The sequence below is a fragment of the Capra hircus genome, chromosome 15, assembly GCF_001704415.2.
Source record: "Capra hircus breed San Clemente chromosome 15, ASM170441v1, whole genome shotgun sequence".
NCBI classification, from domain to species: Eukaryota; Metazoa; Chordata; class Mammalia; order Artiodactyla; family Bovidae; genus Capra; species Capra hircus.
The window spans coordinates 22,600,154-22,672,242 of NC_030822.1; positions in this window are offsets into that span (position 1 = coordinate 22,600,154).

Consider the following 72,089-nt stretch of genomic DNA (forward strand, 5'->3'; position numbering starts at 1 on the left):
CATTGGAAGACAAAGTCTTAACCACTAGACCATTTGGGAGGTCCTATCACCTCACTCACTATAGTCCATCCATATTTGACTCCATTTTTTTCCTAATGTACAAACATCTCCTCTAAGATATGAGGATTTTGTATGCTTATTTGCTCTTCATGGGAAGATTCCGTCCATCCCTATCCGGGTCCCTTTGGGGCTACTATAGCAGAATACAATAGACTCAGTGGCTAATAAACAACAGAAGTTTATTTCTCAGTGTTCTAGAGATTGGTAAGTCCACAATTGACGTGCTAGCCAATTCAGTTTCTGGTGTAGGCCAGTTTCCTGGTTCACAGCCATTTTCTTGCTGTGTCCCCACATGACAGAAGAGGTGACAGAGTTTCCTGGGGTCTTTTCATAAAGTCACTAATCCCATTCATGAAAACCCCACCCTCATGGTCTAAAATCTCCCAGAGGAAACACCCTCTACTACTATCACATTGGAGAGTAAGATTACAACAGATGGACAGTGGCTCCAGACAATCAATTTTCTAAAAGTATCATTTATCGCTAGAGTTTTAGCTTAAGTTTTCCTTGAGGTGTTTTATCCTAAACAGAGTTAACTTCCTTTTTTCATATACTCATGCGATATACATTTCTATTTCAAATAATTTATTGAAATTGTAATGAAATGATTCTTCAAGTAACTTTTGATTGCAGGTGTTTTGTGCTTGCATGGTCTTATTTAACATCTTATCTACAAGAGAAACTCCACAAAAGTATTTCTGAATGAGTCAGTTCAGTTCAGTTCAGTCGCTCAGTCGTGTCCAACTCTTTGCGACCCCATGAACCAGAGCATGCCAGGCCTCCCTTTCCATCACCAACTCCCGGAGTCCACCCAGACCCATGTCTATCGAGTCGGTGATGCCATCCAACCATCTCATCCTCTATTGTCCCCTTCTCCTCCTGCCCTCAATCTTTCTCAGCATCAGGGTCTTTTCCAGTGAGTCAGGTCTTCACATCAGGTGGCCAAAGTATTGGAGTTTCAGTTTCAACATCAGTCCCTCCAATGAACACCCAGGACTGATCTCCTTGAATACATAAATAATTAAATGGCATTTACCAGTTCAGTGACAGACAGGAAACTTGCTCTTTGACAAATGTACAGTAAATGGAAGCAGGGTATAGCAAAAAAAAAAAAAAGAAAAGTAACTGATTTTGAGTTGGAACTTTGGGTTCAAGTGCTATCTCTGTTTACTTTTAGCTATGTGCCAGGAAAGACATTCTAAGGGTTAGCTTCAACTGTAGCGAGAAGACACTTTCTTCACACAGATTTCCTACTTCTAAAAGCTACTCAAATATCCTAAAATGTTGACAAGATTTCTTTACAATGAAAAAAAAAAAAGGGTATGATATATTATAATAGTATAATATTGTCCATGCAGCCAGTGACCTTCACAGTTTGCAAAGGTTTCTTAATATCCTCCAAAGGTTACATATATAACATATAGAAAAAAGTTTTATATATTATATATATAATATAGAAGAAAAATGATGAAATTTTGCTATCTTAAATATTAAAATGCTTGAAAGAGCAAAATAATAATAGTTATAGAAACTTCAAGTTTACAATAGCTTCACATTGCACTTAACAGAATTTCAGAAAGAGTACTGCTAACATTTAGGTTTCTGGGCTTCTCCTCCCAGCTTGCTGTGCACAATGCCAGTATTCGAGACCAGAGATAAAGTTGGATTTTTTTCCTGAGATGAAATGGTGAATTCTACTTATTTCAGTAGACAATTCTTTGCTATTGCCTTATGCATAACTCTATATGAGATAATTAACAAGATAGTAAAAATGTACAACAGATACTACTTTGAAAATGATCTATTTATAAAAAGTAGTACAGAAATAGCCATGAGGTAGGTAGAAACTCCTTTCTTATTCAGGATAATGATCCCAGCCCTGCCCATTAGACAGTCTCAGAGAAATTGACTGCCTCTGAAAGTAAAGATGCTATAATGGCCTTGATGGACACCAGGCAATACTGAGCTCCACACTCTGGAGAAGAATCTACTTTTCTTTCTAGACTGTCCTTCATCAAAACTCCCTTTACTAATCTTTTTCCCTCATAGGGTGCTATTCAAAGATAGATTAATGATTCAACTGAAACGGATTCCAAAATGGTTACTCTTTAAGCAAAGACTTCTTTGATTTGACTCTGTTCATGGAATTATCTAGGCAAGCATACTGGAGTGGGTAGCCTTTTCCTTCTCCAAGGGATCTTTCTGACCCAGAGATCAGATCCAAATCTCCTGCATTGCAGACAGATGCTTTACCATCTGAGCACCAGGGAAACCAGTTTGACTCTGTAAGATTTAAAAAATGAGTGAATTTGATAGGCAGAGAATACATTCTCAAGTTCACAACATTTCCCATGATTCTCTACTATTTCTCTCGCAGTGTAACACATTAGTTACCTGCCTTGTCCCTAAGTCAATTATTTCTTTTCCTGGTATGTTCAGTTTTAACAGTGACAATCTATTTAAAGGGAGGAGCCTTTATTAAAAGAGGGTAATTTAAAAGGCAGAATTAAAATTTCAGTGGCTTATTGACTAGGGTATGTACTTTTGTCTTGAAACAGCATTTGTATTTTCAAAGGTCACATCAGAATTGGTGACCATCTATTAATTCATTTGGCCAGAAACACTGCTTACAAAAGTAAGTCCTGCAGAGATCACAAAGGATATATGCTAGAGAATTCAAATTCTATGTGGCTTCCCAAATGACTCATTGATAAAGAATCCACCTGTAATGCAGGAGACATGGGTTCAATCCCAGGATCAGGAAGATCCCCTGGAGAAAGAAATGGAAACCCACTCTGGTGTTCTTGCCTGGGTAATCCCCTGGACAGAAGAGCCTGGTGGGCTATAGTCCACGGGGTTGCAAGAGCGTCAGATACAACTTGGCAACTAAACAATAACAAATATTTAGAATCAGGTCAGTGGTGTGGGCCAGGTACTGGACACTGAGAGGGAATATGAGAAGAAGGGGTAGACTAGTCAGTATTTTTGACTTCTAGTCTTTGCTTTGCCTACCTTCAAAAATCAGTAGGAAGATAAATATCAAACAGTTTTATTGGTTGAAAGGAGTGTCCGTGACTGATTCAGGCAGAAGGGCAGCAGAAAGCAGGAACCCTGTCTGTACGTGGTGAAGGCAAGCAGAGTATAGATAAGGATCTGGGTGAGATCTTTAATAATCTACCGCTAAGTTGGGAAAACATTATAAGAGACCATACAAAATGCAACACATGGATGTCTGATAGCAGCTTTATTAATAATTGTCCAGATTTGGAACCTACCATGATGTCTTTCAGTGAACGGATAAGTAAACTGTGGTACATCCAGACAACGAAATATTATTCAATGATATAACGAAATGAGCTATCAAGCCATGAAAGACATGGGGGAAACAAGTGTATGTTAATCAGGGAAAGAAGACAATCTGATAAGGCTACATGCCATATGATTCCAAGTATATTACATTCTGGCAAAAGCAAAACTGTAGAGACAGTAAAAAGATCAGGGTTTTCTGAAGGATGGGAGAGGAAGCTGTGATGAATAAGTGGAACACAGAGGATTTTTCTGGAAGTGAAAACATAGATAGATACCATAATACTTTTGTCCACGCCCATAGAATGTGTAACATCAAGAGTGAAGCCTAAAGTAAACTGTGGACTTTCGGAGATAATGATATATGGATGTAGCCTCATCTTTGGGAACAAAGGTACCTTTCTGGTAATTGACATTGATAATGAGAGAGGCTATGCATGTATGAGGGCAGGGATTATGTGGGGAACCTTGGTACTTTCCTCTAAATTTTGTTATAAACCTAAAACTGTTCCCCCAAAAGGAAGTCTTAAAAAGTGGGGGGGATGATGGCCCTTTGTGTGCGCCTGTCCATCTCCAGTCTCTCTGCTCAGATGGTGCCGCTGGCATGCTTGGATGTCTCATCAAGCTCTACCTTGTTGGATCTCCAGTTATCTTTTCTCATGTAAACCTGTCTTTATTGGTTTATCTTTCTCTTAGAACAAAACCTTTAAAAACTTATTGTGATAAGTGTATAAAGGATACATTTTTTGAGCTTTTGTATTTCTGAAAATGCATTTTTTTCTGTCCTTTACTGTTTTTTGCCTGGTTATAGAATTCTGAGTTGGAAATAATTTTACTTCAGAATTTTAAAGTCTCTCTTATAGAATTTCCTCTTTGTATCAGTGTTTTGAGATTTCACAGTGATAGGCCTTGGTATGGACCTGTTTACATCCATTGAGATGGGCACTTGATGTGTCCTTTTAATCTTTCAGTTCTGAGAATTTTCCTTAAATTATTTTATTTTTTATCCTCTTTTTTTTTCTTTCTGTTTTGTATTTCTGGAATTCCTGTTATAAGACCATGGGCCTTCTCTATTGATGCTCTAATTTTCTTTTTCACTACTATTTTCCATTTCTCTGTTGATTCTGGGATGTTTTCTCTAATTTATTTTCCAATTCTTCTACTATTTAAAAAGTATTTTATTTTCAGCTGTCATGTTTTTAAACTCCAAGAGTTCGTTTTTGGTTTTGGAATATTCTTTTTTTTCTCTAATATCCTCAGATATGCAGATGACACCACCCTTATGGCAGAAAGTGAAGAGGAGCTAAAAAGCCTCTTGATGAAAGTGAAAGAGAAGAGCGAAAATGTTGGCTTAAAGCTCTACATTCAGAAAACGAAGATCATGGCATCCAGTCCCATCACTTCATGGGAAATAAATGGGGAAACACTGGAAACAGTGTCAGACTTTATTTTTGGGGGCTCCAAAATTACTGCAGATGGTGACTGCAGCCATGAAATTAAAAGACGCTTACCCCTTGGAAGAAAAGTTATGACCAACCTAGATAGTGTATTCAAAAGCAGAGACATTACTTTGCTGACTAAGGTCCATCTAGTCAAGGCTATGGTTTTTCCTGTGATCATGTATGGATGTGAGAGTTGGACTGTGAAGAAGGCTGAGGGCTGAAGAATTGATGCTTTTGAAGTGTGGTGTTGGAGAAGACTCTTGAGAGTCCCTTGGACTGCAAGGAGATCCAACCAATCCATTCTGAAGGAGATCAACCCTGGGATTTCTTTGGAAGGAATGATGCTAAAGCTGAAGCTCCAGTACTTTGGCCACCTCATGGGAAGAGTTGACTCATTGGAAGAGTTAACTCATTGGAAGAGACTCTGAAGTCGGGAGGGATTAGGGGCGGGAGGAGAAGGGGACGACAGAGGATGAGATGGCTGGATGGCATCACCGACTTGATGGACGTGAGTCTGAATGAACTCCGGGAGTTGGTGATGGACAGGGAGGCCTGGCGTGCTGCGATTCACGGGGTTGCAAAGAGTCGGACACGACTGAGCGACTGAACTGTACTGAACTGAACTGATCCTATTCATTTTTTCCTGCAAGTGCAGTATCTTCTTTTGTCTCTATGTGAATATAAATACTTTATAAGATTTGTATAAAATTATGCTCCTTGCATTGATTTCTGTTCTTTCAAGTCATTTTATATCTGTATGCCTCAGTTTTTATTTTACATGTTAGAAACGTTCATCTGCTTTTTGAAAAACATCTATGAAAAGACAGTTATAAGTCACATAGCTGATAAAGGACTTCTATCCAGAATAAAGGATGACTTCTTAAAACTGAAATAAAACAAAACAAAAGTGGACAAATTTTTGAACTGATAATTTCCACAGAAAAATATGCATGAATGATAAAAAATCCCAGGAAGAGATGATCAAGATTCTTAGTCATTAGGGAGATGTAAATTAAAGCCAAAATGAGGTACACTGCACACCCACTATAATAACCATAATAAAATAGGTTGACAATGCCAACCTACTTCAAGAGGGTGTGAAGAAAAATCCACTCTAACTTATTCTAATTTGGAAAATGATTTGGTTGCTTCTTAAAAATTTAAACATTCACTTACTATGTGACCTAGACATTCCACTCCTAAGTTTGCATCCTAGAGAAATGAAAGCCTATATCCATATAAAGATTTTTATTGTAGTAGTTAAAACCTGGGTGTTACCCAAATATCCATCAATGCATACACAGAAAAGTTATGGTACATCCATACAATGGAATATTGCTCAGTAATAAAGATGATTGACTACTGATATACCTAACAATGTTGATGAATCTCTTACCCTGAGAGAAAGAGACAAAAAGAGAATTCATGCTATATTGCTCCATTTATGTATAAAATGCAAACTAATCAACAATGACGAAAGGAGATGATTTGATGTAGACGGGGGGCACCTTGAGAGTGGATTAAAAAGGAAGAAGAAATTTTGGGGGGTTATAACAGAAGTTTATGGTTATAACAGGTTTATAAAAATGTCACATCAAGTTATTGCTTTAAACATGCAATTTTGTATGTAAAATACACATATATAAAAATATAAAGCTATTTAATGAAAAAACTGTCTTCATTAACTTGAGTCTCTACCTCAGCTCTCAGTTCTCAAAATATTTATCACTTTCTGAATCAATATTATCCTGCTTTACTTATTATAACTTTATGAAAAAAATACATAATTGTTAGAGCAGACCATTTACCAGACATTCTGGGTATTTCTGGATGTTACACATTCAGATAAAGTATAATATTAGGTTTTTATATCCCATAAAAATTTGTGAGTTACGTCTACTTTAATTTTAGAAAAACTGACAGCCTTAGTGTCATGAATATTCCTCTCTATAATAATAATTTTCCTATCAAATTATTTTGATTTTCAAACATATTGTTCACTAATATTTTATGATTATTTTTCCATAATTATTTGCTTTCCTCTTGTTAGATTCCTAGTCAGTTTCTTAAAGATTTTTCTGATATAATGGATATTTGTCTTCTAACTCTACGCTTTTTTATTGTTATTGCTTCTGACTCTATTTCATTGAACTTTGTTTATTAATTTAGCTTTCCAGTGAAACAATGAACTCTAATAATGACTCCAATAATTAATCAGCAAATAGACAATCTTATATCCAAAAATTAAAACCAAAATAAAGTTTGTTAATTTTTTTTTTTATAATCTGGAAAGATGACATTATATGAGGATTATCTATTCATTGGTGATTTGGCCAAAATCACAATTAGCTTCACCAGGTGAATATTGGGACATTGAGAATTGATGATTTTGATTAAAGATTATAGCATTTGATTTAAGTTGTAAATTTTTTTCTGATATCACTTCGATAATTAGATTTTCTTTAGAAAGAAAGTTCATTTTATGTATATTTTCAAGATTTTTCATCATAAATTTGTCCTTAAAATCATCTTGTAAAGACAAAGAAAGCATAAAGATATTATCATTTTTTAGAATTAACTTTAATAAAATGAAATATTTAAAATCTGTCTTAAACATTTTCAACAGAACAGCTTTTTTGGTTAAATAATATTTGCTTACTATGTCATTTATTCTATTAGCAGTTATTTTCCTAGATTCTTGAATTTATTCTACTAACAAGTTTTTCCTAGATTATTGAATTTAATGCATAGCTTTTTTTTAACTCTCTTTTTAAATGAATGCGATTAAGGTGAAAATTTAACTTGTCTCTGAGTGTGCTAAGGACAACCTCAAAACATAGATATGTATACAGTACTATTTAGCCATTTCATAGCCATACTATGGCATTGGCAAGGACAAATACTCCCATTTTTAATTGGCAGTCATGCTGTGAAGGGTTCAGTGCTTCTCTTTATTATTCACACTGTGAATTTTCAAGCTGGAAAAAGTGTTCTATAATCACTGACTCATTGGCTGTCCAATCAGTGCTCTGAATATGAGTATGTATTAAAAGTGCAACTAGACACAACAGCGAAATCTCCAAGGCAAGTCCATGCATGGAAATGCTCTTTAAGATAATTTAACCCCAGTCCTTCCTGGGATTTTGGTTTTGAACAAGGACTGTATTATGAAAAAAACATCCTTCAGTGTTTAATTCTGTCTTTGTATCTCATATGCAGCATGTTGTAGGACACAATTTGATTTTCCTTCTTGGATCAGGTTAGCTGTGGACAAGACGGAGTCCTGAGTTGGGTCGTCTTGAGTCTTCATGTGCACAGGATTTCCCTGGTAGCTCAGCTGGTATAGAAAACGCCCACAATGCAGGAGACCCCAGTTTGATTCCTGAGTCCTGGGTCAGGAAGATCCCCTGGAGAAAGGATAGGCTACCCATTCCAGTATTCTTGGGCTTCCCTTGTGGCTCAACTGGTAAAGAATCCACCTACAATGTGGGAAACCTGGCTTTCATCCCTGGGTTGGGAAGATCCCCTGGAGAAGGGAAAGGTTACCCACTCCAGTATTCTGGTCTGGAGAATTTCATGGACTGTATAGTCTATGGGGTCGCAAAGAGTCGGACACAGAGCGACTCCACTTTCCTGTGCACAATATCTGAATTGACTCTGAGAACTGGATAAACAGAAACTTAAGATTTGGGTGGAAGGGTAAGGATGACATTATGAGATTACGCTTGAACTTCTCCATTATCTCTAAACACAGTAAGGAAAAGCAATTTTTTAAAAAATATATATTTATTTATTTTAATTGGAGGTTAATTACTTTACAATATTGTATCGGTTTTGCCATACATCAACATGAATCAAAGAAAGTTTTTAAGCACGCTAAACTCGAAACGAAATTATCTCCGTGAACCAGAAAGGGAACAGAAGTTCAGAGTAGTAAGTCAGTAGTTAGGGCCTGGAGCCAGGGCCTGCTGTGCTCCAAGTCTGGATGAAGCTAGGCTTTGCCTCCTGCAGAGCAATGGGAGCCAGAGCTCCATGTGCATGGCAGGAGAGCAGAGTCAAGTTAATTGCATGAAACTGGGGCAGGTGCAGCGCCCACTAGCCTATGAAATATGGTCAAGAGAAAATTGTGACTACTGCCTGGGACTACAGCGTCTATACATGTGCCTATCTGCAGTGTTGAATGATTCAGACAAATTCTTATAACACAATTGGAAAGTAAGTCACTGTGCATTTAGTGACTGATTTTGAGATAGATCCATCTTAAAGAGAGAACTAGAACCTTGAACCTTTATAAAAATTGGTCCTGAGCAAGAATTCTCTTGGGAACCAGATTGTATCTCTGAAAAACAGGATTTCTTTGGCAACCAAAAACAGATTCTCCCATATCGAGGTAAGAGGGATGGAAGGAGGCTTGTTCCAGAGAATAAAGTTTATGCCTTTGCCCCAGGCAGAATCCAGGAAATAGCTATGCAGCTCATCAAGGGCCACAGAAATGAGTTTTTAGATAGGCTATAGAAATATCCAAACCTTGGTCTGTGTTGTGGACATAGCAGAGATTTTCCAGACTCACAGAGGCCACAAAGACAAAAGTGACCTTGAGATCAGTGATAGATGGTTGTGTGGGATGATGACATTCAAAGGATACTGATGAACCGTCACCTCCCCATGCTTTACATCTGACCTAGGAGGGCCCCTTAGACACAATCCCATACAAAAGGAATATTCCCATTTGATTGACATTAATTTTCCTGTTCTGGCAAATTGTGAGTTTAAAATAGAAATTATGTAGGATTACAGAAAAATGTTATCTGTCTTGATTCATATCAGATTCCAATATAAATAATTCAGCCTGGTAAAATACGTCGCTGTGTTACTATGAGGTTAGTGAAATGAACAGGGAAGCCCCCCAAGCTAACCAAATAAGAGTGCTACAGGTCCAGCCATGCCATTCAAGCTCCTCTCTGTCCTGCGTGGAGTCTGGCACCATCTATTAGTGGTTGTTGCTCTGGCTTAAGCTTTGATGAGAATGTCTCCAGTCCTCTGACTGGCTAAGATTCCAGAGTGGCAGCAAAGGCAGACATTCAAGTTATGTGCTCCTGATAAGGTCCCTTTTTGTTGTTGTGGGGAACTTTTTTTTTTTTTTCTTTTGCATCTTCTTTTCCAAGAAAACAGAGGTTTCCTTCAGGTTAGCCATTCTCTCACCATTTTTTTTTGAGGTGGTGTTAGGGAGAATAATCAATTTATAGGACATGGCAACCCACTCCTGTATCCTTGCCTAGAGAATTCCATGGACAGAGGAGCCTGGTGGGCTGCCGTCTATGGGGTCTCACAGAATCGGACACAACTCAAGCGACTTAGCAGCAGCAGCAGCAGCAGCATGGAATCTTCAAGGGGCTGATGATTTCCAGGGATGCCTTTTCCAAGTAATTTGAATAAAAAGGCCACCCTGATATACTGACATTTCTTGATACAGCTTTCCACTTGCCTCTTTCAGCCTAAATCCAGAATCCTTTCTGACTATGTCCAAGTTTGCCTAAAATAAAAATAAAACTGATCTCTGTAAGGAGCCTCACAGATATTTTGTACTTATTTGACAATTATAATTTAACAAACCAATAAATAAGAGGGAGACTAAAGGAGCTCAGTAAGATTTTTTAAATCTTGAGTCATCCTACATTTTCATTTTTGTAAGATGATGTTCAAATAGTTAATTGGAAACATAGATCGTTAAAATGTGTCAGAAGCTGAAATTTAAGGAAAAAAAAATTTTTTTTTTCAATTTCTTGTGTTGTTACCAGGGAAAAATAAACTTTTAAATTCCCAAATTCTGAGAAGGGCTTCCCAGGTGGCGCTAGTATAAAGAATCTACCTGCCAACGCAGGAGACACACGAGACATGAGTTCCAACCCTGGGTCTGGGGATCCCTTAGAATAGAAAATGACAACCAACTCCAGTATTTTGCCTGGAAAAATACTGCAGAGGAGCCTGGTGGGCTACAGCACATGGGTCCACAAAGAGTCAGACATGACTGAGCATTCTGTGAAGGGAAAGACAATGGTATATTTCTAAAGCCTGAGCAAGCGTGTGTACAATGGAGAGGGGCGCAAAATATTTTGTATTTCAGTTTCAAAGAAAGAATTTCAGTTCAACCAATCAGAAAGAAGGTGGATGAAGGCTGGTGCTTGGAATTGTAAAAGTGAAAACTCAAGTGTGTCCCACTCTTTGGGATCCCATGGACTGTAGCCTTCCAGGCTCCTCTGTCCGTGAAATTCTCCAGGCAAGAATACTGGAGGGAGTTGCCATTTCCTTTTCCAAGGGATCTTCCCAACCCAGGGATCAAACCCAAGTCTGCTGCATTGCAGGCAGATTCTTTACAGGCAGGTTGGAGTTGGGGAGTAAAGTTCTCAGTTCTCAAGATGGTCAGGTAGGGAGTTGGGTATCAGATATTAGAATGGTCCATGCAATCACAGGCACATCAGCAGTAAGAATGACTGACTGAGGACAAGAAGTCTACCTGTAGATGTTCTGACAAAATAAGCCCCAAGATGCTTAAACAATCCTGGAAAGAAAGAAGTGTTCACCAAGAATGACTAGTATGAATGACTTGTCAAGTTTTGTAAGCACAGACACGAAGCTAGATTTGGAAACATAGATTTACATTTAGAAAAATAAAGCAACATAAGTATTTGTGCACATTCACACTTAAACAGAAAATAAGATATCAAGAAAATCCCTATAAAATTATAGGCATTATAAAATTATAAATGCCTAATGAAAAATTACATTTTTCCAAAAAAAACTAATTTTATGGCTGTGAGTTTTGTCTCTATGACATGTTAATTTCTCAGCTTTAAGTTTCTTGGAAAATTTCTTTGAGCTTAATATTTATCTCTGACTTAACCTTCAGTTGTACTTTTATTTCTGTAATATTTCTGTAAGCATTTTGTAACCCTCATCCTTCTTAAAAATTTTTAAGATCTTAAAATTGAATAATAAACCACTAAGGATAACTGGATATACACAGTGCTTTCTATGATAAAATGTTTGAATGTGTTTATTTAGCAATGGATAACATAACCTGTGGAGAAGGCAATGGCACCCCACTCCGGTACTCTTGCCTGGAAAATCCCATGGACAGAGGAGCCTGGCAGTCCATGGGGTTGCGAAGAGCCAGACACGACTGAGCGACTTTGCTTTCACTTTTCACTTTCCACTTTCATGCATTGGAGAAGGAAATGGCAACCCACTCCAGTGTTCTTGCCTGGAGAATCCCGGGGATGGTGGAGCCTGGTGGGCTGCTGTCTATGGGGTCGCACAGAGTCGGACACGACTGAAGCAACTTAGCAGCAGCAGCAGCAACAGCAGCATAACCTGAAACTAGAAAACTTCTAAAAGAAAACATGGGGAAATTTTCACAATATTGGTTTTAGCAATGATTTCTTGGATATGACACTGAAAGCACAGAAAACAAAAATAAAAATAGATAAGTGGGACTGCATCAAACTGAAAAGCTTCTTTCTACCTAGGAAACAATCAACAAAATTAAAAAGTGGCCTTTTGGAAGGTCATACTGCATAGGAGAAAATACTTGCAAGTCATATATCTTACAAAATGTTAGTATGCTTTCCTTGGAAAGAAAGTTGTGACAAACCTAGACAGTATATTAAAAAGCAGAGATATAATTTTGCCAACAAACGTCTGTATAGTCAAAGCTATGGTTTCTCCAGCAGTCATGTATGAATGGGAGAGTTGGACCATAAAGAAGTCTGACAGCCAAAGAATTGATGCTTCCAATTGTGGTGTTGGGGAAGACTCTTAAGAGTCCCTTGGTCTGCTGGGAGATCAAACCAGTCAATCCTAAATGAAATCAGTCCTGAGTATTCATTGGAAGGACTGATGCTGAAGCTGTAACTCCAACACTTTGGCCACCTGATGTGAAGAGCTGCCTCATTGAAAAAGGCCCTGATGCTGGGAAAGATGGAAGGCAAAAAGAGAAGGAAGAGGCAGAGGGTGAGATAGATAGATAGCATCACTGACAATGAATATGAATTTCAACAAACTTTGAGAGATAGTGAAGGACAGAGGAGCCTGGCGTTCTGCAGTCGAGGAGGTCACAAAGACTTGGACACGTCTTAGTGACTAAGTTCAGTTCAGTTCAGTCACTCAGTCGTGTCTGACTCTTTGCGACCCCATGAATCGCAGCACACTAGGCCTCCCTGTCCATCACCAACTCCTGGAGTTCACTCAAACTCACGTCCATTAAGTCCGTGATGCCATCCAGCCATCTCATGCTCTGTCGTCCGCTTCTCCTCCTGCCCCCAATCCCTCCCAGCATCAGAGTCTCTTCCAATCAGTCAACACTTCCCATGAGGTGGCCAAAGTACTGGAGCTTCAGCTTTAGCATCATTCCTTCCAAAGAAATCCCAGGGTTGATCTCCTTCAGAATGGACTGGTTGGATCTCCTTGCAGTCCAAGGGACTCTCAAGAGTCTTCTCCAACACCACACTTCAAAAGCATCAATTCTTCGGCGTTCAGCCTTTTTACAGTCCAACTCTCACATCCATACATGATCACAGGAAAAACCATAGCCTTGACTAGATGGACCTTAGTCGGCAAAGTAATGTTTCTGCTTTTGAATATGCTATCTAGGTTGATCATAACTTCTTCCAAGGAGTAAGCGTCTTTTAATTTCATGGCTCCAGTCACCATCTGCAGTGATTTGGGAGCCCCCAAAAATAAAGTCTGACACTGTTTCCACTGTTTCCCCATCTATTTGCCATGAAGTGATGGGACCGGATGCCATGATCTTCGTTTTCTGAATGTTGAGCTTTAAGCCAACTTTTTCACTCTCCTCTTTCACTTTCATCAAGAGGCTTTTTAGCTCCTCTTCACTTTCTGCCATAAGGGTGGTGTCATCTGCATATCTGAGGTTATTGATATTTCTCTCGGCAATCTTGATTCCAGCTTGTGTTTCTTCCAGTCCAGCGTTTCTCATGATGTACTCTGCATAGAAGTTAAACAAGCAGGGTGACAATATACAGCCTTGATGTACTCCTTTTCCTTTGGAACCAGTCTGTTGTTCCATGTCCAGTTCTTACTGTTGCTTCCTGACTTGCATACAAATTTCTCAAGAGGCAGGTTAGATGGTCTGGTATTCCCATCTCTTTCAGAATTTTCTACAGTTAATTGTTATCCACACCGTCAAAGGCTTTGGCATAATCAATAAAGCAGAAATAGATGTTTTTCTGGAACTCTCTTGCTTTTTCCATGATCCAGTGGATGTTGGCAATTTGATCTCTGGTTCCTCTGCCTTTTCTAAAACCAGCTTGAGCATCAGGGAGTTCACGGTTCACATATTACTGAAGCCTGGCTTGGAGAATTTTAAGCATTACTTTACTAGCATGTGAGATGAGTGCAATTGTGAGGTAGTTTGAGCATTCTTTGGCATTGCCTTTCTTTGGGATTGGAATGAAACCTGACCTTTTCCAGTCCTGTGGCCACTGCTGAGTTTTCCAAATTTGCTGGCATATTGAGTGCAGCACTTTCACAGCATCATCTTTCAGGATTTGAAACAACTCAATTGGAGTTCCATCACCTCCACTAGCTTTGTTTGTAGTGATGCTTTCTAAGGCCCATTTGACTTCACATTCCAAGATGTCTGGCTCCAGATTAGTGATCACATCATCGTGATTATCTGGGTCATGAAGATCTTTTTTGCACAGTTCTTCCGTGTATTCTTGCCACCTCTTCTTAATATCTTCTGCTTCTGTTAGGTCCAGACCATTTCTGTCCTTTATCAAGCCTATCTTTGCATGAAATGTTCCCTTGGTATCTCTAATTTTCTTAAAGAGATCTCTAGTCTTTCCCAATCTGTTGTTTTCCTCTATTTCTTTGCACTGATCTCTGAAGAAGGCTTTCTTATCTCTTCTTGCTATTCTTTGGAACTCTGCATTCAGATGCTTATATCTTTCCTTTTCTCCTTTACTTTTGCTTCTCTTGTTTTCACAGCTATTTGTAAGGCCTCCCCAGACAGCCATTTTGCTTTTTGCATTTCTTTTCCATGGGGATGGTCTTGATCCCTGTTTCCTGTACAATGTCATGAACCTCATTCCATAGTTCATCAGACACTCTATCAGATCTAGGCCCTTAAATCTATTTCCCACTTCCACTGTATAATCATAAGGGATTTGATTTAGGTCATACCTGTATAGTCTAGTGGTTTTCCCTACTTTCTTCAGTTTGAGTCTGAATTTGGTAATAAGGAGTTCATGATCTGAGCCAAAGTCAGCTCCTGGTCTTGTTTTTGTTGACTGTATAGAGCTTCTCCATCTTTGGCTGCAAAGAATATAATCAATCTGATTTTGGTGTTGACCATCTGGTGATGTCCATGTGTAGAGTCTTCTCTTGTGTTGTTGGGAGAGGGTGTTTGCTATGACCAGTGCATTTTCTTGGCAAAACTCTATTAGTCTTTGTCCTGCTTCATTCTGCATTCCAAGGCCAAATTTGCCTGTTACTCCAGGTGTTTCTTGACTTCCTACTTTTGCATTCCAGTCCCCTATAATGAAAAGGACATCTTTTTTGGGTGTTAGTTTTAAAAGGTCTGTAGGTCTTCATAAAATCGTTCAACTTAAGTTTCTTCAGGGTTACTGGTTGGGGCATAGACTTGGATAACTGTGACAGTGAATGGTTTGCCTTGGAGATGAACAGAGATCATTCTGTCGTTTTTGAGATTGCATCCAAGTACTGCATTTCAGACTCTTTTGGTGACCATGATGGCTACTCCATTTCTTCTGAGGGATTCCTGCCCGCAGTAGTAGATATAATGGTCATCTGAGTTAAATTCACCCATTCCAGTCCTTTTTAGTTCTTGATTCCTAGAATGTCGATGTTCACCCTTGCCATCTCTTGTTTGACCACTTCCAATTTGTCTTGATTCATGGACCTGACATTCCAGGTTCCTATGCAATATTGCTCTTTACAGCATCGGATCTTGCTTCTATCACCAGTCACACCCACAACTGGGTATTGTTTTTGCTTTGTCTCCATCCCTTCATTCTTTCTGGAGTTATTTCTCCACTGATCTCCAGTAGCGTATTGGGCACCTAATGACCTGGGGAGTTCCTCTTTTGGTATCCTATCATTTTGCCTTTTCATACTGTTCATGGGGTTCTTAAGGCAAGAATACTGAAGTAGCTTGCCATTCCCTTCTCCAGTGGACCACATTCTGTCAGACCTCTACCATGACCCACCCATCTTGGGTTGCCCCACAGGCATGGCTTAGTTTCATTCAGTTAGACAAGGCTGTGGTCCTAGTGTGATTAGATTGACTAGTTTTCTGTGAGTATGGTTTCAGTGTGTCTGCCCTCTGATGCCCTCTTGCAACACCTACCATCTTACTTACAACAAAATAAAAATATAGGGCTTCTCCGGTGGCTCGGTGGTAAAGAATCTGCATGCAATATAGGAGACACAGAATGCAGGAAATTCAGGTTCGATCTCTCATCCCCTGGAGAAGGAAATAGCAACCCACTCCAGTATTCTTGTCTAGGAAATCCATGGACTGAGGAGCCTGGCAGGTTACAGTCCATGGGGTCACAGAAGAGTCAGACACTACTGAGTGACTAAATAACAACAAACATCCAAAATATATAGGAACTCCTGCAATTTAATAACAAAAGGCTCAGTTAAAAATGAGGAAAAGACTTGAATAGACATTTCTCCAAAGAAAACATGCAAAGCTAATAAGTGTATAGAAAGAAGATCAATATCACTCATCATCAAGGAAATGCAGATCAAAACAATGAGATATCATCTCACATCTATTAGGATGGCTGTTATAAAACAAACAAAACACAAAACATAGCCAGTGTTGTAGATGACATGTAGACATTAGAACCCTTGCACATTGTTGGTAAAAATGTAAAATAATATGTGTGTGTGTGTGTGTGTGTGTGTTAGTCACTTAGTCTTATCTGATTCTGTGACTCCATGGACTGTAGCCCACTAGTCTCCATTGCCCGTGGAATTCTCTAGCCAAGAATACTGGAGTGGGTTGCCATTTCCTTTTCCAGTAAAACAATATAGGTACCATGGAAATCAATATAGAGGTTCCTCAAAAAAATTAAAATGGAAGCACTGTGATCCAACAGTCCCACTTTTGGGCACTTCTCTAAAAGAACTGAAATCAAGATTGCAAAGAGCAATTTGCGTTCTTGTGTTCATTGCAATATTATTTACAATAACCAAGATATATAAACAACCTTGTCCATCAACGCATGAATAAAAACAATATGATATATACAAACAATAAAATATTATTCACCTTCAAAAATGAAGGCAATCGTGTCATATTTGACACATGTGAACCTTGAGGACATAAGGCTAAATGAAATAAGCCAGTCACAGAAAGACGAATGACTACGTGATTCCACTCATGTTGTCCTTTCAGTTGTTAGTTTGAGTCTGACTCTTTTGCAACCTCATGAACTACAGCCACCAGGCTCCTCAGTCCATGTGATTTCCCAGGCAAGAACATTAGAGTGGGTTGCCATTTCCTTCTCCAGGGGATATTCTCTGCCCTGGGATTGAACTCAGGTCTCCTGCATTGGCAGGTGGATTTTTACCATGAGCCATCAGAGAGGCCTGATTCCACTCATATGAGGTATCAAAAAATAGTTAACTCATAGAAACAGGGAGTAGAATAGAGGTTCCCAGGGACTGGATAGTGGAAGAAATAACGAGTTTCTATTCAACAGGTATGAAATCTCAGTTTTGGAGATTGGCTGTACAACATTGTGCCTATAAATAACAGTACTGGGTCAGGCACTTATAGGGATAAATCTTATGTTTATGTTCTTATAAAAAATGTTTTAACAAAGAAAAAAGTGAACACCATGAATAGCAACTTGAGTAATTAGGTTGATCTTCTAATTCATTTTCCATATCATCTGTGCAAACTTCGTTCAACTACTAAATTCTTCCTTGAAGACCAAATTGTCTCAGCCAGCCTACAGGAATTTTTCCTCACCTGAATTTCCCTTGGCCATTGTTATCTACTCTCCTTGTTATTCTTTGGAACTCTGCATTCAGATACTTATATCTTTCCTTTTCTCCTTGGCTTTTCACTTCTTTTCACAGCTATTTGTAAGGCCTCCTCAGACAGCCATTTTCTTTTTTGCATTTCTTTTCCATGGGAATGGTCTTGATCCCTGTTTCCTGTACAATGTCACAAACCTCCATCCATTGTTCATCAGGCACTCTGTCTATCAGATCTAGTCCCTAAAATCTATTTCTCACTTCCACTGTATAATCATAAGGGATTTGATTTAGGTCATACCTGAATGGTCTACTGGTTTCCCCTACTTTCGTCAATTTAAATACAATTTCTTCAATTCAAATTCAATTTCTGAATTTGGCAATAAGGAGTTCATGATCTGAGCCACAGTCAGCTCCCGTCTTGTTTTTGCTGACTGTATAGAGCTTCTCTATCTTTGGCTGCAAAGAATATAATCAATCTGATTTCAGTGTTGACCATCTATTGATGTCTATGTATAGAGTCTTCTCTTGTATTGTTGGAAGAGAGTGTTATGACCAGTGCGTTCTCTTGGCAAAACCCTATCAGCCTTTGTCCTGCTTCATTCTGTACTCCAAGACCAAATTTGCCTGTTACTCCAGGTGTTTCTTGACTTCCTACTTTTGCATTCCAGTCCCCTATAATGAAAAGAACACCTTTTTGGGGTATTAGTTCTAAAAGGTCTTGTAGGTCTTCATAGAACCATTAACTTCAGCTTCTTCAGCGTTACTGGTTGGGCCATAGGCTTGGATTTGAATGGTTTGCCTTGGAAATGAACAGAGATCATTCTGTCATTTTTGAGATTGCATCCAAGTACTGCATTTCGGACTCTTGTTGACCATGATGGCTACTCCATTTCTTCTAAGGGATTCCTGCCCAGAGTAGTAGATATAATGGTCATCTGAGTTAAATTCACCCATTCCAGTCCTTTTTAGTTTGCTGATTCCTAAAATGTCAATGTTCACTCTTGCCATCTCCTGTTTGACCACTTCCAATTTGCCTTGATTCATGGACCTGACATTCCAGGTTCCTATGCAATATTGCTCTTTATAGCATCGGACCTTGCTTCTATCACCAGTCACACCCACAACTGGGTATTGTTTTTGCTTTGTCTCCATCCCTTCATTCTTTCTGGAGTTATTTCTCCACTGATCTCCAGTAGCATATTGGGCACCTACCGACCCAGGGAGTTCCCCTTTCAGTATCCTATCATTTTGCCTTTTCTGTTCATAGGGTTTTCAAGACAATAATACTGAAGTGGTTTGCCATTCCCTTCTCCAGAAGACCACATTCTGTCAGACCTCTCCACCATGACCCTCCCATCTTGGCTGGCCCCACATGGCATGGCTTAGTTTCATTGAGTTAGACAAGGCTATGGTCCGTGTGATCAGATTGGCTAGTTTCCTGTGATTATGGTTTCAGTGTGTCTGCTTTCTGATGCCCTCTCCCAACACTTACCATCTTACTTGGATTTCTCTTACCTTGGATGTGGGGAATCTCTTCACCGCTGCTCCAGCAAAACACAGCCGCTCCTCCTTACCTTGGACTAGGGGTATCTCCTCACGGCTGCCCCTCCTGACCTTGGACATGGAGTAGCTCCTCTCGGCCATCCTGCGCCCACGCAGCCTCAAAGAAATAGAGGAAAACAACAGAATGGGAAAAACTAGAGATCTCTTCAAGAAAATTAGAGATACCAAGGGAACATTTCATGCAAAGATGGGATCAATAAAGGACAGAAATGGTATGGACCTAACAGAAGCAGAAGATATTAAGAAGAGGTGGCAAGAATACACGGAAGAACTGTACAAAAAAGATCTTCACGACCAAGATAATCACTATGGTGTGATCACTCACCTAGAGCCAGACATGCTGGAATGTGAAGTCAAGTGGCCCTTAGGAATGAACAAAGCTAGTAGAGGTGATGGCATTCCAGATGAGCTATTTCAAATCCTGAAAGATGATGCTTTGAAAGTGCTGCACTCAATATGCCAGCAAATTTGGAAAACTCAGCAGTGGCCACAGGACTGGAAAAGGTCAGTGTTCATTCCAATCCCAAAGAAAGGCAATGCCAAAGAATGCTCAAACTACCGCACTGTTGCACTCATCTTATACACTAGTAAATTAATGCTCAAAATTCTACAACCCAGGCTTCAGCAGTACTGAACCATGAAATTCCAGATGTTCAAGCTGGTTTTAGAAAAGGCAGAGGAACCAGAGATTAAATTACCAACATCCACTGGATCATCAAAAAAGCAAGAGAGTTCCAAAAAAAACATCTATTTCTGCTTTATTGACTATGCCAAAGCCTTTGACTGTGTGGATCACAATAAACTGTGGAAAATTCTGAAAAAGATGGGAATACCAGACAACCTGACCTGCCTCTTGAGAAACCTAATGCAGATCAGCAAGCAACAGTAAGAACTGGACATGGAACAACAGATTGGTATCAAATAGGAAAAGGAGTACGTCAAGGCTGTATATTTTCACTCTGTTTATTTAACTTCTATGCAGAGTACATCATGAGAAACACGGGGCTGGAAGAAGCACAAGCTGGAGTCAAGTTTGCTGGGAGAAATATCAATCACCTCAGATATGCAGATGACACCACCCTTATGGCAGAAAGTGAACAGGAACTAAAAAGCCTCTTGATGAAGGTGAAAGAGGAGAGTGAAAAAGTTGGCTTCAAGCTCAACATTCAGAAAACGAGGATCATGGCATCTGGTCCCATCACTTTATGGGAAATAGATGGGGAAACAGTGGAAACAGTGTCAGACTTTATTTTTGGGCTCCAAAATCACTGCAGATGGTGACTGCAGCCATGAAATTAAAAGATGCTTATTCCTTGGAAGAAAAGTTATGACCAACCTAGATAGCATATTCAAAAGTAGAGACATTACTTTGCCAACAAAGGTCCATCTAGTCAAGGCTATGGTTTTTGCAGTGGTCAAGAATGGATGTGAGAATTGGACTGTGAAGAAAGCTGAGTGCCAAAGAATTAACACTTTGAACTGTGGTGTTGGAGAAGACTCTTGAGAGTCCCTTGGACTGCAAGGAGATCCAACCAGTCCATCCTAAAGGAGATCAGTCCTGGGTGTTCATTGGAAGGACTGATGCTGAAGCTGAAACTCCAATACTCTGGCCACCTCATGCAAAGGCTCTGATGCTGGGAGGGATTGGGGGCAGGAGGAGAAGGGAACGACAGAGGATGAGATGGCTGGATGGCATCACCGACTCAATGGACATGAGTTTAAGTGAACTCTGGGAGTTGGTGATGGACAGGGAGGCCTGGTGTGCTGTGATTCATGGGGTCGCAAAGAGTCAGACAGGACTGAGTGACTGAACTGAACTGATTGTTGTCTACATAATTCATTGTGTGGTATTGTTTACTGCATTTTCAGTAGCATACATATATATATATATATATATATATATATATATATATATATGTATATATATTGCTTTCTCCCTCTCCTTTATTGGACCTTGCCTATATGGAGTTGCAACATCCATTCTTGACCACTGCAAAAACCACAGCCTTGACTAGATGGACCTTTGTTGGCAAAGTAATGTCTCTGCTTTTGAATATGCTGTCTAGGTTGGTCATAACTTTTCTTCCAAGGAGTAAACATCTTTTAATTTCATGGCTGCAGTCACCATCTGCAGTGATTTTGGAGCCCCCAAAATGAAGTCTGACACTGTTTCCACTATTTCCCCGTCTATTTCCCATGAAATGATGGCACCAGATGCCATGATCTTCGGTTTCTGAATGCTGAGCTTTAAGCCAACTTTTCCACTCTCCTCTTTCACCTTCATCAAGAGGCCTTTAGTTTCTCTTCACTTTCTGCCATAAGGGTGGTGTCATCTGTATATCTGAGGTTATTAATATCTACTCTATTAATACTTATTAAATGAGTTGATGAATATTTTCTTTTTATGAAGTATGTGTTAGACTTTTCTATTCATTATTGGTTTGGGAATCTCACCTGTAACCATCTGTTTGAGGTATTTTGTTAGATTTTTCACTGTTGATATATTTCTTTAATAATTCAGGTTTCTTATTGTCCCTTGATTCACTTAGGTTAATGAAGGTTTCTCTGGGAAAATATCCATTTCACCTAAGTTTTTAAATTTTATTTGTATAAAGTTCTTCATAGCTCAGGATAGTGGGTGCTTAATAACTTTTTGATGAATGAATGAATCAGTGACTGAATATCAGGCTCAAGCATCTAGACTGAAGCCTGAATACATCAACCCATACTTCACACTTTTGAGAACTGAAATAGGATAATATCTAGCTATAATACTAAGAAAAAGTAAAAACACAAGTAAATGCCTAAAGCATGAACAAATATACATTTTCATTGATACAGAGTGCATTTTATATTGAGTTTTTCAGTTGCTTTCTCAAAAAACTTTTTTTCTCGCAATTCTTTCCTTTTTCTCTCTCCTGCCTCAAAATAGGACAGTCAACATCTGTATTCTTTGTGCAAAGACAGCATGGTTGTCTATTCTATATATAGCTTTTAAAGTAACCTATCTATTTTTAGCATCAATCCTACCCATCATTGTACCTACGGTCCCTAAATCCTATACTTTTCTAGTATTTCTCGTGGCAACTTTTCTTTCTCCTTGGTTATAAAGATCCTTGTGCCTCTACTTTTTGCTACAGCTTCTCTGATCTCCTGTGTCAGATTCCTGTCTTGCATCCACTTTCTGTCTTGTCAAAATTTGTTAAAGTATTTCATCTTTCAGTAGCTTCTTTTCTAGTTTGGCTTATATCTGTTTTATCCCTTTATTATTATTTAGTTGAGACTGTATAAGAACAGGAAAACACACATACAGTAAATTAACCATCTTGTACAAAAGCTTAGTTTATTCATTTTAATATTTGTCTCATATTCCATAGAATGGATATTTAAAAATTACATTCAACTACTTTCTTCTACAAATATATAATATACATTCTCCAGATTTTCTCCACATTTTTAAACTACAAGCATGCATGTGTATAATTTGTTGAATATACATATGTATATGTATGCAAATATACATGTATATAATATACACATGATTTATAAACATATAAAATATCTCATTGCTTCTATCTATGCACTATTGAAGAGCATCTCATAAATGAAGCTGTTTTATTATACATTTGTCTTCTGTAATATTAACATGACCAGCCATAAACAGACTACTTCGACAAAATATTGTATCAATTCAGATTCGCAGCATTAAGGAGTTGGGAACACATCTATGAACATCATTGCCAGTGGTGGGTGGTAGTACCCTTTATAATTATCACCACCCTATAAAAATGTAGTTAATTATTGTATAACTTTAAATTTCACCACAAATGAGACTGAACACCTTGACATACATCTTTTGGACATTTTGATTTACTCTTATGTGAATTGCCTATTTGTGTCCAATGATAACTTTATTATAAGGTTGTCTCTTTTTTGAATTATTGGAGGGAGGTTTTCTAATAATAAGTATAAAAAATTTTTGTCATATTTTTATTATAAACCATTTCCCCGATCTACTATCTTACAGCTTTTATAAGATGTCTTTTTCATACTAAAGGCATAAATATCTACATATGTCCAAGATCTAGAGGTACTGTTATACTCAAAATGGTCTTCAACCTGAAAGTTATACAAAAAGCCTATATTCTGTAGATAATGAAGTTCTACTTTGGCTTAAAATATTTAAAATATTAATATATATGTTCACTTCTAATAATAAATATATACAGTTTTATTTTATGATGTGAGGAAGAAAATCAAGAATTTTGATCTTTTTCTAGTGAGAATTTATTTATTCTAGAAAAATATATTAAATAAATCTTCCAGTGAGTTAAATGACCATCTGTGTCCAATGTTAAGTTTTCATATCTACTTTATTCTGTTCATTGATTCTGATTCTGTTGCAATGACCTATTAACCTATTTCTGAGCAGGTATCACATGGTTTTGAATGTAAGGCTATCATCTAGTTCATGGAGTATCAAAAAAGCACATCCTCCTTTGTATTCTTTATTTTTTAAATATTATTGGATATTTGAAGATGTTTACCTTTCCATGCTAAATTATTTTAACTCATTTTTCTTTAAAAAATTGAATTTTGTGCAGAACTGCATTCATTTATATTTGGAAATAATGCATGTAGAAGACAGGCAGATGTTAAAGGGCTTCATAAAATCTTTAAGGAATTTGGATTTCTTTTTCTTTAGATAGTGAGATTAAGTGCATTTCTTGAGATCTGAAATAAAAAGACTGAGAAACAGAGGAAATATAAAATTAAAATTTAAATTTTGGTTTGTCTTAAAATTTAGCGACACCACTTTGTTTAGAGGTTGAGGGGTGATTGAAATAAAAGAGGCAAGATCTGACGCAAGAAATCTAGGTGAAATAGCTATTATTATCTTTGATGCCAAAAGCTCAGCTTCTCTGTACACCAGCACCAAATCGAATCTGAGCGACAGAATTTTGAATGAAGTAGCAAAAAAATAGCTTTATCACTTTGCCAGGCAAAGGGGGTTATAGCAGGCTAATGTCCTCAAAACCATGTGTCCCAATTTGGAGAAAATAGTGAGAAGTTTTATAGTAATTATCCAAAGAGGGCATGATCACCTTGTGGACATTCTTCTGGTGGATTGGTGTGAAGTAAGTAGGAGTCAGCATCAACAACCTTCAGATCCAACTGCTCTGAAATCTACATGCTTGTGGGCAGAATATGACCATTGATCATTAATCTCTCCTACCTGGAGGGGGCTTCATTATCTGCAAATAAATACAAGAAAAATATTTAATTGTGCCTCTAGTCAACTATTTTATGAAAAATGATAAAGTGAGATGAGAAATGAGGAGATGCTCTTTTTACTAAGGCTTGGAATACTTCTTTTTAGTATTGAAAATAAGTATTTTTCATGTGGCTGCCACCCTATGGAACAACTACCAACGTTATTTTTCATTTACTCCCTGACAGACCTTCTAATGAGTAGGAGCAAGTAAGACTGCTATTAGTCTCCTCTTTTTTTATTTATCTCCTTATGAGTTCAAGAAGCTGTTGCTTAAAAATATAAATTACTTGCTGAAAGTCATTCATTTACTAACAAGTGACAGAAGCTGAACGGATGTGCTAGCTAATGTGAAACAACTTTTTAAATGTTTTGTTGTTGTTGCTGTTGCTGTTTTTCCCTTGAATCCTTCTCTGTACTGTGTACATATTTAGCCCTAGTTACTGTCAGCTAATAAATGTTAACTTTTTGTGCCTCAGAGAAGAGACAGCACTTATAGAAGGACTGGAGAAGATGATTTTAAAAATAAACAAAAGTGAAATACAATGTCATTTACAAACATGCAAAATAAAACATTTTATTTATGTTAAGATCTATGAACCTACTCAGGCAGTCATGTTCTAAAAATAATGCTCATTTGGGTCATAACAATTTTAATTGGAAACGTGAATGTCCTCACCTTCAACCATAAACCCACCATTACCTTCAGATTGGGGTTAAATCATTTGGAGAGTGCCAAGTAGAAAGAATAACATTTTCTTTCATTCATGATCTTTTTTTGTGTAATTCTGAACTGGGTTCCATAGAATTTTTTTTTCAGTGTAAGTGAGCCTCCAGAATCCCTTCTAATATTATCCTTGGTGACTTCTTTCTCTCTTTTCAATAAACATGGGTGAAATGAATTTTTAAGCAACCAAGTTATTCAGAGAAGCAAACGTTAAATAGAGCGAATAGTATTTAAGAGGATTTAAGACAATCATCTAGTTCATGCAGATATACATGAAACAAGGCCCGGGTAGTCCACCTTTCAATTAGAATGAGTAAGTCAAAAGCTGTGCTGAGTGCTGTCAGCACAATTAGCATTTGTATTTTCAGTAGTAGTGCAGGCTCCATGAATAGTGCCAGCATCACTTAAGATAAATCTGCTAGTCAGTTAATTTGTGCTAAAAATAGTTAACAAAAGAAGAGCAATTACTCTTTTCTCTTTGACATGCAGTCAAGTACCTTCTAATACAGGGTGATGGGGTTTTGGCAGGACTGTGGTAAGATAAAAGTGCTCAGTAGTGAGCTTAATTGGCCTCAGAAAAAAAGCAAGAAAAGTAAAGAGGTATGACAGTAGAGAAAGAGTCAAGCATTGTGGCAGAAGAATTTTGGACACCTTAGAGAAAAGCTGGCTCTGCCTCTGGTGAGCTGAATGAGCAAGTTTTTAAACCTGCTTTAGCCTCAGTTTCCCTGTTGGGAATGAGGTTACAAATGTCTACCTCACAGGGTTACTACGAAGGAAATGCCAAACAGTACCTGCACACAGTGCCTACCAATTAGCACTGGTTTCCATCTTCATCTTTCTTGCACATCTATCCTTATCCTTCTTTCTCTAATTAATTCTATTCCTGAAGAAAGAAAAAACTATATTCAAATGATAGGAAATCACCAAATTCAGTGTTACTCTTTCTTTTGCTCTATGGTTTGGCTCCTAATTCTTTCTCTCTTAGTGAACTCTATTCACACTCCCGTCCTCCAGTTCTGTCATTTGCTACCCATAACATTTTCCAAAAACTCATCTCATGATGATCTACTTGTCCTGGTCTCATTTTCCGTTACTCCTTTTCATATAAATTATGTAGTGCCCCAGTATAATAAGCAATTGGCCTTTTGAACACGGCCTCGAGGAAATAATTCCTTAACTCAAAAGCTCTGAAGGATACTCTCCTCCACGTTTTTAGCTTCATGGACTAGGAAGGCTTTGAAGTCCTAGGAGACAGCTGGTAAATTCCCAAATTGGGTGCCAAGAGTGGAAAACTCCCAGCCTGAGGGGAAGGAAAGAGAAGAGCTAATGGCATCTTTCCATGGCTGACAAATATTGAAGGTGCAATGTAGATTGGGAATAATTCTAGAATAACCATGAAGAGTTGGAAGTTCTAGCCCTCACTCTGTTCATATTTCAGTGTTTGACCTGAATAGGACAGTTTTTTTTTTTTTTTAAGTGTATTTGAATTCAAGGATTCCTAAGAAAGCAATTTATAGTTCTATGATTCCATCAATACTGTTGTCAGGGATTAATTTATTTTATCTAAAAAACATACCTATAGCACTTGCCACTGTTCTAAACACTTTACAAATGTGAATTTATTTAATCTTCACAACAGTCTATAAAGTTAACACTGTAAATATCTTCATAGTATGCTTGAGGAAACTGAAGCCCAGAGAAGTATAGTGATTTGACCTAAGTCACACAGCTTTTAAAATGTGGAGCCAGGATTTGGAAACATCAAATTGTCTCTAACACTCTGTTCTTAGCCACTATACTTAAAAATAAAATATCCATATATTCTTTTCTATATATTTATATGTACATCCTAATCATTATACTATACTAGACTGAAAAATAACACATATTGAAAAAATTCTGTCACCTACCTAACTGTGCTCATGTCCTGGAGTTGCCCCTGACCCTAGGTCATTATCAAGTCTGAAGAGGAACACTGACAATTCTTCTGCTGTCTTGCTCAGTCTATATCACTTAGACTCATTCTTATTTTCTGAAAAGTGGGAGGAAGTATAACATTTTAAAGTAGTTACCCTGAGTTTTCCAAGATCGCAAAGACCAATCTGAAGGCTGATCATTAAACGCTTTTTTCACCACAGCCTTAGAGATTGAAGCACATTTAAAAAATGTCTCTGAAAACTTGCAGGTGGTTATTTTTTTAAAAGAAGCTCTTTTCTAATGGTTTCCACGAAGCAAACCTACTGCTTGGCTTTTTTCTCTTGGAAGGACACTGCCCCACATGCTACCAAACCCAGGATTGTCTTATCATAGACACATAGTGGCTGCAAGTCAATTATTTATTTTAATGTGACCCTTGAATTCCTATAGTGGTGATTTAATCTCTCAGTCATGTCCGACTCGATACGACCCTTTGGACTGTAGCCTGCCAAGCTCCTTTCATAGAATTTTCCAGGTAAAAGTACTAGATGGGTTGCCATTTCCTTCTCCAGAGGAACATCCCCCCCAAGGGATCAAACCCTGCAGTCCTGCGTTGCAGGCCATCTGCACTACAGGCAGATTCTTTACCGTCTGAGCTGCCAGTGAAGCCAGTATATAGAATAGAATCCAATAGAATCCAAAGTTGTTCTTTCTGACTCTGCTTCTCAAAATATTTTAAAATGTAATGAAAGACACGAGGGATCATAGTATTATGCAAGGACGTTTTGCTATATACAGTGGTCTCCCATAGCCACCGTTTTATTTTTCATAGTTTCAGTTTAGTTTAGTTCACTCACTCAGTCATGCCCAACTCTGTGACTCATGGACTGCAGCACATCAGGCTTCCCTGTCCATCACCAACTCGCGGAGCTTGCTTAAACTCATGTCCATCAAATCGGTGATGCCATCCAACAATATCATCCTTTGTCATCCCCTTCTCCTCTTGCCTTCAATTTTTTCCAGCATCAGGGTCTTTTCCAATGAGTCAGTTCTTCGCATCAGGTGGCCAAAGTGTTGGAGTTTCAGAATATTCAGGGCTAATTTCCTTTATTATTGACTCGTTTGACCTCCTTGCAGTCCAAGGGACTCTCAAGAGTCTTCTCCAACACCACAACTCGAAAGCATCAATTCTTCAGCATTCAGTTTTCTTTATAGCCCAACTCTTACATCCATACATGACTACTGGAAAAACCATAGCTTTGATGATACAGACTTTTGTCAGCAAAGTAATGTCCCTGTTTTTTAATATGCTGTCCATGTTGGTCGTAGCTTTTCTTCCAAGGAGCAAGCGTCATTTAATTTTATAGCTGCAGTCATTATCTGCAGTGATTTTGGAGCTCAAGAAAACAAAGCCTGTCACTGTTTCTATTGTTTCCCCATCTACTTGCCATGAAGTTATGGGACCAGATGTCATGATCTTCGTTTTTTGAATGTTGAGTTTTAAGCCAATTTTTTCACTCTCCTCTTTCACTTTCATCAAGAGGCTCTTTAGTTTCTCTTCACTTTCTGCCATAAGGCTGGTGTCATCTGCTTATGTCGTCTGCGTGACCTCATGTGTCATCTGAGGTTATTGATAGTTTGTTACCCATAGTCAACCATCGTCTGAAAATATGAAATGGAAAATTTCAGCAACAATTAAGAGGTTTTACATTGCATGATGAAATCTCATGCTGCCCCACTCCACCCTCCTAGGACGTGAATCATTCCTTTGCGTAGTGTGTCTCACCTGTTAGTCACTCAGTCGCCATCTTGGTTATGAGATCTTGTGTCAGAGTATTGCAGTACTTGTGTTCAAATAGCCTTTATTTTACTTAATAGTGGCCCCAAAGTGCAAGAATCGGGATGCTATTTGTACAGATATGTCCAAAAGAAGCCTTAAAGTGTTTCCTTTAAATAAAAAGGTGAAAATTCCTCATTTAATAAGGAAAGAAAAAAATTGTATCCAAAAAATTGTCAATGGTAAGAACAAATTTTCTATCGGTGAAATTGTGAAGGATGAAAAAGAGATTTATATTAGCTTTGCTGTTGTGCTTCAAAGAACGGAAGTTAAGACCATGAAGTATGATAAAATGCTTAGTTAAGATGGAAAAGGCATTAAATTTGCACAGTAAGATATTTTGAAGATGAGAAGGACCATACTAACATAACTTTTATTAATAGTTATTGTTGTTAAGATCCCATTGTGCCTAATTCATAAATTAAACTTTATTGTAGGTATATACACATAGAAGAAAAACTTAGTTTACATGAGGTTTCATACTATCTGTGGTTTCAGGCATCCATGCAGGGTCTTAGAACATATCACCTGCCTACAATAGGGGAACAACAGTACTATTTCTCCAAGAAGCCCTCTGACCCTCAATCAATTTCCTGATTTTTTTTAATTGGGAATAATGACTCTGAACTTAGAGAATTCCTCTGAATATTAGAAACAATTACATATGTACATTGCTTGATGAAGTATCTGAATCACAGTACAGTGGTTCAACAAATAATAATTTCTCTCTATTATCCACTGGTATGTGGGACCAATCAAGATTTGCATGCATTCTTTAGTACAAATGGAATCCTATCATTAGCTCATATTCTGTATATCTACACTTTAGCTGCATTTTGTTTCCATTTATAATATCATTAGATTCCTATATTATCAAGTCAGGTTTTGTTGCCCAACTACTATATTCTTCACGTTGTGCTAATAAAAATATTAAGATTGCAAATTCATGTAATGAATGCCTACCATAAAGGAGCTAAGAACTGCATTGAAAGAACAAGGTTACCATCTTCTCTTCACTCCTCACCTTCCACTTACACACACACACACACACACACCCATAAATATCAAAGCACCAGATAGAATACAAGGTGATTTAGGAACAATCAGATCATATAAAGTATTTGATCTTAATGACAAAAACTGACAGAGTTTTCATGAAGAAAATAGTTTGTAACTTGAACCTTGAAGGTTGAATTTGGATGGGCAAAGAGGAGCAGGGGACAATTTGAGGTTGGAGACAAAAAACACAGGATATTATATGATCAAGAGACTGAACAGAATAAAAGGGGCAAAGATTCATGACTGAGAGGTGTAGGTATTAGAGATTTAACCTTGAATACTATTAATAAATTGACAAGTTAAAGAATATCTACTGGAAGAGATGCTAGATTCCTTAGCTACTATTATACATTCTATGTTTTTTCCAGACATTGGACTCTCAAATTTGGACTCAAATACACAGGACTAATTTGGTAACCAGAAATCAAGACAGTTTTACATTAAATGATGACCTGATTTTTAGAATTTTTCTTTTTTACTTTCTCCTAAATTTAAGAGTCAGAATTTGTAAGGTATACTGTGGTTTATTGTACTTCATTTTATTGCTTTTTGCAGATAAGTGCATATTTTACAAATTTAAGGTTTGCGGCAACCCTGTACCAAGCAAGTCTATTCATTTTTCCAACAGCATTTGCTCACTTTGTGTCTCTGTGTCATAGTTTCATAACTATCACAATATTTCAAACTTTCCCATTATTATTTTATTTTTTGTGATGATCTGTGATCAGTGGTCTTGGATATTACTATTGAAAAAGATTATGACTCACTCGAGGCTGAGATGATGGTTAACATTTTTCAGCAATAAAATATATCTGATTAAAATATGAACATTAAAAAAAATGGCATTAGTTTTCTAGGGTTTCCATGACCAAATATAAAAATTGGGTGGCTTAAAACAGCAGCAATTTATTTTCTCACAGTCCTGAAGCAAACAAGTCTGAGATCAAGGTATTGAGAGGGTCATGCTTTTTCTGAGCTCTATAGGGGTGAATCCCTACTGGCCTCTTCTCACCTCAGAGGTTTGGAGCCACCCTTGGCTAGCAGGTGTGTGACTCTGATTGCTGCCTCCACTATCACGTGGCTTTTTCCTTCCTCTGTGTACCTGTCTCTGTGTCTGCTCTCCTTTCTTGTAAGGGCATGGCTTATTTTGTATTAAGGATCCATGCTACTACAGCATGACTTCATTATAATTTGATTTCATCTGCAAAAACCATAGTTCCAAATCAGATCACATTCAGGGCCTAGGTTTTAGGATTTCAATATAGCATTTATAGGGGGGTACAATCCAACTCATAGCAAAGACCATTACCTGAGACCCAGGAATGAGCCCTTCACAGACCGCAGAACACAGGACACTTTACCTGAAGCTGAGGCATCCTGGAAGTGCCCCAGGATTCGGTCAACATTCCTGAGCCTCAATCCCATGTTTCCACTGTTATTCCTATTTTTGACAGTTGAATTTTAAGAATAAAGTATTTTGCCAGAATAAAAATGCACACATTTATATACAGCTTTGAATCTGTGCAACAGTTTCATATTCATCATCATATTTGATTCTCAGAACAAAACTGTAATTCACGAATTATTATTGTTAAGTTATTCATGGACATCACCAGATGGCCAACACCAAAATCAGATTGATTATATTCTTTGCAGCCAAAGATGGAGAAGCTCTCTACAGTCAGCAAAAACAAGACCAGGAGCTGACTATGGCTCAGATCATGAACTCCTTATTACCAAATTCAGACTCAAATTGAAGAAAGTAGGGAAAACCGCTAGACTATACAGGTATGACCTAAATCAAATCCCTTATGATTAAACAGTGGAAGTGAGAAATAGATTTAAGGGTCTAGATCTGATAGATAGAGTGCTTGATGAACTATGGAATGAGGTTTGTGACATTGTATAGGAGACAGGGATCAAGACCATCCCCCATGGAAAAGAAATGCAAAGAAGCAAAATGGTTGTCTGGGGAGGCCTTACAAATAGCTGTGAAAAGAAGAGAGGCAAAAAGCAAAGGAGAAAAGGAAAGATATAAGCATCTGAATGCAGAGTTCCAAAGAATAGCAAGAAGAGATAAGAAAGCCTTCTTCGATGATCAATGCAAAGAAATAGAGGAAAAGAACAGAATGGGGAAGACTAGAGATCTCCTTAAGAAAATTAGAGATACCAAGGGAACATTTCATGCAAAGATGGGCTCGATAAAGGACAGAAATGGTATGGACCTAACAGAAGCAGAAGATATTAAGAAGAGGTGGCAAGAATACATGGAAGAACTGTACAAAAAAGATCTTCACAACCTAGATAATCATGATGATGTGATCACTAATCTGGAGCCAGACATCCTGGAATGTGAAGCCAAGTGGGCCTTAAAAAGTGTCTCTATGAACAAAGCTAGTGGAGATGATGGAATTCTAGTTGAGCTATTTCAAATCCTGAAAGATGATGCTGTGAAAGTGCTGCACTCAATATGCCAGCAAATGTGGAAAACTCAGCAGTGGCCACAGGACTGGAAAAGGTCAGTTTTCATTCCAATCCCAAAGAAAGGCAATGCCAAAGAATGCTCAAACTACCTCACAATTGCACTCATCTCACATGCTAGTAAAGTAATGCTCAAAATTCTCCAAGCCAGGCTTCAGCAATACGTGAACCGTGAACTCCCTGATGCTCAAGCTGGTTTTAGAAAAGGCAGAGGAACCAGAGATCAAATTGCCAACATCCACTGAATCATGGAAAAAGCAAGAGAGTTCCAGAAAAACATTTATTTCTGCTTTATTGACTATGCCAAAGCCTTTGACTATGTGGATCACAATAAACTGTGGAAAATTCTGAAAGAGATGGGAATACCAGACCACCTAACCTGCCTCTTGAGAAATCCATATGCAGGTCAGGAATCAACAGTTAGAACTGGACATGGAACAACAGACTGGTTCCAAATAGGAAAAGGAGTACGTCAAGGCTGTATATTGTCACCCTGCTTATTTAACTTCTATGCAGAGTACATCATGAGATACGCTGGACTGGAAGAAACACAAGCTGGAATCAAGATTGCCGGGAGAAATATCAATAACCTCAGATATGCAGATGACACTACCCTTATGGCAGAAAGTGAAGAGGCGCTAAAAAGCCTTTTGATGAAAGTAAAAGAGGAGAGTGAAAAAGTTGGCTTAAAGCTCAACATTCAGAAAACAAGGATCATGGCATCTGGTCCCATCACTTCATGGGAAATAGATGGGGAAACAGTAGAAACAGTGTCAGACTTTATTTGGGGGGGCTCCAAATCACTGCAGATGGTGACTTCAGCCATGAAATTAAAAGACGCTTACTCCTTGGGAGAAAAGTTATGACCAACCTAGATAGCATATTCAAAAGCAGAGATATTACTTTACTGACTAAGGTCCGTCTAGTCAAGGCTATGGTTTTTGCAGTGGTCATGTATGTATGTGAGAGTTGGACTGTGAAGAAGGCTAAGCACCGAAGAATTGATGCTTTTGAACTGTGGTGTTGGAGAAGACTCTTGAGAGTCCCTTGGACTGCAGGGAGATCCAACCAGTCCATTCTGAAGGAGCTCAACCCTGGGAATTCTTTGGAAGGAATGATGCTAGAGCTGAAGCTCCAGTACTTTGGCCACCTCATGAGAAGAGTTGACTCATTGGAAAAGACTCTGATGCTGGGAGGGATTGGGGGCAGGAGGAGAAGGGGACGACCGAGGATGAGATGACTGGATGGCATCACGGACTCCATAGACATGAGTCTGAGTGAACTCCGGGAGATGGTGATGGACAGGAAGGCCTGGCGTGCTGCGATTCATGGGGTTGCAAAGAGTCGGACACAACTGACTGACTGAACTGAACTGAACTGAAGTTATTTAAACTCAAGAACTTGTCTTCCACAACAGGAGACATTGAAAAATGAAAATTCTAAGCAGATCTGCCCATTATTGCCTTATTGTGTTAATTCTTGACCTTGAAGAATCTCATCAAGCTTCTTAACACTGACTGACTCACCCATCAGTCAATCAACTCGTCAATGGTTCCTCCCCATGGGAATACCTGTCCCTTTCATAGCTCCTTCCCAAAAGAGAAAAGAGAAGAGCTAAAAGGGCATATCTAGATTATTCTTCATAAATTTGCCATCCCAATGTAATCGTTCCAATTTTTTTGGAACAAACAAAGGGACAGAGAAGCCAGAATTGCTGCCTTGATTGTATTCCCTTCACTTGGAAGAAAACATCAGAGGAAGCAAAGAGACATTTACTCGCAAAAGTTATCACCCACACTTTTTTTCAGATAAGAAAAGTGAGGCCCCATGTGACAAGGTGATTTATTAAGGTTTTTTTTTTTCCTGTTTGTTTTCAATGTTTGTACCTCTTTCCATTACATCACAGTTGTCCTCTCTTTGTAATAAGCATACTTATAAAACAGGGGCTTCCCTGGTGACTCAGTGGTAAAGAATCCTCCTGCCAATGCAGGTGATGCAGGTTTGATCCCTGGTTTGGGAAGATCCCCTGGCAAAGAAAATGGCAACCCACTCCAGTGTTCTTCCCTGGGAAATCCAATAGACAGAAGGTGCTGGGCTACAGTCCGTGGGGTTGCAAAGAGTTGGACACCATTTAGCTATTGAACAACCACATTAAACATAATCTGGTCTCTTGATTGTACACCTATGCTGTGGATTCTATCAGTTTCAATTCTTAGACCAGTGGAGCCTACTGTCACATATCTTAAATGATATAATTAATTCTTAGAAATTATGCTTTGCCATATTTTCCCAGTCAGAATGTATCAGGTTGGCATTTTGAACTTCACCTGAACTCTTCAGTGCTAAAAATAACTGACTCTTGAGAAAATAAATCCTTTATATTCTCTTAAGCACAAAAGTTGAACTTTCTCAAAAGAAGTTAAGGATGTTGAGTTGCCCCTTTACAGCAGGAATCAATGTATCCATCAATCAATTATGTTCCTCTTAACATGTCAGCCATCTAGTCTCATTTCTGAAAAACCATCCCATAAGCCTTCTATCTGAAATACCAAAACTGTCCAAATTCTATTTACTTCATAGCACTATACAAGATCATAAATTATAAAAATTGTATTTATTTTCTATATTTTCCATTAGAATGTGTGCTCAATTAGGACAGAAATTTCATTTGTCTTATTTACCCTTCTTTCCAAGCATAATTTCTAACAAATAAATGCAAAGTCAGCTAAAGAAATAAACAAAGCAGTGTGATCTTTTTACACTTGTTGGACAATACAATACTGTTTTATTTGTGCTTTACAGAGACAATTCACTTATTTTTGACAGTCTTTAAGCACTAAAACATTTCTTTTTGAAAGAGTTTTTAATATGGACCTTTTTTTTTTTTGAGTCTTTAATTTGTTACAGTATTGTCTGTGTTTTGTGTTTTAGTATTTTGGCCATGAGGTGTATGGAATCTTAGCTCCCTGACCAGACATCAAACCCACACCCTCTGCATTAGAAAGTAAAGTCCTACCGGCTGGACCACCAGGGAAGTCCCTAGGCAGTAAAACATATCTGACGGTTTTAATGTTCTCACTCTTAGATTCTGAATTTAGTAGTAACAGTGATGATGCAATGTTGGGAAAATGTCCTCTGCCTCTACAACCATCCCCATTGTATTTTATCTTCCCATATATTGTGTCCTGTTTTGTTTTTTCCCCAGTTCTTAGGATCATACCTGTCCTATTTAGGATCAATTCATTTATACCTGAGCATAAGTATTTGGAGATATTTGATAAGTAAGTGATTGAAATGTACTGAATTTCTACATTTGTTCCAGGTATTGGAAATAATTATCTACTAATATTAGAACAATGCTAAAAATGTGGAAAATTTATTTTTGTCTTAATTATTTAATGTTAGCATACCTTAAATGTTATCATTAATTCCTTTGAAAACATTTACAAAACCAAAACCCTAAAATTAAGAAAAGTTGAATAACTTTTCTAATGTTCCACGACTTTCTCTTCCTATCTACTGACTCACATTTTGTTATGAATAGGAACCTATACACATACAATAAGCTGGTGAAGGGAATTGTTGTTGGAGTGTAATTGATTTCGATTTGCATTCTAACGGGCATCAGCTTTTGCTTGTTCTATGACTTCTCTGAATCTTATTTTCTTCATCTGTGTGTTAGAGAAATAGTAATTTAATCATGGCCTGTTGTGGTGGGTCTTAGCATATTGACACCGTGTGCTTATAAAAGAAAGTTAAACTCCTGTGGTGTCAGTTTGCTTCCCTGTACTGATAATAAGTCAGTAGTGATCTGAGAATTATGCAAACTACATGACAATCACGGGCAAGAGATCTCATAGCAATTGCTAAGAATTCACTTTCTTCAAATATGGACAGCTTCTTGTGAATATAGCCTGCTGTCTTCTGTGGACCATTCCTATAAAAGCAGCTGTGACCTTTTACCTTGCAGTAGTCCCTTTGTTCTTGGCTGTTTTCACTTCCCACTTCAGCTAGCCATTCATAAGTATTTTGCTGCACAACTTTCTGCAGATACAACTTTTCTTAACATGACCTCTTAATGCTTCTGTCCTTGGCAATGCATAAAAATCCATTTCCAGTTGAGGATTTAATCTTCATGTTTAACTGACAGCCCTGCCCACCAGACTCAATAGCTTTATAAAATATCTTGCTGTCAAGAAGTAATATTTTATAGCTTCTTGAGTTTTTTCCATATTTCTAGTGTACCTATTGCCCTTAAAACTTTTAGTGAATAATAAATGTCTTTCTAGAATAACCAATAAACATGCACATATGCTACTGGGCAAAAGACAATATCGGTTCGTTCACTGTGGGAGCCATTATGTTTAATTAAGTGCTCACTGGGTCCTAAGATATAAAATATAAGAATAGGTAAAGTGACAACCACCGTCCTAGGCTGGGGCCTTGGAGCACTCGAGAAACTCTCTATCACTCCTTTTTCTTTCTTTCCTTTCTTTTTCATCTTCACTATCTATTGCTTTTTTTTTTTTTTTTTCTGGCTAGGTATAATTGGAGGCACTCTTAAGATAAAATATCAATTAGGAAAATAAATTCAAACAACACAAAAACCAAAGAAAGATGCCAGGAAAGGAAGAGTCACAGAAGAGCTCATGATTGCCAATGGTTTTTGTTATATTCCACCAAGTTTTAGCAACTTCATTCATTGCTCCTAATGGTTTGTTAGGCTTCCCAGATGGTGCTAGTGGTAAAAAAGCTGCCTGCCAATGCAGGAGATGTAAGAAATGTGGGTTTGATCCCTGGGTCAGAAAGATCCCCAGGAGGAGGACATGGTAACCCACCCAGTATTCATGCCTGGAGAATCCCATTCCAGTATTCATGCCTGGAAAAATCCCATGGACAGAAGAGCCTGATGAGATATGGTCCATAGGGTCACAAAGAGTTAAACACGACTGAAGTGACTTCACACACGTGTACTAGTTAGCTATTGGCTATGTCTGTAAGGCCTATTTCTTTTTTTTTAAAATTCTATTAATTTTATTTATTTATTTATTTATTTTAGTTTTTTATTTTTTTAATTTTAAAATCTTTAATTCTTACATGCGTTCCCAAACATGAACCCCCCCCCCACGTCCCTCCCCATAACATCTCTGTGGGTCATCCCCATGCACCAGCCCCAAGCATGCTGTATCCTGCATCAGACATAGACTGGCAATTCAATTCTTACATGATAGTATACATGTTAGAATGCCATTCTCCCAAATCATCCCACCCTCTCCCTCTCCCTCTGAGTCCAAAAGTCCGTTATACACATCTGTGTCTTTTTTCCTGTCTTGCATACAGGGTCGTCACTGCCATCTTTCTATATTCCATATATATGTGTTAGTATACTGTATTGGTGTTTTTCTTTCTGGCTTACTTCACTCTGTATAATCGGCTCCAGTTTCATCCATCTCATCAGAACTGATTCAAATGAATTCTTTTTAACAGCTGAGTAATACTCCATTGTGTATATGTACCACAGCTTTCTTATCCATTCATCTGCTGATGGACATCTAGGTTGTTTCCATGTCCTGGCTATTATAAACAGTGCTGCGATGAACATTGGGGTACATGTGTCTCTTTCAATTCTGGTTTCCTTGGTGTGTATGCCCAGAAGTGGGATTGCTGGGTCATAAGGTAGTTCTATTTGCAATTTTTTAAGGAATCTCCACACTGTTCTCCATAGTGGCTGTACTAGTTTGCATTCCCACCAACAGTGTAGGAGGGTTCCCTTTTCTCCACACCCTCTCCAGCATTTATTGCTTGCAGATTTTTGGATCGCAGCCATTCTGACTGGTGTGAAGTGATACCTCATTATGGTTTTGATTTGCATTTCTCTAATAATGAGTGATGTTGAGCATGTTTTCATGTGTTTGTTAGCCATCCGTATGTCTTCTTTGGAGAAATGTCTATTTAGTTCTTTGGCCCATTTTTTGATTGGGTCGTTTATTTTTCTGGAATTGAGCTGCATAAGTTGCTTGTATATTTTTGAGATTAGTTGTTTGTCAGTTGCTTCATTTGCTATTATTTTCTCCCATTCAGAAGGCTGTCTTTTCACCTTGCTTATAGTTTCCTTTGTTGTGCAGAAGCTTTTAATTTTAATCAGATCCCATTTGTTTATTTTTGCTTTTATTTCCAGAATTCTGGGAGGTGGATCATAGAGGATCCTGCTGTGATTTAATGTCCGAGAATGTTTTGCCTACATTCTCCCCTAGGAGTTTTATAGTTTCTGGTCTTACATTTAGATATTTAATCCATTTTGAGTTTATTTTTGTGTGCAGTGTTAGAAAGTGATCTAGTTTCATTCTTTTACAAGTGGTTGACCAGTTTTCCCAGCACCACTTGTTAAAGAGATTGTCTTTACTCCATTGTATATTCTTGCCTCCTTTGTCAAAGATAAGGTGTCCATATGTGTGTGGATTTATCTCTGGGCTTTCTATTTTGTTCCATTGATCTATATGTCTGTCTTTGTGCCAGTACCATACTGTTTTGATGACTGTGGCTTTGTAGTAGAGCCTGAAGTCAGGCAAGTTGATTCCTCCAGTTCCATTCTTATTTCTCAAGATTGCTTTGGCTAGTCGAGGTTTTTTGTATTTCCATACAAATCTTGAAATTACTTGTTCTAGTTCTGTGAAAAATATGGCTGGTAGCTTTACAGGGATTGCATTGAATTTGTAAATTGCTTTGGGTAGTATACTCATTTTCACTATATTGATTCTTCCAATCCATGAACATGGTATATTTCTCCATCTATTAGTGTCCTCTTTGATTTCTTTCATCAGTGTTTTATAGTTTTCTATATATAGGTCTTTAATTTCTTTAGGTAGATATATTCCTAAGTATTTTATTCTTTTCGTTGCAATGGTGAATGGAATTGTTTCCTTAATTTCTTTTTCTACTTTCTCATTATTAGTGTATAGGAATGCAAGGGATTTCTGTATGTTGATTTTATATCCTGCAACTTTACTATATTCATTGATGTGCTCTAGTAATTTTCTGGTGGAGTCTTTAGGGTTTTCCATGTAGAGGATCATGTCATCTGCAAACAGTGAGAGTTTTACTTCTTCTTTTCCAATTTGGATTCCTTTTATTTCTTTTTCTGCTCTGATTGCTGTGGCCAAAACTTCCAGAACTATGTTGAATAGTAGCGGTGAAAGTGGACACCCTTGTCTTGTTCCTGACTTTAGGGGAAATGCTGTCAATTTTTCACCATTGAGGATAATGTTTGCTGTGGGTTTGTCATATATAGCTTTTATTATGTTGAGGTATGTTCCTTCTATTCCTGCTTTCTGGAGAGTTTATATCATAAATGGATGTTGAATTTTGTCAAAGGCCTTCTCTGCATCTATTGAGATAATCATATGGTTTTTATTTTTCAATTTGTTAATGTGGTGAATTACATTGATTGATTTGTGGATATTGAAGAATCCTTGCATCCCTGGCATAAAGCCCACTTGGTCATGGTGTATGATCTTTTTAATGTGTTGTTGGATTCTGATTGCTAGAATTTTGTTGAGGATTTTTGCATCTATGTTCATCAGTGATATTGGCCTGTAGTTTTCTTTTTTTGTGACATCTTTGTCAGGTTTTGGTATTAGGGTGATGGTGGCCTCATAGAATGAGTTTGGAAGTTTACCTTCCTCTGCCATTTTCTAGAAGAGTTTGAGTAGGATAGGTGTTAGCTCTTCTCGAAATTTTTGGTAGAATTAAGCTGTGAAGCCGTCTGGACCTGGGCTTTTGTTTGCTTGAAGATTTCTGATTACAGTTTCAATTTCCGTGCTTGTGATGGGTCTGTTAAGATTTTCTGTTTCTTCCTGGTTCAGTTTTGGAAAATTGTACTTTTCTAAGAATTTGGCCATTTCTTCCACGTTGTCCATTTTATTGGCATACAACTGCTGATAGTAGTCTCTTATGATCCTTTGTATTTCTGTGTTGTCTGTTGTGATCTCTCCATTTTCATTTCTAATTTTATTGATTTGATTTTTCTCTCTTTGCTTCTTGATGAGTCTGGCTAATGGTTTGTCAATTTTATTTATTCTTTCAAAGAACCAGCTTTTGGCTTTGTTGATTTTTGCTATGGTCTCTTTTGTTTCTTTTGCATTTATTTCTACCCTAATTTTTAAGATTTCTTTCCTTCTACTAACTCTGGGGTTCTCCAATTCTTCCTTTTCTAGTTGCTTTAGTTGTAGAGTTAGGTTATTTATTTGACTTTTTTCTTGTTTCTTGAGGTATGCCTGTATTGCTATGAACTTTCCTCTTAGCACTGCTTTTATAGTGTCCCACAGGTTTTGGGTTGTTGTGTCCTTTAAAGATAATGTCTTTGCCTCTGAAAGTAAAATTCTTAGTATATGTTATAAAGAATATTGCACTTCATTTTCCCATTTGTTGACCCTTTACAGTAGGCATGATGGGAAATTTTGTTTCAATTTTACAAATGAGACTTGTAGAAGTGACTTAGGTAAGGCCACAGATCTACTAAGGGCCTTATTAACAAAAGCTAATAACCTAATAAGTGTCATAGCTGTGCTTTGTTTCAGTTTAGAACTGTATGTTCTAAGGACACCCAAGGCGGTGCTTATGAAGCTCCTACAAGCTGATGTTCACATAAGCATCTAGGGAGTCACGGTCTCATAGACTGGCCTGAGTTTCCAAACCTGAGTGTCTGGAAGAGTCTGATACGCTTTGGTGAGAGCATGGGAGCCCTACTTTTGCCCTGCATCTTATGTGTGTAATACCCCAGATACTGTCTGCATCAAAAGCACCCCCAGGGTAAAATTACAGCCTGGAAGATGATTCATCATTACAGTCCTGTGTGATGTACATCAGAACTCTATGAAGAGGTGTCCAGGCCAGTACAGCAAAAAAGACTGGTGTCAGAAATCATCTCTCCTGTTTTAGATTTTTCTCACTGCCTAGCATACTGAGGCATTTGTTTTAAGATTCAATATCTATCTTCATGGAGAGAATTTTATTCTAGGGTTGCTATCAACATTTTAGAGGGGATATAATTGAGCACCTACGGGTGCCAAGCATTTGGCTGGGCACATTAAAATCATATTTTATGCAATGTCAATAATATAACTATGAAGAAGTTATGTTTTACCTAGCTTATCATATGAAAATTATACCAAGAAGGTGACTATCTCTCTTACATAAGTAAATCAAGTTTTAGGATTAGTCAGGACAAAATTCTTCCAAAACCTAAATTCTAGGGCTTGTCTCCTATTAACCAATAATGGTTTATTAATCAAATGATTCTTTTATTTATTGTTATACCTTCTAACTGTATTGGAACTTTTGCAAATTTTTATTTTATTCATTTACTTTTGGCTGTGGAAGAAGGCAATGGCAAGCCACTGCAGTATTCTTGCCTGCAAAATCCCATGGACAGAGGAGCCCTGTAGGCTGCAGTCCATGGGGTCTCTAGGAGTCGGACACAACAGAACGCCTTCATTTTCACTTTTCACTTTCATGCATTGGAGAAGAAATGGCAACCCACTCCAGTGTTCTTGCCTGGAGAATCCCAGGGAAGGGGGATCCCGGTGGGCTGCCGTCTCTGGGGTTGCACAGAGTCGGACACAACTGAAGTGAAGTAGCAGCAGTTTAGGCTGCATTGGATCTTCGTTGCTCTTTGGGCTTTTTCCAGTTGTGATGAGCAGGGCTACTGTCGGGCTGCAGGACACTGGCTTTTCACTGTGGTGGCTTCTCCTGTTGCAGAGCATAGCTCTAGGCACGTGGGCTTCAGTAGCTGAGGCTCATGGGCTCTAGAGCACAGGCTCAGTGGTCGTGGTGCATGGGCTTAGCTGTCCCACAGCATGAGGAGTCTTCCTGCTCAGGGATCAAACCTGTGTTCCTTCATTAGCAGCTGGATTCCCAACCACTGAACCACCAGGGAAGTCCTAAACCATTTGTAAATCTAACTGTATTCATGTATATATCAGTTCAGTTCAGTCGCTAAGTTGTGTCCGACTCTTTGTGACCCCATGAATCGAAGTACGCCAGCCCTCCCTGTCCAACACCAACTCCCGGAGTTCACTCAAACTCATGTCCATCGAGTCGGTGATGCCATGCAGCCATCTCATCCTCTGTCATCCCCTTCTCCTCCTGCCCTCAATCGCTCCAAGCATCAGGGTCTTTTCCAATGAGTCAACTCTTCGCATGAGGTGGCCAAAGTACCGGAGCTTCAGCTTCAGCATCAGTCCTTCAATGAACATCTAGGATTGATCTACTTCAGAATGGACTGGTTGGATCTCCTTGCAGTCCAAGGGACTCTCAAGAGTCTTCTCCAACACTGCAGTTCAAAAGAATCAATTCTTTGGCACTCAGCTTTCTTCACAGTCCAACTCTCACATCCATACATGACCACTGCAAAAACCTTGGCCTTGACTAGACAGACCTTTGTTGGCAAAGTAATATCTCTGTTTTTAAATATGCTATCTAGGTTGATCATAACTTTCCTTGCAAGGAGTAAGCATCTTTTAATTTCATGGCTGCAACCACCATCTGCAGTGATTTTGGAGCCCAAAAATTAAGTCTGACACTGTTTCCACTGTTTCCCCATCTATTTCCCATGAAGTGATGGGACCAGATGCCATAGTCTTAATTTTCTGAATGTTGAGCTTTAAGCCAACTTTTTCACTCTCCTCTTTCACTTTCATCAAGAGGCTTTTTAGTTCCTCTTCACTTTCTGCCATGAAGGTGGTGTCATCTGCATATCTGAGGTGATTGATACTTCTCCTGGCAATCTAGATTCCAGCTTGTGCTTCTTCCAGCCCAGCGTTTCTCATGATGTACTCTGCATATAAGTTAAATAAGCAGGGTGACAATATACAGCCTTGACATAATCCTTTTCCTATATATATATATATATATATATATATATATATATATAATTACCTATTTTTTTTTCTATGAAACATCTTTTTTCCTTCTTATCTCAGCCTCAAAGCTAGTGTTATAATTTTGAGGCCCTCAAGTCCATTGCTACGAATCATATCACCATCTTTTCTCTAGTTTATCATTTCTTAATGTTTGAGCTTTCAGCCAATGCTTCAGTGTAAGAATCCATAGTTGAACAATGGTTTTGTCATCGGTATTCTAATAGCAGAACACTTCCAATACTGGGTTCTGTATATGTTAACATTTTAATATTGACTTTTCATGTTATAATAGTGGGAATCCACATCATTAGACAATGAAGATGATTACTAAAATTTAAATTTATTGAACTCCTATTATATATTTTCTAAAATTACATCATTTAACATTATCGACAAGCCTACAAGAGAAGAAAAGATTATTTGCATTTTTCGGAAGTAGAATCCATAACCAGTGTAAAGTTGGGCAGATAATAAATAATGAAGCTCCTGTTTGAATACAGTTCTGTCTGATTTTAAAGTCCGTGCTGGGTCCAGTGATACCTTCAGTTCTCAGAATCAAGCAATATTTTCCGGCAAGGATTTGTCGCTGCCTTCTTTGTTTTAGAAATTTCAGATTCCAATATAGACCTAAACTACAGGCAGAATATTAGCCCTGCAGAGGTTTTAAAATCCAAAAAGATATATCATATATCTACTTTGTAATATCAAAATATTTTTGGTAGATTGATTCCATTTTTCTTCAGGAGCAAGAAGTAGTCCTGGAAGAACTGGTGCAAACAAAAAATTTGCCTGCCAAGGCTATTTCTAAACTCCTTCTAGATAGCCTTACTGCATCCAGTATGTTTCTGAGCTGGAACAAAATCTCTAGCAATGTGGGGAATGCAAATTTACATTAATGATCAGAGTCTCAGACCAATCTACTCATTCTCCAAATTTATCACAGACATATTTAATGAATGCTGACTTTGAGGAAACTGGCTTCCCAGAACAGGAATCTGCCTCAAAATTTCAGGATCCATTTGAGAGCTTAGCTAATGTTTATGTATTTCAAGACAAGCATCAGCTATAAATCCTGGATTAATATACATGGAGCAGAGATAGGAACAAGAGTGAAGAACACAGCAAGAGCTTTGTATTCAGCTATAAAAATATTTCCATGCTAGAGGTGGAAAGGACCTTAGAGATAAGTGGGTCTGAACTTTTTATCATATTTCTATTCATTATAATACATTCTTAGGAAAGAAAACCTGAAAACTCAGACAAGCAAACCAGGAAAAGTAATTTACCCTTGATGTTAACATCCAAACACAAACAAACTGCAGAATTTGTATCCTTTCCTTTATTTCTATGAAAAGATGATTTTTAACTCAGTTTGAATAAATTATATATACAATTACATTCTGTGTAAAGTAATGCTCAAAATTCTCTAAGCCAGGCTTCAGCAGTACATGAACCATGAACTTCCAGATGTTCAAGCTGGTTTTAGAAAAGGCAGAGGAACCAGAGATCAAATTGCCAACATACTCTGGATCATCAAAAAAGCAAGAGAGTTCCAGAAAAACATCTATTTCTGCTTTATTGACTGTGCCAAAGCCTTGGACTGTGTGGATCACAATAAACTGTGGAAAATTCTGAAAGAGATGGGAATACTAGACTACCTGACCTGCCTCTTGAGAAATCTATATGCAAGTCAGGAAGCAACAGTTAGAACTGGACATGGAAAACAGACTGGTTCCAAATAGGGAAAGGAGTACGTCAAGGCTGTATATTGTCACCCTGCTTATTTTACTTATATGCAGAGTACATCATGAGAAAAGCTGGGCTGGAAGAAGTACAAGCTGGAATCAAGATTGCCGGGAGAAATATCAATCACCTCAGATGTGCAGATGGCACCACCCTTATGGCAGAAAGTGAAGAGGAACTAAAAAGCCTCTTCATGAAAGTGAAAGAGGAGAGTGAAAAACTTGGCTTAAAGCTCAACATTCAGAAAACGAAGATCATGGCATCTGGTCTCATCACTTCATGGGAAATAGATGGGGAAACAGTGGAAACAGTGTCAGACTTTATTATTTTGGGTTCCAAAATCACTGCAGATGGTGATTGCAGCCATGAAATTAATAGACGCTTACTCCTTGGAAGGAAAGTTATGACCAACTTAGATAGTGTATTCAAAAGCAGAGACATTACTTTGCCAACAAAGGTCCGTCTTGTCAAGGCTATGGTTTTTCCAGTGGTCATGTATGGATGTGAGAGTTGGACTGTGAAGAAAGCTGAGTGCCAAAGAATTGATGCTTTTGAACTGTGGTGTTGGAGAAGACTCTTGAGAGTCCTTTGGACTGCAAGGAGATCCAACCAGTTCATTCTAAAGGAGATCAGTCCTGGGTGTTCATTGGAAGGACTGATGCTAAAGCTGAAACTCCAATACTTTGGCCACCTCACGCAAAGAGCTGACTCATTGGAAAAGGCTCTAATGCTGGGAGGGATTTGGGGCAGGAGGAAAAGGGGATGACAGAGGATGATGTGGCTGGATGGCATCACCGACTTGATGGACACGGGTTTGAGTTGGTGATGGACAGGGAGTTGGTGATGGACAGGGAGGCCTGGCATGCTGCAATTCATGGGGTTGCAAAGAGTTGGACATGACCTTGCCACTGAACTGAACTGATATGTATATTATTTTTACTTAACATTATAAAATAAGTATTATTCTATGAGATTATACAGTTTTTCAAATGAAAAGTTTAGTTGTTAATGTCTAAATAATATTATACTTTGTGAAAACATCATAATTTACTTAGCTAATCTCAGTATTTGGACATTTCTACTCCTTTCCATTTAGGCCATTATACATAATTCTATAATATTCATATTCAAAACTAAAGCTTTTAAGTTTCTTAACATTATTTCCTAAATTAGATTCCCAAACGTGTAATTACTAGGTTAATATTATGTACAGTCAAATGCTCTTCAAAGAGATTTACTACTAGTAATCAAATGAAAATCTCAATGTCTGCATTCTCTGTGTTCTCATAGAACACACATACACACATGTATGCAAAACACACAGATTCAATATTTAATATCACTGCATTACTGCCTTTGGACTTAGCAAGAATAGCCCTTGGACTCTATTATAGGACCACACTGGCCTTCCTCTAGCCATCGCAGTCTCCAAGAGACAAAGATTTCACAGGTCCAGGTAGACATAGAACACCAAACTCGTGATCCATTTTTTACAACGCTGTCATTACATTGAACTCTAAAATATCATGTTCAATAGAGCCTGCCTTCATTTCCAAAGGTTTTTGGGACCTTCTTCCCAGGCCAGTATTTCTAAAAACAAACTGCTCAAGGACTGGGCAAGAGATAGCTCTTTGTACAGACAGTGAGGTATAGAAGAATCTAGACAAAGCTTGATCCTGTGGTCTTAGGTGTATGTATATGCATATGTGTGCTGAGTGTGGTTAGAAGAATAAGAAAAGCTCTGCTATCACTTCTCTTTTCTATTATGATCCAGAATAGAATGGTGAAGCATACAATAATTCTAAACTCAAATTTGACTTCATAGGTCCTTATGGATATATTTTTGTCAAAGTAGAAAAATAAAAATGCTTTTTTTTTTTCACAGTTTGTTTTGCTTGGTTTAAAGCTCTGAAGTATTTAGAAATATTTAGATCTCCATTTGTGTTCTTACCCTGGGCCTTACAGATCACAGGGGCTGAACTACCTTTTTAATTTTTTATAAATTAAATGGATAACACACTAGAAATGTTTATTGTCCCAAACTTATTAATTTGTCTAAAAGAAGTAGAGAAAGTTAATGAGACTGAAGTGAATATATAAGGAAATTCTACCAAATCTTTAATGATCAGATAAAGGCCGAACAAAACAAGGAAACTCCAGACCAGCATTTTTGTTTAGTCGTTAAGTCATGTCTGACTGTTTTGCAATCTCATGGACTATAGTCTGCCAGGCTCCTCTGTCCATGGGATTTCCCAGGCAAGAATACTGGAGTGGGTTGCTATTTTCTTCTCTAGGGGATCTTCCCAACCCAGGAAGTAAACCTCCAGCTCCTGTATTAGCAGGTGGATTCTTTACCACTGAGCCACACTCCCTTTCTATATTCTTCTGCTGCTGCTGCTAAGTCGCTTCAGGTTTATCCAACTCTGTGCGACCCCAGAGATGGCAGCCCACCAGGCTCCCCTTTCCCTTGGATTCTCCAGGCAAGAACACTGGAGTGGGTTGCCATTTCAAGGCTATATAGACATAAATATGCAATAATAGTATGCATATATTTATATATGTACACATTCCATTTACTTTCCCACCCAAATTCTAGAATTATGACACCTCAGTAATAATAAGCATACCTTGAACCCAGGACTAGGTTTTTTCATAATAAACATAAATGGGAAAAAGAAGTAAAAAAAGAAAAAACTAATATAGAATAAATAATTGAGTTTGAGAATTATAATTTGGCAACCATCAGAGTAACAATTGAATTAGGCAAAAATCATCAAACTGCTGGGTAAAATTTGTTGAGAAACAGAGCATTTACATAGTCTCAAAGTATCTTTTCAAAGTTATTTATTAATTATAAGGGGGAAATCCAGTAACTTTGCCATGGAGACCTTAAGGAAACAATTATGTTTACCACCATTAATGGGACAAACAAATGTCATGTGCTTTCATATATAATTCTAATAAGGTCACTTCACTTTTGTAATATTCCTTCTTAAACTGAGCCACCTAAATCTTATCACAAGGAAACATCAACCAAACCCCAAAAGAGAGACATAAAAAAAAAAAAAAGCTGTCCTGTACTTTTCTCAAATGTTAGTATCATGGAAGACAAAGAAAATCTGACAAACAATAGTTGATCCTGGATTGGACCTGGGAATAGCAGCAAAGGAAATTATTTCTGAAGACTGATAGAATGTATTTAGGATCTATAGATTAGATAATATATTGTGCTATTATTGGTTACATTAGTTTAATAATTATGATGTGGCTAAATTAGATAATATTCTTCTTCAAAAATGCATGCTAAACATTAAACAGTAAAGTGGCATTATGACTGCAATATTTTGCGAAATTATTCAGAAAAATTATTATAGGACAAACATGCACACACATATTATGATAAAGCAAGAATTACAAAATATTTACAACTGTGGATTCTGGGTGAGAGTACCATATGGTTTTTTTGTACTACTCTTACAAGTTTTCTGTAAGACTGAGAATATTTGAAAGCAAAAAGTTACAGTAACAATGGCAAGAACAGATTAAGATGATTCTGAAGTCTTCCAGAAAAGAACATTCTTCTCTTCAGGTTCTGGAAAGCTGGGTTTTAGCCTCACTGAGCATCTGCAAATGCTGAAATAAGGTACTCCAGAAGTGAAAGGGAAAAAAAAAAAATGTCTGGTGTGATGGGAAGGGTGAGCTCATTGCCCAGCCTCTTAATAACAGCCTTTCTTCAGATGCTATTTATATAGGACAGCATGAGAGAGAACCTCCTCTCAGATAAAGGCCTATTAAAACCAGAATGGATCTAAGAATTGATTGTTCATCAGCCTACACTTTAAGGCAGCCCATGGGTCATGACAGAGTTGGAAGGTATATTACCAGGGGAAGACTACCATGTTGTCCAGTCAACTCATGGCATTTTACCATAAACTTCATCTATATGTGTCTCGTGGGAGCCACTCTTTTATAATTACATAATGCAAACTGGGAATGGTTGAGTCATGGCTTTCTATTTGAAGTCTAAGTATGCCAACGTGTTTAGAAGACTATGTATCTGGGGGCCTGTCTGCTTTTGAGGAAGCCTCAGCATTACCACAGTTCTAGTACTCCAAGACCATCTAAATAGAGTCTGTTGGGCACTTGCCTAGCCTGCTTCTGATGCTAAACCAAGACAAGATTAAGAACTTTACCACTCTAAATATTAAAGCCCTAGAATTACCCCTGCCATCTTAGCCACATGCAGTACATTTCCAAAGCAAGACAAAAGCTATACTGTAAAATAAGTATAAAGTCAAACAGAGTTCTATTTTTTTTAATGATGGTTATGTCAGTACTATCGTTGTTTTTAAAGTTACCAAACATGGAATAGTTCTTTTTCATATGCGGCAATTAAAAAAATTCTTTATTCACTTATTTCTGTCTGTGGGCTCAGGAGTTGCAGTGCCTGGGCTTAGTTGCTCCAGGGCATGTGGAATCTTCCCGGACCAGGGATCAAACCTGTGTCTCCTGCATAGGCAAGCAAAGGGAAGTCCAGAATAGTTCATTCATTTTCTTCTCACTTGTGCCTATGCTTGTCATTGGCTTTAACTTATAGTTCTTCTGCCTGTTCATAAGATAGCACTATTCCAACTTGAGAACACACAGCTCCCTGATAGGAGATACTCAGCAGGGAAACTGGGGAAGGAAGGAAGGATGTTTATTTCCCTAAGATGTATCTTAATCATCTGAAGTGGTGTTTCAATGTACCCATACATAGCTGAGAGCCCAAGCCCTTCATATCAGAATGAGAAAACCCTACCCTCCATTTATGCTCTTTTAAGACGAACTGCAACTTTTGAGGCACCATTACCAATAAGTTTAAATGCAATTTCTCAGCTCTGTGAATGCTGGGGAATCAGATGAGGAGAAAGGATAAGGTCTATTGTTCTAAAGATACTCTTTTACTGCCAAGGAGAGAGTAGCTGTGCATTTTTCTTATAGCATGAGTCTTTTGTGGGAACTCTGGTCCAGCCAGTTCAGTTCAGTTCAGTCGCTCAGTCGTGTCCGACTCTTGGTGACACCATGAACTGCAGCACGCCAGGCCTCCCTGTCCATCACCATCTCCCGGAGTTCACTCAGACTCACGTCCATCAAGTCAGTGATGCCATGCAGCCCTCATCCTCTGTCGTCCCCTTTTCCTTCTGCTCCCAATCCCTCCCAGCATCAGAGTCTTTTCCAATGAGCCAACTCTTCGAATGAGGTAGCCAAAGTACTGGAATCTCAGCTTTAGCATCATTCCTTCCAAAGAACACCCAGGACTGATCTCCTTTAGAATGAACTGGTTGGATCTCCTTGCAGTCCAAGGGACTCTCAAGAGTCTTCTCTAATACCACAGTTCAAAAACATCAATTCTTAGGCACTCAGCTTTCTTCACAGTTCAACTCTCACATCCATACATGACCACTGGAAAAACCATAGCCTTGACTAGACGGACCTTTGTTGGCAAAGTAATGTCTCTGCTTTTGAATATGCTATCTAGGTTGGTTATAACTTTCCTGCCAAGGAGCAAGCGTCTTTTAATTTTATGGCTGCAATCACCATCTGTAGTGATTTTGGAGCCCCAAAAATAAAGTCTGATACTGTTTCCACTGTTTCCCCATCTATTTCCCATGAAGTGATGGGACCGGATGCCATGATCTTCATTTTCTGGATGTTGAGCTTTAAGCCAACTTTTTCACTCTCCTCTTTCACTTTCATCAAGAGGCTGTTTAGTTCCTCTTCACTTTCTGCCATAAGGGTGGTGTCATCTGCATATCTGAGGTTATTGATATTTCTCCTGGCAATCTTGATTCCAGCTTGTGCTTCTCCCAGCCCAGCGTTTCCCATGATGCACTCTGCATATAAGTAAAATAAGCAGGGTGACAATATACAGCCTTGACGCACTCCTTTTGCTATTTGGAACCAGTCTGTTTTCCATGTCCAGTTCTAACTGTTGCTTCCTGACCTGCATATAGGTTTCTTAAGAGGCAGGTCAAGTGGTCTGGTATTCCCATCTCTGTCAGAATCTTCCACAGTTTATTGTGATCCACACAGTCCAAGGCTTTGGCATAGTCAATAAAGCAGAAATAGATGTTTTTCTGGAACTCTCTTGCTTTTTTTATGATCCAGCGAATGTTGGCAATTTGATCTCTGGTTCCTCTGCCTTTTCTAAAACCAGCTTGAACATCTGGAAGTTCATGGTTCATGTATTGCTGAAGCCTGGCTTGGAGAATTTTGAGCATTACTTTATTAGCATGTGAGATGAGTGCAATTGTTCGGTAGTTTGAGCATTCTTTGGCATTGCTTTTCTTAGGGATTGGATTGAAAACTGACCTTTTCCAGTCTTGTGGCCACTGCTGAGTTTTCCAAATTTGCTGGCGTATTGAGTGCAGCACTTTCACAGCATCATCTTTCAGGATTTGAAACAGCTCAACTGGAATTCCATCGCCTCCACTAGCTTTATTCATAGTGATGCTTTCCAAGGCCCACTTGACTTCACATTCCAGGATGTCTGGTTCTAGGTGAGTGATCACACCATCATGATTATCTTGGTTGTGAAGATCTTTTTTGTATAGTTCTTCTGTGTATTCTTGCTACCTCTTCTTAATATCTTCTGCTTCTTTTAGGTCCATATCATTTCTGTCCTTTATCGAACTCATCTTTGCATGAAATTTTCCCTTGGTATCTCTAATATTCTTGAAGAGATCTCTAGTCTTTCTCCTTTTGTTGTTTTCCTCTATTTCTTTGGTCCAGCCAGAGAGATCAGTAAAATAAAGGTGATATCAGAGTGCAAAAACTCTATAACTAAAATAAAAGTGAATAAGGCATTTTTAAGAGCTAAGATATTTGGAAACAAAGGAGTATATCTAGGCTTTAATATGAAAACCTCCTCTGATTTGAATTCTCTCCAACCCAGTGCCCCCCTTCTGTAACCTGCTGCTTCTGCCAGGCTTGCACTTGGCCCCTGCTCTTCAGTAACCCTATGGCTGGTTCCCCCACTGCTCCCTGCCTAGCCAGACTTGTGACTCTGTGTGGGAATCTGGTTTTTGAGAATTAGAAAATGACTTGACATTTACTAGGCTGTAGTTCCTTGTTTGTCTTTCTGAGTAAGTACTATTTAACCTGAAGGAAAATAAAAATTACCATCTCCCCTAAATTTCCATATTTGTTGACATTAACTAAAGAATCCCATGGATCCTCTTTTTTAGAATTTAGAAAGTTGATCTTTTCTCCAGATGTATCTTAATGAGGACCTTAATTAACATTCCCAGATCAGTTAAAAGAACTCCATTGATTCTGATTATAAGCACTGAAATTTTCCTTAAATGTACTGATTGATTCACTAGCCTGTACTCTCTTGTGAGCCAATTAAATCCATTGTGAGCTATTGTTTTATTTAATTGAGGACTTCAATACCTGCTGAAGTGCCAGATAAACAGATATGTTTTTTTTAATTTGACATTCTTCTTAAGAAAAAACTTATTAACACACTACATCAGGAAATCAATCCAGGACACCATGCTTTGTCTTTAATGCTATGAAACTGTCTTCACTTCTAAGTCATAGAGTAGAAAATTACTCTTTCCAAACAAATAAAATGCAGCTTTATTTATGATCATAGGCATTTTTTATTGGGGAAATTTATTCATCAACAACTCCTTAATCACTGGTAAAGATCCTGCTAATGTTCTTTGGGGTCAAGTGAGTACTACAAATTCTTATGAATACGTGACCAAACTAGATTTATATAAAGAAACAAAAGGTTTTCTGCAGTTTGACTCATAGAATGTAAGGTTAGTGCAAAGATCCAAAGTTCCAGTAGAAATACTACCACGACATCATTCTTATTCCAAGATCTACTTGATGTTAATGAGTAACGCTGACAGCCATGTTGAATCAGGAGCATTGAGGTTCTGATACATGGAGCTCTTGCAGCAGCGACCTCCAGACCTTTGGCCTACTTCAGATCCACTTTGCTTACAGCAGCTCTAAACAGGTTGCTGTGCTAAGTAGCTTCAGTCATAGCCGACTCTTTGTGACCCTATGGACTATATACATAACCCACTAGGCTCCACTGTGCATAGGATTCTTTAGGCAAGAGAACCCACTGGAGTGGGTTGCCATGGCTTCCTGCAGGGAATCTTCCCCACCCAGGGATGGAACCAGCATCTCTTACAGTTCCTGCATTGGCAAACGGGCTCTTTGCCACTAGCACCACCTGGGATGCCCCATACACGTTGCTAGGTATAATTAATAAAAGTATTTAAATTATTTTTTTTGCTTCTCTTTTTCCATTGTGAGTGCCTCACCACAATAGAACTGCTGTCAAAATACAAAACATTGTTAAGAGCTTCTTTTTGTTTCTAGGCTTTCCCTGAGTTTCTTCTGGAGAGAACTGTTGTTGTTATTATTTTAATCAGACAAGCCAAAAAGTAGAATATAATTTGGTTTTAAATCTATTTTGAACTTTGACATTCCAAAATGGCCTTGTATATATTTATAAATAGAGACTTGGTTTTATTTTTGCGTAAGCTGTAGGGATTTTATTTATTCTTAAAAAATTCTGATAATGATAGTAATAATACCAACATACATCACATTTATCTGAAGTTTATATTTGCTCATTGACATAATCAAGCTCCCCAATGAGAAGTTTCTAATAAACTGGCATTTTTTTTCTATCTTTCTACCTTCAATTTAATAGATTCAAGAAGATATTTTTCTATTACAAATATCTAAAAATTAGGTGGTATTTTAGGGAAATGTTGAAATAGCAAATTTTTATAGATAAATGATATCCATAAATAATGGATGCCATCAATACACAAATCTTTTGAGAAAATCCAGGCTAGTGACTCACTGATTCCAAACACTCCTTCTTTATTTGTCTATATAATTTTATTCATGCAGGTCATTTTCACATAATAAGTTGTATCCCTACTCAGCTTCTCCTATCCTTCAGGACTCAATTTAAATTATTCTTTCATATTTCACAAAATTTCATCTTACTACCTAATCTCACAATGGTGTGAGTGAGTGAAGTCGCTCAGTCATGTCCGACTCTTTGCGACCCCATGGACCGTAGCCTACCAGGCTCCTCCATCCATGGGATTTTCTAGGCAAGAGTACTGGAGTGGGTTGCCATTTCCTTCTCCAGGGGATCTTCCCAACCCAGGGATTGAACCTGGGTCTCCTGAACTGCAGACAAACGCTTTACTGTCTGAGCCACCAGGGAATTCCCTCACAATGGTACAAAGGTGTTATTGTCTGAGCCATTCTCTTTATTTTTAGTATTAAAATCACAAGTTCTGGAGTCAGATTGATTTAAGGTTTGAGTCTAAGTTTTTCCACCCACTGCGAGGTGAACCAGGTCTTTTAAACCCTTCAATCATTTATTTCCTCTTCTGTAAAATGATGGTGGTGATACTTATTTGAGGATAAATCTGATGAAGGAGGTAAAGGATTCAGCACAATGCCTGAGCCATAAAAAAAAAATAAATGTTGCCCTTAATATCATGACTGGCTTCCTGATTCTACCATAGTAGGAATAAAATATGGGCACCTCTTTTTAACACCCAAACGAATACTCCAAGATCTCTATCTTGTTTGCATAAACTTATTTTTCTTTGTTTCTTAGTCCACCTCCATCCTTAATTATATAGTTTTTATACACAACAGCCATTTTAACTCAGGAGACTTTCCATGCTCACTGCAAGATTTGCCTGGAATATTCCCTTCCCTGGTGTTAAAGAGTAGTGATAGTCACCCTTGGTTAGTCATGAGGCCGACTATTTCCCATCAACCATATTTTAAATTTCTTGAAAATAAAAGTCCGCCTTGTAACACGATTATCAAGTAGTGCTAATTAACTTTATAGCTGTAAATTTTGCTTTCTTCCCTGATGATCTGTAATAATTTTATTATCCCTATAACCCCCATTACCTTGCACATAGCAGTTGTACAATAAATATTTTATTTCCATGATCATCAGCCTACAAACAAGGCCTTTCTTTACTTTTTCTGTCTCTTCCATTCTTCTTCTCTCTTTGGTGAACCTGGTAATAAATTGTGAAAAGTCCAAAGCTGGGACTAAGCCTAGGGCTTAGATAAGCCATACTGCAGAGGAGAAATCCCTGAGTGATTCACGATTGAGCTTGTTACTATTATGACTCAGCTTCTATTTTATTTATTGACTCTGAGTTAGGATGGAATTCTACCTCAGGAAAAATACCTCAACTTTTAAGGATTAAGTGATAGTATACATATTTTTTCTTTCAACCCCAATACTAGACCTAAGGGGTAAATTTTGTTTTCCACTATGAAGAGAAGACAACAGAGTTCATGTTCACGTAGCATTGATCGTGGGTAGTGTACTTTGCTGGTTTGTTAGGAGTCAGAGGCAGAGGCTGTTAGAAGACAAACACACCAAAATGTCTGATAATTTTTGCTGAGTTAAACTGCCATGCAGTTGCCACAAAAAGACATTTAAAATAGTATTTTAAAAATCATGAAATTTTATTAAAAAGGAGAGAGAGTTTTAAAAGACAGGATGGCAGCCTGCTATTTTTTCCTATAAAGTCATAAAGTTTAATTCAAAAATTTCCTGGAATTTATAGTGCCAGAGGCTAAGCTAAAAATAATTTTGCCTCATTAGATCTTGTAGTTTAACCTCTGAAGTGGAAGGTTTGTGACAGCTACATCAAGACTCCAGCTCACAAAAGCACCATTCAAAAAGGAGAAGAATGAAAAGGAACTGTTGCTATTAAATGACCCAGAGAGAATGGAGGAGACAAAGAAGACTATTTCTGTAGCTTTCTGGGACCAAGCAGAGGGTTGCCGAGCTGTTCCAGGTGGATCACTGCTGTCAGCTCCAAAGGTAGCATGTGCTAACCGAGCATGAAATTCTATCTGGGAGTAAAGCAACGGAAGTTAAACTTGACATTGACAGGAATCTAAGTGCGGGGTGCGGGTGGGGGGAGAAGCATACGGTTTGCTCAGGAACTCCAGTGAATATTATTAGTAATTGTCTCCCTGTCTCCTTTCCCAAACACTGAACAAAACTTTTGTATTTTGTCCGTGGGATGGAGAAAAACAGTCACAAAAACGTAAACTCCAGGCTACTCTCGAAAATCTGAGACTAAGGGAGAGGGGTGGGGTTTATTCTTGAAATAAAAACTTCTAAACTTTAATGCTGTTTTTCTGTCTTTCTTTAATTTCATGGTCGAACAAAGTTAAACACTTTTGGTCAGATTCTAATATTCTGTGTTATCTACTCAAACATGTTTATCCCGTGCTACTAAAGGAAGAAGAAAAGAAGAAAACCAATGGATCAGTTGATTCAGTCTAGTGAACATAGTCACTTTGAGTGATATGGAAGAAGGGAATTTGATATAATGGGAATTAAACCTTACACAATTCTGGAACTGGTGAAAAAGTTTATGGAAATTGCCTCTATGTCCAGTAGGAGCCTAAAGATGCCACAAATTCACAGAAACAGTAATTGGCAAGGAAAAAAAAAAAAAAAACAACTATGCATAAAATTAGGAAAAGTAGGGACAAACTGGAATTTTTGAAAACAAATTGAAATTAACACCTGTCTCTCAAAACCTTCTCTGCTGCTGCTGCTGCTGCTAACTCGCTTCAGTCGTGTCCGACTCTGTGAGACCCCAGAGACGGCAGCCCACCAGGCTCCCCCGTCCCTGGGATTCTCCAGGCAAGAACACTGGAGTGGGTTGCCATTTCCTTCTCCACATCAATCTTAATAACGTAGGCAACTTGTAAAAGACACTGGTACCATTGAACTTGACCCAGGAGTCAGAAAAACTGAAGGAGAGATATGATTAAAGCTGAAGAAGCTGTGGGTCCACATACTGCCCCATACCAAGATGAACCAGCAGACTAATAAAGGTGTGTGTCATTTGCCACAGCTCCTGGCTGTACATCTCTGTCCACAGCAGAATGGCTGCTGCTTCACTTCTGCCTTCCAGATATCAAGCAAGTTTCTCTTGAACCCGACGCTAATAAAAAAAAGGAAGAAAGAAAAATATACAAGCAAGGAAATTCTAGGATACACAGTTTAGCTTAGCTACATAGACACAATTCAAAAACCACTAAAGTCCAAATGTGTTCAATTACTGGTTTTCTAGTCACTGAACCAATTTCTATTTCATCTACCTTTTTTGTTAAAACAGCCCTCTAAAAAATATCTCACCCTTGAGAAAAAGGATGTGTCAAAAGTTCGATGAACTTTTCTAATACTTCTATGAAGTGACAGAAATCATATTCAAACTAAGATCAAGCATTTTATTTTGTCTTTGGGTAGTAATTAACTCTTGAATTTTCCTTTACTAACTTTAGATGGCTGCTGCTCCTGCTGTTGCTGCTGCTAAGTGGCTTCAGTCGTGTCTGACTCTGTGCAACCCCATAGACGACAGCCCATCAGGCTTCCCCGTCCCTGGGATTCTCCAGGCAAGAATACTGGAGTGGGTTTCCATTTCCCTCTCCAATGAATAAAAGTGAAAAGTCAAAGTGAAGTCGCTCAGTTGTGTCCGACTCTTAGTGACCTCATGGACTACAACCTACCAGGCTCCTCCGTCCATGGGATACTCCAGGGAAGAGTACTGGAGTAGGGTGCCATTGTCTACAACTAAACACTTTTTGCATTATGTATCAGTCAAGTTTCCAACTATGTGCCATGAGGATGGCATACTCATAATGGGTCATGTAAGATATATATATATATATAAACTTTGAAAGATTTGTTGGCAGGGTTAGGAAAAGCAGTGAAAGCTAGTAAATTCTCCAGCACTGGCAATAATAGGATGCCATTACAATCCCTAAGTTTGACAATGGAAGGATGAGAAGTAGTTACTCTATACAAGGGGGTAGCTGTGTGGTGAGGACCATCAAAAAGGAGCTGGAGCCTTTGGTAAAAGGAAACAGCCAACCTGTTTCTGGTGTTCAGAAAGTAGGGAACAAAGAGAATAAACACTCCAACTTTGATCTCTTTCAGCCTCTTATTTCTTGTGCTCTCTGCTTAGTGACCCCTGTTCACTCCACTCAACAGAAAACCAATGAACTAAGGAGTCCTTCTGTGCAGTCAATAGGAGTCAGAATCCTGGGAGACAGAGCAGGATGAAAGGTGGAGATTGATCCATGGACACAAATGGAAAATATCTAGCATACACAAATTATTCCAGAGTTAAACCTTAATAATATTTTAAGAAAATATCTTGTTTTTATCCAGACTTGTAAATATCCACATAAATTTTTCAAGGTAATGCCTAAACTTTTCTTAATTACTACCTAACAAAATATTTCTATGCTTTTCATCATGGAATAGATTTCAAATTCTGGATATATAATGAACTGGTAAAAAGAACCAAAGTAAGACCACCGCTTTACCAACTTGTGGGGGATGGTTGGGAAGGGATGGAGGGAGATTGATTGGCAGAGGTACATTCCCTGGGCCATGAGTAGATCATCAAAGCGTTTGCTTCTTTAATAAAATATCAAAGGCTGCTGTATGCTGCAGGTATTTCTGAGACTAAAACTAAGGTGAACTGCAAGTACTTCACAGCAGAGAACAGGGCAGTAAATATTTTGTGAATCTTCTGGATTCTTCCTGGTAAAAGTTTCCCATTCTTTTCCTAAGTATCCATTTTCCGGTTCTCTACAATGTAGAAAGTCCTTTGAGGGTCCCTTGGATTGCAAGGAGATCCAACCAGTCAATTCTAAAGGAAATCAATCCTGAATATTCATTTGAAGGACTGATGCTGAAGCTCAAGCTCCAATACTTTGGCCACCTGATGCAAAGAGCCAACTCATTAGAAAAGACCCTGATGCTGGGAAAGATTGAGGGCAAGAGGAGAAGGGGATGACAGAGGATAAGATGGTTGGATGGTATCACTGACTTGATGGATATGAGTTTGAGCAAGCTCGAGAAGATGGCAAGGGACCGGGAAGCCTGGCGTGCTGCATCTCATGGGGTCTCAAAGAGTCGGTCATGACTGAGCAACTGAACACAGACACACACACATACACACACGCACACACACACACAATGTAGAAAGAGCTGGGAATTCAGGATGTCTTACCTTTTTTTTTTTTTTCTTTGATGGGAGGAAAGATTTCTGGATGTATAATCAGGATTCCAATAGTACTTTCCCAATGATTATGATAAGTAGACTTTACAGGTAGCAGGTGGAAGAAAAGAGAGCATCTGTCTTCTTACCATTAAAGCTGAGGTTGAGGCTCTAATCCTCCAATGAGTTGACTGCCAGGAAAAGAACATATTAGCAAGGATAAATATCAGTGCTAAATTAAGCCCCTCCTCAGGCTCCAGGTAAAGTTCAAGACAGTATTTATGTCAGATTTTAACACAACTACATAACACAAGGGCTTCCACTGTGGTGCTAGTGGTAAAGAACCCACCTGCCAATGCAGGAGACATAAGAGATATGGGTTCAGTCCCTGGGGCAGGAAGATCCCCTGGAGGAGGGCATGGCAACCCACTCCAGTATTCTTGCCTGGAGAATCCCATGGACAGAGGAGCCTGTCGGGGTAGAGTCCAGAGCTTCGTGAAGAGTCTGACGTAACTGAAGTGACTTAACACACATGCGTGCACACAACACAAAATTATGGCATATGGTTGGAAGGAGATGAAGAAACTGAAGCTTCTAGGACTGGAACCAGTGTTTCCTTTCTGTGCATCTTTGAGGAAATTGCCGAACTTCTTAAAATTTCTGTTTTGTCATCTATAAAGGATAGATAGCTTTCCCTGGTAGCTCAGACTGTAAATAATCCATCTGCCTATGCAGGACCTGTGGGTTTGATCCCTGGGTCAGGAAGATCTCCTGGAAATGGAAATGACAACCCACTCCAGGACTCGCCTGGAAAATCCCTTTGACAGAGGAGCCTGGCGGGCTACGGTCCATGGGGATGTGAAAGAGTTGGACAAAACTGAGCAACTAAACAACATCAACAACAAAAGATAGATATATAGATAGGTAGATAGATTATGGCTTCACCACTTTTCTGTGAGGAATAATTGAAATAACATCTATAAAACATATATCAGAGGGTAGGCAGTTAAAATTTGAGCTACTGAGGAATTATGGGAGGGTGGGAGTATGGCGTTCATGGGCTGGACACTTTTTGCTGTCCAGAAATACAAAGAAAGTCCTTGTATTTCTTTTTTTTTTCTTTCTTGCATCTTTATTTTTTTAATACATATATATATATATTTTCTTCTACTGGTTTGAAAACTAGATACTAAGTTTTTAGTTTCATACTGATTCATTTAGGAATTATAACATGAATACTTCTCAGTGTTTAAAGTTAATCAAGTTATTTACCCTCTCCCTAATATACAAGGATGAATATGTGCCTACCTTTGGCCATGTGTTTAACTCTTTCTTGGCTCACTGTTCTGTGTCTAGAATCACTCTTGCTTAAAATACATTTTTAATAATTTCCATATAGTAGTTTGTGTCTACCATATGCAAAACATTTCTGTTTGCCCCTTTTTAAAGGCAGTTTTTTATAATGTTTGTTATACATGACTGCCAGCTAGAAGAGGCAGCTACATTCCATGTATAATAGAATTTGTGCAGATGGTCCCTGACTTATCGCGGCTTGACTTAACAATTTTCAACTTTATATTGGTGCAAAAGCAGCACACATTTGGTAGAAACCTTAGTTCGAATTCTGAGTTTTTATCTTTTCCTGAGCTAGCCATATGAGGTTCAGTACTCTCTTGTGATTCTGGGCAGGCAGAGCCCCCAGTCAGCCATGTGATCAGGAAGGTAAGCAACTGAAAAAGTGACAGCCACTTTGTACCCATTCAAGCATTCTGTCTTTTACTTTCAGTACAGCATTCGATGAGTTACATGAGATATTAAACACTTTATTATAAAATGGGCTCTGGTTTGGATGATTTTGCCCAGCTGTTAAGTTAACGTAAGTTGTTCGGAGCACATTTAAGGTAGGTTTAGGCTAAGCTACGATGTAGGTTAACTGTATTAACTGTGTTTTTGACTTAGGATATTTTCAACTTATGATGGGTTTATTAAGACATAAACTCATTGTAAGTCAAGGAAGATCTGTATGAACTTCTAGCTTAAACTGTTTAACACCAAAAATAAGCAGGATTTTTTTAGAGCAGTTGATCCAAATTCTGTTCTACCTGTTGTTTTAAAAAGTCTTCAGGGTTAGATGTAGGAAGCATAAGGGGCTTGTCCATGATAAATTCATGTGACTGTGACATGTATATGTTTGTGCTCTTAGACCTTAGTAAATGTGTCTAAAATACTCAGGTTTAACAAGCATGTATAATTCTGAGACATTTCATTTAATTAACCGACAGAAAGGAATAAAAGCCCTCCTATTATAAAGTTAATGCCTACAGCTGGGGAAGAGAACCAACTCAATGAAATTATTAAATAACCAAAGACTAAATAAGTAGTTAAAACTGGCCTGTACCTACAGTGCTATCTCTGGGAATCATTTTCTCAAGACACAACAGAGGATTTAGAGGGTTTGAAAAATATGATTTAATTTTACTTCAGTGCAGAAGCAGTGAATGATGTAAAGTAAAATAAATAGAAACTATTTGACTGAGGTAATGAAGTTAAGAATATCTTAAAAACTAAGATGTTAGGACCAAACTGGTGGTGGTGGTTTAGTTGCTAAGTCGTGTCCAACCCTTGCGGCCCCATGGACTGTAGCCTGCCAGGCTCCTTTGTCCACAGGATTCTCCAGGCAAGAATACTGGAGTGGATTGCCATTTCCTTCTCTAGTAGGACCAAACTAATGGTATATGAAAGGAAAAAAATGAATCTTACAGTCCAAGATAGTGAAGACAAATCAGAATCATAATTGATTAATCATAGTTCAGGCGTAAAAAAATGGAGTTGCGTGGCCATTGAGGACCTGGTCTCAGACATGTATGCCCCACTGAAAACTTGAATTATACCTAACCTAAGAACTCCAGCTGTTTTTAAGAGCGCTCTGTTAGCTACAACCTTGCATCTCACACCATGCAACCATATCAGACCCCAATCCACCCTTGTTTAACAAGCACTCTTACTTCTTGCCAGTTACAATTATAATTTTTGATAAACAACTCTTGTAACTAACCGTGGCCTTGCAGTTTTTATCTTTATTATCTTCCTCCATTTTGTAATCTGATGGAACATGATTAAAGTGCTTCTTGAATCTGTGTCTTCCAGGCTGCAGTACTAACAAACCCTGAATAAACTCCTCTTTATTCCAAGCAGTTCTCTGTTCCTGAAATTTGTTTGACAGTAGACATTGAGGGGGAAGAAGGAAGAGAAGATTTATTCAGACCCCAATAGGAAAGACCAGAAGATTAGCATGAAAGACCAAAGCAGTATTACATGGGATTTTATATAACATGGCTACTAGAGTTGAAGATTTAATAATTGTCTCTTTCCTCAGGGAGCATACTCAAGAAAGTTACAGAATTAGGACTTTAAGGAAAGTCACAACAAATTAGAAATACATTAACAGGGAGCTAATCAACCCATATTTAAAGTTGATGTTAGAACACTTCAGAATAGGATAATCCAAGTCAGAGGGGTGAAAAATGAGAGGATTTGTTTGAACATAATCCATTTATTTCATCTATCTTACTGTGGGAGACTATACTTTTCAAAATCTAGAGGAGCATTTGAAAAACAAACATCTGATCCAGAAAGCCAATGGAAAGTGAAAAACAAATGGGCCCTGGACTCCCACCAACAGTGTGAGCCCTAGGTATGTTTGAAGAGGAATGGAGCCAAATGAACAAGCATGTTAAACTGCCAAATTTTAAAGAAACAGGAGAATAGATGCTGCTCTTGCCAAAAGGGACGCAGTGGAACAAATGTCACTCGAGGCACATGACATCAAGAGCCACAGTAAACACAGGAGTGTCTTTGGAAGTGCATGCCAGATGTATGACTCTTCAGGAGGTGCCTATAACACAGATTTCAGGAGCAACTGAAGCTTTGATCCAAGAATCTGTGAAGAGTGATTCTCTAGCTGAAACAAATGGAGACGAGGCTAAGGTTCCCTAAAAAGAGCTAATTTCACAGCTCCAACAATCCCACATTGAATGACCATGTTGATAGGCACTGTAGCAACCAAGCAAAAATCCTTGCTCACAGGGGAAGGAAGAAGCCAAGTGTGTTAGTCAGGTTGAGCTAGACTATACAGGGCCAACAAGTTAACCCCTGCAGCTCAGTGCCTAAAAATAAAAGGGCTTAGATTGTATAAATATGCAATGGAAAGGGCCCTGTTCTCCATATTGATATTCAGGAATTCTGGCTGATCTTGCTCATTGAACCAAGAGGGAGGAGCTGCTGGAGTTTGTCTCTGTAATTTTTTTTTTTTTAACTGCTTCAGCCTAGTAAAGACTTATATCGCTTTTCGTTGTCCGTATTGTATTGACCAGATCTAGTCACATGACTCCCCTTAACTACAAGACAACTGGAAAGCGTTACTATCCATGTGCCCAGGAAGGAGACAGAAGTTTTGGTGAACACGACTTTGTTTGGCACACAGTGTTGCTCAGATCATGCCACATCCAGTGCAGCATGGGCGACCAGGATCAAAGAACTCAGAGGGAAATGAAAATTCTGTTTTGAATACGGTGGATGGGAAATAAAAGACACATCAGTAAATAATATTGGTGATAAAGACTGCCATCATTGCAAACCATCGAATACTTCTCTGAGAAAAGAGGAAGTATGACTAGGTAGATCCCCTCCCTCTCAACAACCATAAGGGTAAACACACTTACCAAAATTAGTTTCTTGGCTAATTATTTTAACTGCACCGTTGATGGACTCCACATAACTACAATAAATGGCAGAGGTCACAGGGAGGTGAAAATCAAGTTTATTCTCTTCTCTCTTGTCTCCTTCACTCATTAAGGAATCACTCCTCTGGTCTTTCTGAACATCAGGTATAGAGTTGCAAATATATATTTTTGCCTGGAGCTGGGGTTGGTTCATTTTCAAAATTGCATTGCTATGGGATTTGTGGCATGATTATTCAATGAACTCTTGATTCCTTAACAAATGAGACGTATAAAAGGCTTTTAGTTGTGCTAATTGGTTTAGAGTTGTTACCAAAAAATAAATAAATAAATTTTCTTGTAGTACTCACCTCAGATTGTAGTTTCTGAAGAAATTAAATCTATCCAGGGATAAAGAACATTTTTTAACATGAATAAGTGAATGTTATATTTTTTGCACTTCAGTTTTGAAAAAATCAGAGGGCTATTTCTTGTTGTTTTTCAGTCACTAAATCACGTCTGACTCTTTGATCTCACGGACTGCAGCATGCCTGGTTCCTCTGTCCTCCCCTATCTCTTGGAGTTTCCTCAAATTTATGTCCATTGAGTTGATGATGCTATCTCACCATCTCATCCTATGCCATCCCCTTCGTCTGTTGCCTTCCATCTTTCCCAGCATCAGGGTCTTTACTAATGAGCTGGCTTTTCACATCAGGTGGCCAAAGAATTGGAGCATCAGCTTCAGCATCTGTCCTTCCAAAGAGTATTTAGGGTTGATTTCCTTGAGGACTGACTTTTTTATCTTGCTGTCCAAGGGATTCTCAGAGCTTCCCATGTAACTCAGTCAGTAAAGAATCTGCCTGCAATGCAGGATACCTGGGTTTGATTTTTGGGTTGGGAAGATCCCCTGGAGAAGAAAGTGGCAACCCACACCAGTACTCTTCCCTGGAGAATCTCATGGATAGAGGAGCCTGGCAGGCTAGAGTCCATGGGATAGCAAGAGTTGGACACGACTTATTGCTTAAACCACCATCAAGGGGACTCTCAAGAATCTTCTCCAGCACCACAATTGGAAAGCATCAGTTCTTTGACACTCAGCCTTCTTTATGGTCCAAATCTCACATTTGTACACGACCACTGGAAAAAACCATAGCTTTGACTATATGGACCTTTGTCAGCAAAGGGATGTCTCTGCTTCTTTTTTATTTAATTAGTTTATTTTTTTATTGTAAGATAATTGCTTTACAGAATTTTGCTATTTTCTGTCTGTCCAGGTTTGTCTTAGCTTTCCTTCCAAGGAGCGTCTTTTAATTTCATGGCTGCAGTCGCTGTCTACAGTGATTTTGGAGCCCAAGAAAAGAAAATCTGTCACTGCTTTTATATGTTCCGCTGCTATAGATGTCCATGTATAGAGCTGTCTCTTGGATTTTTGGAAAAACTGTTTTCTATGCTAAGCATGTTCTCTTGACAAAACCCTTTTAGCCTTTGCCCTCTTTCATTTTGTACTCCAAGGCCAAACTTGCTTGTTTTTCCAAACTTGCTTTGGATATCCTTTGACTTTCTACTTTCGCGTTTCAACCAATCCCCTATAATGAAAAAGGCATCCTTTTTGGTGTTAGTTGTAGAATGTGTTGTAGGTCTTCATCGAACTGCTAAGCTTCAGTTTCTTTGGCATCAGTACTTGGGGCGTAAACTTGGATAACTGCAGTGTTGAATGGTATGCCTTGGAAATGAACCAAGATCATTCTGTCATTTTTGAGGTTGCATCCAAATACTGCATTTTGGACTCTTTTGTTGACAATGTGGGCAACTCCATTTCTCCCAAGGGCTTCTTGTCTGCAGTAATAGATATTAATATAATGTCATCTCAGTTGAATTTGCCCATTCCTGTCCATTTTAGTTCAATAATTCCTAAGATGTTGATGTTCAGTCTTGCTGTCTTCTGCTTGGCCACATTCCATTTACCTTGATTCACAGGGCTATCAGTCCAGGTTCTTACTCAATATTGTTCTTTATAGCCTTGGACTTTAGTTTCACCACCAGACACATCCACCACTGAGTGTCATTTCTGCTTTGGTCCAGTTGCTTCATTCTTTCTGGAGCTATTAGTAATTGCCCTCTGCTCTTCTCCAGTAGCATATGGGATACCATCCAACCTGGGGGGCTCATCTTCTAATGTCATATCTTTTTATCTTTTCATACTGTCATGAGGTTCTCCAAGAAATAATACTGGAGTGGTTTGCCATTTCCTTCTCCAGTGGACCATGTTTTGTTAGAACTCTTTACTATGACTCATTCACCTTGGATTGCCCTGCACAGAGTGGTTCATAGCTTCCTTTAAGTTATACAAGCCCCTTCATCATGACAAGTCTGTGATCCATGAAATAGGGGGGAGAGGTTTACTTCTGGTGCTGTGCTTGGTCGCTCAGTCATGTCTGACTCTTTCCGACCCCATGGACTGTAGCCCACCAGGCTCCTCTGTCTATGGAGATTCTCCAGGCCAGAATACTGGAGTGGGTAGCCTGTCCCTTCTCCAGGAGATCTTCCCAACCCAGGGATGGAACCCAGGTCTCCCCCATTGCAGGCAGATTCTTTATCAACTGAGTCACAAGGGGACAACCTAATTTCTCTGTTATAAAAATAAAATATAAATTTTTAATTATCGAGTAATCCCTGTGGTGATTTTGGAAGGATGCAAATATCTTGCCCACATCAATTTTTGCCTCCTTTTAGCATCCATTGATTATCTTTACCTGACACAGTTATTCTATTTAATGTCCAAATGGTATTTTAAAATAATCTATTATACATTATTTCCTACCTGTCATACTTCTGTTAGAAAAAGTTTTCTTTTCAATTGTTAATGAAGTATATTTCTTCATAAAAAGGCAGAAAGATAATTCATTTTTAATGATTTTCCTTTTTTTTAGAGAGGTTACTATAACAGTTACCTTTGTTGATGGCAGATACTCTTTTACTGTCCTTTTTTCTTTCTTGATTACTTTTTATTTCACTTTATTTTATTCATCTCATTATTATTCTGTTGTGTAAATAATTTCTATTTTGTTATTAGTGTATCTTTATAATGCTCATTTTTTATTTATTTTGTTTTTATTGGATGTTTATTTTTATTTTCTTATTTTTATGGATGTAATTATTTTAGGCTGTGCAGTTTCATCTAAGTAGTTCTTCTATAGTCTGTGTATTATAGCATAAATTATTCACATTAAAGTTATTTTCCAAAATTTTAGAAATTCTGATTTTTTTAAGTTTAATTATTATATTGTATTGGGGTGTAATAGATTCACAATGTTGTGTTAGTTTCAAGGGTACAGCAAAGTGGTTCAGTTATATATAGGTCCATTCCTTTTCAGGTTATTTCCCCTTACAGATTATTACACAATATTGAGTAAAGTTCTCTGTGCTATATGATAGCAATCTTTGTTGATTATTATATATATATAGTAGTGTGTATATATACATACTCCTTTGTGTAACTTTGTGTTGCTCCCAAAATACAAGTTTGGGTGTGACATATATTAATTCCCAAATGAAAGAGCTTGATTTTGACGTCTGTTTGTTTTGCCATTATTTTCTAGTTTTATTGCATTGCTATCAGAGAACTTTTGGTGTTTTTTTTCTTTATAAAATTCATTGATATTTTCTTTGTGCTATTAAGTGACTAATATAGTAATCCATTAAATTTTACAGATAGTATCATAGAACTTTGTAAACAGATGTGTTTTCTTTTTATTGAGTGTTCGTATTTTGATGAATATCCACTTTAGAGCCTCCTTATTGATTACGTTATTAAGTCCTCTCTTACCTTTTTTATTTGCTCATTTGACTGACTTGAACCATAAAGATCTGTTAAAAATCACTTTAGATTAGGGTAGTTTTAGTTTTCCTTTCATGTCCTGTAATTTGTCCTACATGAAGTTCACTAATAAATGTTATTTAGTGCATAGAAATTCATAACTCTTTTATCAAAAATTTTATTGTGAATTGTAATTCTGAATATTAGAAGGTAGATGTTTGAGCTTGTTTTTTATGCCTTTTGGTTTGAAATCTACCTTTTTAAATATCAAAATGGTACCTCTCCATTTGCTTTGATTATTAAGTAGGCATTGCTCAGCTACTTAATTTCATAATTTGAATGATTTTATTTTACTTTAGACTCATGCACAGTTAGGTTTGAGCTTTGTTTTATGAGCCAATTGGAAACTCAGTTTCTAATCTATGTGATATCATCACTTTGAGGCTTTCTCTCACCTTTTTCATATGCTTAGTATATATTGTGTTGCAGTTACACTGTTTCTTTGTCAATGTGATATGCTTCATACTATTTTTGTCAACGTTTTTATTTTTTGGCATTAGGAATTTTGATATTTTTCCAGTTATTATTTTACGTCAATAATTTTATAATATCTCTTCATTCCCATTTATCTTAATTCAACTTCAACTACTTGAGCTTGACAATTTTCAATTATATCATTAGACTGTTGGACACGACTGAGCGACTTCACTTCACTCACTATTAGACTGTAACCTTTTTCTCTGAAAAGTTCCAACTCATATTCTCTTTTCCCTTCACTGCCTCCTTTCTCCAACCATTTTTAGTAGCGTTCTTTCTAATTTGTCAGAATATGTAAGATTCATATTAATATATTATCCTGCTGCTGCTATCCTCACTTTGTTTTTGATCTTATTTTACAGATATATTCAGTTCTTAAAATTTTTGCTCATTTTCCTAAAAACCTATTGGTTGAGTGGAGCTTATTTTTGGTAGATTTCATAGGAAGGGCTTGTAGGTATGATTTTCCACAAATTTCCTACATTTGTGCATGTTTGCTGCTAAGTCGCCTCAGTGGTGCATGTTTAGATCAGTTTTATTATAGCCTTAATACTTGAAGAATACTTAATATTGGGCTGAGGATAACACAGTTGTCACATAATCTCTCTCTGTTGGGTTCTAAACAGTGGTGCTTCACTATTGTCTTGCTCTCCATTGATGTTGAAAAGTCTGATGGCAACCTGAATTTTTGGTTTTTTATTTGCCCCCAAACTTTATAATATATATAGTGTAACTTAAAAATGTACAGTGTGTTGACTCGATACACATAAATTGCAATATGATTACCATGGAGTGTTATCTAACACCTACATCACATCACATCATTGCATTTTCTTTTTTATAATGAGAACATTTTCTACTCTCTTACCAGGTTCCAGGTACATAATACAGTACTGTTATCTGTAATCACACTGTTTTGCATTAGATCTCCAGAAGTTATTCACCTTCTAACCGGAACTTTGTACTCTGACTAAGATCTCCCCATTTCTCCCACTCCTCACCCTCTGGCAATCTCCATGCTGCTCTATGTTTTCACAAGGTCAGATTTTTCACACTCCACATATAAATGATATCATGCTGCATGTGTCTTTCCTTGCCTAACATTTCATTTAGTTTAATGTTCTCAAAGACTGCCTGTGTTGTTACAAATGTCACAAATGTCCATTTGTGTCCATTGTTTTGGAGTAATGCTGCAATAAATACGGGGGTGTAGATATCTTCATATCCTGTTTTCATTTCCTTTGGGTATATGCCCAGAAATTAAATTGCTGGATCACAATATGGTTCAATTTTAAATTTTTTTGAAGGACCTCAATAATTTTATCCATGGTGGATATATCAATTTATAGTCCCAATAGTGCAGAAGATATTTTTACTCTACATGCTTGCCAATGCTTGTTTTCTCTCTGATGATAGCCATTCTGATACATATGAGGTGACATTTCATTGCGATTTTGACTTGTATTTGCATTTAATATTAGCATAACAAATATATGACTTTCTCATTCTGTAGGTCACTTTTTCATTTTGTTGATGACTTCCTTTGCTGAGCAGAGGCTTTTAGTTTCATATAGTTGCACTTATTTATTTTTTTCTTTGTCGCTTGTGTTTCTGATGTCATATGTCTATTTTTATGCTGGGACCATACTGTTTTGATTGCTATTGCTTTGCAGCATAGTTTGAGATTTGTCAAAATTTTGATAGGGATTGTATTCAGTCTATAGATGGCATTGGAAAGTGTGGACATTTTAACAATTATTCATTTTCTGACGCATGAAAATGGGATATCTTTACATTTGTTTGTGTCTTCTTCAATTTATTTTATTAGAGCCTTTAGTGTTTTAATTCTTTGGTTAGATTTACCTCAGTATTTTATTGTTTTTTATGCTATTGTGAATGAGATTATTTTCTTCATTTCTTTTTCAGATATTTCAGTTAGTGTATAGAAATGCAATTGACTTCTGTATATTGACTTCCTATCCTGCAATTTTATTGAATTTGTTGATTGGGTCTAACAGGATTCTATAGGATTTTTTCTATATACGATCATATTAGCTACAAATACAGATGATTTTACTTCTTCCTTTCAGATTTGGATGCCTTTTATTAATTTATTTTGCCTGGTTGCTCTAGCTAGGACTTCTAGTACTATGTTAAAAAAAGGAGTGGTGAGAGTGGGTACCCTTTACTTGTCCTGATTGTAGAGAAAAACTTTCAGTCTTTCACTATTGAGGATGATGTTAGCTCTGGGCTTTTCACAAAAGTAGTAGCAATGGGTGTCGTGACAAAAGGGGTAATGTTTTACATAAATTTGGGAGAACAAGTCGACAAGATTTGCTGATGTAATTTGATATCAAGTGTACAAGAAAGGAAAAACAAAAAGACAAGACAAACTTCAATTATTTTGGCTATGCCAGTGGACGAATGAGGTTGCCATTTACTGAGCTAAGGAAGTATGGAATAGAGGAAATTTACATTCAGAAAGTAGTTTTTGTTGTTATTCGGTCTTAACATCCACATTCATGTCAGATACACAGGCGGATATAAATCCTGAGATTAAGGAGAAAGATCAGGAATAGAGATAGAAAGTTGATAGTTTTCTTGGCTAGACAAGAGAGGTGAAATGAATATTATTTATTATCTCACTTAAAAATTTCTGGAAGTAGGATAACACTATTTTTACTTTTTCAAAAGTTGAGGCAAAACTCATTTTGGAGAATACTCTTTAAGAGAAAGAATTGTTCCGTTTGGTTTTGTGTCCCCACCTCAGATTGTAAAGAACCTGCCTGCAATGATGGAGACCCAGGTTAATTCCTGGGTCAGGAAGATCCCCTGGAGAAGGGAATGGCTACCCACTCCAGTGTTCTTGCCTGGAGAATTCCACAGAAAGAGGAGTCTGGCAAATTACATTCAGTGGGATCACAAAGAGTCAGACATAACTGAGCAGCTAATGCTTGGGCTTCCCTGGTGACTCAGACAGTAAAGGATCTGCCCACAATGCAGGAGACCCAGGTTTGATCCCTAAGTTGGGAGAATTCCTGGAGAATGGAAAGACTACTCACTCCAGTATTCTTGCCTGGAGAATTCCATGGACAGAGGATTCTTGTAGGCTACAGTCCATGGGTTCACAGAGAGTTGTGCATGGCTAGTGACTAACACTTTCACTTTGTCCACCTCCTAAATATTGAAATTTTTGTTAAATATAGCTTGAAATAATGCATACATAAAAGAATTTTGAGTCTACTGACTTTAATGTCAGTAGTTTTTGTTTTTTATATATACGTATATCTATTCTTTTTCAATTTTTTCCCATTTTGCTTATTGCAGAATATTGAGCAGAGTTCCCTGTGCTATATAGTAGATCCTTATTAACCATCTATTTTATATATTTCAGTATGCATGGGTCAATCCCAATCTTCCAAAAACTAAAAAATTTTAATCTAACATTCAGGTGTCATGAAAGATGCAAAATGAGTCATAAACAGATTCTGATTTTAAGAGGTCTATATAATTTCCTTGTTTACATGGCATGAAGCTCATTCCATGGC